The following is a 54,836-nucleotide window of genomic DNA, read 5'->3' on the forward strand; positions in this document are numbered from 1 at the left end:
ATATGACAAGTATATTGGTATCATGAAGCACTGGACTGGGGGGTATTTCACATACGCACAGGAATATATTTGTGTGTTTCACACATACACATATCTCCGTGGTTATGCGTGAGCTGTTACATGCTCCATAAACATGCCTCTGCATGTGAGCACAGGTGAATATTACCAGACACTCTTGTGTGTGTAGAAGAGACCATGAAGTTCTCAGCCTAGCACTGACGAGATTAGAGACATCTTCGAAACAGTTAAACAAGAGGAAGAGGACTTGTGCTACCTGATTCTTCTTTCTTTCTTTCTTCTTGGTCCCAGGGATTGAACCCAGAGGCGCTTAAACACTGAGCCACATCCCCAGCCCTTCTAATGTTCTATTTCGAGACAGGGTCTTGCTAAGTTGCTCAGGGCCTCACTAAGTTGCTGAGGCTGGCCTTGAACTTGAGATCCTCCTGCCTCAGCCTCCTGAGCTGCAGGGACGGCAGGCGTGCAATACTGCATACTACCCGATTCTGAGAGTGGGTATGAAGCTATTGTCATCACGACAGCATGGTGTTGGCCGGCAGACGGATGGAACAGAATAGAAGAATCCAGAAGTGCGTCCACAAACAGTTCTGATAAGATGCCACCGTGATTCCGTGGGGGAAACTGCAGGAGATGGGTGGTGCTGGAAGACGTGGATGAGCACCCAGACACAAAGCAAACATCATGACTTCCTCCAGCAGGCATGACAGTAGCTGGAAGTTACTGATCATCGCTAAACACATGAGAGATAAGACGATAAAAATTTCTAGGAAAAAAAAAAATCTTAGGAGAACCCTTTGCAACCTTGGAGGAGACTCAGGTGAACACATGTTAAAGCAGAGGGCTGGGAGCCAGGCCTGGTGGTGCACACCGGTGACCCCAGGGATTTGGGAGGCTGAGGCAGGAGGATTGCAAGTTGGAGGCCAACCGGAGCAACGTAGTGAGACCCTGTCTTGAAATAAAAAAATAAAAAGGGCCGGAGCCGTAGCTGGGTGGTGGAGCATCCACGGAGTCAATCCTCCCGACCACGCACACGAAGCAGAGCTAGTGAAGAAGCCAGCTGCCTCTGCTTTGGAGCCAGCGACCGGCGGCTGAAGTCTCTGAAGCCAGGAGCCCAGCCCAGCCTTCCTCCCGCAGGTTCTTTCCGCCAGGCCTTTCCGTCTAGCGATGAAAGCCAAGGGACCCAGGAGTGTGTGCCAGCCGCGTGCGCTGTGGTGTACAGATCTGTCATCGATGCTCCTGGGTCTCTCCTAGCTTTCCCTTGGGAGTAGGGAGCCACCTGGGCAAAGGTGCTTTCCTGCTGTTACCTTAACCGAGTGGATCCGACACTGACCTCCCCAAGGCACGCTGTGCTGAGGGCCTCTGTGGCTCCGCGTCCCCTTTTAAGTTGAGCATCAAGGGACTGTCATTTTTTAATCCACAGTCCACCAATACTTAAATCTAGAGACCTCTGTTGCTGTTTTGTCCTTTGGTGAAATTTTGTCCCCAAGAAAGGCAAGGTTACGTTGTTTTCCTAACAGACTGAGTCAGTACCGTGTTCTTGGTTATCACAGCATCCCTAGGAGCTTTGTTCTTTGGGGTTTATTTTGCTTTGTGCTCAGTGCTGGGGTCGGAGCCCAGAGCCGCACACTTGCCTGTCACATGCAAGTGCTCCACCTTGGAGCCACATCCCCAGCCCTTTTTACTCTTTATTTTGAGACAGGGTCTCACTAGGTTGCGTAAAGCCTCACTAACATGCTGAGGCTGGCTTCGAACCTCTGATCCTCCTGCCTCAGCCTCCTGAGCTGCTGGGATTACGCCCCGTGAGCTTTGGAATTGGGAACGGGTGAGAATCCCTGACATGGGAGGGCGAGATAGGCACCGTATGATCTCAGACACGTCACAGGGGAGTTGTGCATGTACACAGACAAGATCCACAAGGACACAGCGACCAAACTGCTCATGACCGTGGATGACTTTATTCATCACTTCTTGTGTTCTTCAGATTCATATAGTGGACATTATTAACTTTTTAAAGATAAAGATTAGTGTTTTTGTTTGTTTGTTTTGGCAGGAGTATGTACTAGAGATTGAACCCAGGGTCACTTAACCACTGAGCCACATCCCCAGCCCTTTTGATTTTTTATTTTGAGACAGGGTCTCACTAAGTTGCTGAGACTGACCTTGAACTTGTGATCCTCCTGCCTCAGCCTCCCCACCTACTGGGATTATGGGCATAAGCCACCACATTCAGCTAAAGGTTATTTCTTTAAACCTAAAGAAACAAAAAAGGAAAAAAAAAAAGATAACAAGATTAAAGGATAAAGAAAGGTGAAGGTTTCTGCTAGGTGGGATAAAGAAGGAGAAGAGCATTTATTGAGCTCTCACTGTATGCAGGCCTATGCCAAACCCTAAGTGTGCATGATCTCACTGGATCCTCCATAAGCTGTGTGGAACTAGCTTTGCAGATCTTAATTGGACTTATTTGTGACTCTAGAATCAAGTAGCAGTCGGGAACGAAAATGGTTAACAACGCTCCATCACTGTAGGGTACGGTGCCAGCAGAGAAGGAAGTGACGCAGGAGCTGGTTTGGTGGCGCACCCTGGAATCCCTGTCTCAAACTTTTTTTTTTTTTAATTAAAATATTTTTTATTTTTACAGACACATTTTGATTCATCGTACACAAACGGGGTACAACTTTTCATTTCTATGGTTGTACATGATGTAGATTCACACCATTCGTGTAATCATACATATATACAGGGAAATACTGTCTGCTTCATTCTACTGTTCCCACCCCCCCACCCCTTTTTCCTCTACACCATCCAAAGTTCCTTCATTCTTTTCTTCCCCCCATCAACCCCCCTCCTTATATATTGTCATGCTCTTATCAGAGAAAACATTCAGACTTTGGTTTTTTGGGCTTGGCCTATTTCACTTAGCTTGATATTGTCCAACTTTATCCTCTTACCAGCAAATGCCATAATTTTATTCTTCTTTATGGCTGAGTATTATTCCATTATGTGTATGTATCACGGTTTCTTTATCCATTCGTCAATTGAAGGGCATCTAGGTTGGTTCCACAGTCTGGCTATTGTGAATTGAGCTGCTATGAACATTGATGTGGTTGCATCACTGTAGTATGCTGATTTTAAATCCTTTGGGTATAAACCAAGAAGTAGGATAGCTGGGTCAAATGGTGGGTCCAGTCCAAGCTTTCTGAGGAATCTCCATACTGCTTTCCAGAGTGGCTGTACCAATTTGCAACTCTACCAGCAATGTATGAGTGTGCCTTTTCCCCCACATCCACGCCAACACTTATTATTACTTGTGTTCTTGATAATAGCCATTCTAATTGGAGTTAATGAAATCTTAGGGTGATTTTAATTTGCATTTCTCTAGTTACTAGGGATGATGAGCACTTTTTCATATATTTGTTGATCACCTGTATATCTTCTTCTGTGAAGTGTCTGTACATTTCCTTAGTCCATTTATCGATGGGCTTCTTTGTATTTTGGATGTAAAGTTTTTTAAGTTCTTTATAAATTTTGGAGAGTGCTCTGTCTGAAGTGTGTGTGGAAAAGATTTTCTCCCACTCTGTAGGCTCTCTTTTCACATTATTGATTGTTTCCTGTGGTGAGAAAAAACTTTTTAGTTTGAATCTATCCCATTTATTGATTCTTGCTTTTATTTCTTGCGCTATGGGGGTCTTGTTAAGGAAGTCTGATCCTAGCCAAAGTGATGGAGATTAAGGCCTACTTTTTCTTCAGTTTGGTGAAGGGTCTCAGGTCTAATTCCTGATTCCTTGATCCATTTTGAGTTGAGTTTTGTTCAGGGTGAGAGATAGTGGTTTAATTTCATTTTACTGCATATGGATTTCCAGTTTTCTCAGCACCATTTGTTCAAGAGGCTATTTTTTCTCCATTGTAAGTTTATTTTTTTTATTTACTTTTATTGTAAACAAATTGGATACATGTTGTTTCTGTTTGTACATGGAGTAACAGCATACCATTTGCATAATCATACATTTACATAGGATAATGATGTTTGATTCATTCTGTTATTTTTTCCTTCCTTCCCACCCTCCCACCCCTCTTTTCCCTCTATACAGTCCCTCTGTCCTCCATTCTTGTCCCCCCAACCCCCCATTATGCATCATCATCCGCTTATCAGTGAGATCATTTGTCTTTTGGATTTTTGAGATTGGCTTATCTCACTTAGCACGATGTTCTCCGATTTCATCCATTTGCCTGCAAATGCCATAATTTCATCATTCTTTATGGCTGAGTAATGTTCCATTGTATATATATATACCACAGTTTCTTTATCCATTCATCAATTGAAGGACATCTAGGTTGGTTCCACAATCTGGCTATTGTGAATTGAGCAGCTATGAACATTGATGTGGCTGTATCTCTGTAGTAGGCTGATTTTAAGTCCTTTGGGTATAGGCCGAGGAGTGGGATAGCTGGGTCAGATGATGGGTCCATTCCAAGTTTTCTAAGGAATGTCCACACTGTTTTCCAGAGTGGCTGCACTAATTTGCAGCCCCACCAGCAATGTATGAGTGTACCTTTTCCCCCCATCCTCTCCAACACGTATTGTTGCTTGTATTCTTGATAATCGCCATTCTAATTGGGGTGAGATGGAATCTTAGTGTAGTTTCGATTTGCATTTCTCTTATTACTAAAGATGGTGAACATTTTTTCATATGTTTGTTGATTGTTTGTAGATCTTCTTCTGTAAAGCATCTGTTCATATCCTTAGCCCATTTGTTGATTGGGTTATTCATATTCTTGGTGTAGAGTTTTATGAGTTCTTTATATATTGGCACCAAAACAGACAGGTAGATCAATGGTACAGAATAGAGGAGACGGACACAAAGCCAAATAAATACAATTTTCTCATACTAGATAAAGGTGCCAAAAATATGCAATGGAGAAAAGTTAGCCTCTTCAACAAATGGTGCTGGGAAACCTGGAAATCCATATGCAACAGAATGGAACTAAACCCCTATCTCTCACCCTGCACAAAAATCAACTCACAATGGATCAAGGACCTTGAAATCAGACCAGAGACTCTGCATCTGATAGAAGAAAAAGTAGGTCCAAATCTTCAACTTGTTGGCTTAGGATCAGACTTCCCTAACAGGACTCCCATAGCACAAGAAATAAAAGCAAGAATCAATAACTGGGACAGATTCGAACTAAATAGCTTTCTCTCAGCAAAGGAAACTATCAGCAATGCGAAGAGAAAGCCTACAGAGTGGGAGAATATCTTTGCCACTCATACTTCAGATAGAGCACTAATTTCCAGAATATATAAAGAACTCATAAAACTCTACACCAAGAATATGAATAACCCAATCAACAAATGGGCTAAGGATATGAACAGATGCTTTACAGAAGAAGATCTACAAACAATCAACAAACATATGAAAAAATGTTCACCATCTTTAGTAATAAGAGAAATGCAAATCGAAACTACACTAAGATTCCATCTCACCCCAATTAGAATGGCGATTATCAAGAATACAAGCAACAATACGTGTTGGAGAGGATGGGGAGAAAAGGTACACTCATACATTGCTGGTGGGGCTGCAAATTAGTGCAGCCACTCTGGAAAACAGTGTGGACATTCCTTAGAAAACTTGGAATGGACCCACCATTTGACCCAGCTATTCCACTCCTCAGCCTATACCCAAAGGACTTAAAATCAGCCTACTACAGAGATACAGCCACATCAATGTTCATAGCTGCTCAATTCACAATAGCCAGATTGTGGAACCAACCTAGATGTCCTTCAATTGATGAATGGATAAAGAAACTGTGGTATATATATACAATGGAATATTACTCAGCCATAAAGAATGATGAAATTATGGCATTTGCAGGCAAATGGATGAAATCGGAGAACATCGTGCTAAGTGAGATAAGCCAATCTCAAAAATCCAAAAGACAAATGATCTCACTGATAAGCGGATGATGACAGATAATGGGGGGTGGGGGGTGCAAGAATGGAGGAAGGAGGGACTGTATAGAGGGAAAAGAGGGGTGGGAGGGGTGGCGGGGAAGGAAAAAATAACAGAATGAATCAAACATCATTACCCTATGTGAATGTATGATTATGCAAATGGTATGCTTTTACTCCATGTACAAACACAAACAACATGTATCCCATTTGTTTACAATAAAAATAAATTAAAAAAAAAAAAAGAATGATGTTGGCCGAGGGCTTAGCATAAATATCCTTTGCAATGTTGAGGTATGTTCCTACTATCCCTATTTTTTTTCTAGTGTTTTGAGCATGAAGGGGTGTTGTATTTTGTTGAACACTTTCTCTGCATCAATTGAAATAGCATAGAGTCTTATCCTTATGTCTATTGACATGATGGATTACATTTATTGATTTATGATGTTGAACCAACCTTGCATTCCTGGGATGAACCCCACTTGATCGTGGTGCATAATTTTCTTAATATGTTTTTGGATACGGTTTGCCAGGATTTTGTTAAGAATCTTTTCATCTATATTTATCAAGGATATTGGTCTAAAATTTTTTTTTCCTTGATGCGTCTTTGCCTGGTTTGGGTATGAGGGTGATATTAGCTTCATAGAATGAGTTTGATAGGGTTCCCTCCTTTTCTATTTCCTGGAATACTTTGAGAAGTATTGGAATGAGTTCTTCTTGGAAGGTCTTGTAGAACTCAACTGAGAATCCATCTGGTCCTGTTCTTTTCTTGGTTGTAAGGCTTTGATGTCTTCTTCTAATTCATTGCTTGATATTGATCTGTTTAAATTGTGTATGTCCTCCTGGTTCAGTTTGGGAGGATCATATGTCTCCAGAAATTTGTCAATGTCTTCAGTATTTCTTATTTTGTTGGAATATAGATTTTCAAAGTAGCTTCTCATTATGTTATGTATTTCAGTGGTGTCTGTCATGATATTTCCTTTTTCATCACCAGTTTAGTAAGTTGAGTTTTCTCTGTCCTTCTCTTTGTTAGTGTGGTCAAGGGTTTGTCTATTTTGTTTGTTTTGTCAATTTTTTGAATTGTTTCTTTTGTTTCAATTTCATTGATTTCAGCTCTGATTTTAATTATTTCCCATCTTCTACTACTTTTGGTGTTGTTCTGTTCTTCTTTTTTTAGGACTTTGAGATGTAATGTTAGGTCATTTAGTTGTTGACTTTTTATTCCTTTCTTGAATGTACTCCATGCAATGAATTTCCCTCTTAGGACTATTTTCATAGTGTCCCAGAGATTTTGATGTGTTGTATCATCATTCTCACTACCACTAAGAATTTTTTTATTTCCTCACTGATGTTTTCTGTTATCCATGTTTCATTCAATAGCATATTTAGTCTCTAGGTGTGGGAGTAATTTCTGTTTTTTATTTTGTCATTGATTTCTAATTCCATTATGATCTCATAGAACACAAGGCAGTATTTTTTTGCATTTATTACAACTGCTTTGTGGCACAACATATGGTCTGTTTTCGAGAAGGTTCCATGTGCTGCTGAGAAGAAAGTGAATTCGCTCATTGATGGATGGAATATTCTTTATATGTCTGCTAAGTCTAAGTTATTGATTGTGTAATTGAATCCTATGGTTTCTTTGTTTAGTTTTTGTTTGGAAGATCTATCGATTGGTGACAGCAGTGCATTAAAGTCACCCAGAATTATTGTGTTGTGGTCTATTTGATTCCTGGAATTGAGACGAATTTTTTTGATGAACATGGAGGCACTGTTGTTTGGGGCATAAATATTTACTATCGTTATGTCTCTTTGATTTTTGCTTCCCTTAAGCTGTATGAAATGTCCTTCTTTATCCCTTCTGAATAACTGTGGCTTGCAGTCCACTTTATCTGAAATAAGGATGGAAACCGCTTTTTTACTGAGTTCGTGTGTGTGGTATGTTTTTTTCCCATCCTTTCACCTTTAGTCTGTGGATGTCTTTTTCTATGAGATGAGTCTGTTGCAGACTCATATTGTTGGGTCTTTCTTTTTAATCCATTCTGTCAGTCTATGTCTTTTGATTGATGAGTTTAGGCCATTAACATTCAGGGTTATTATTGAGACATGATTTGTATTCCCAGTCATTTGGGCTTGTTTTTGGTTTTTAAGTTGGCTTGGTTTCTCCTTTGAGTGGATTTTTCTCTAAGGTAGTTCCTCCCTTTGCTGACCTCCATTGTTTTTCAATTCCTCCTTATGGAATATTTTGTTGAGAATATTCTGTAGCACAGGTTTCTATTTGTAAATTCTATTAACTTTTGTTTATCATGGAAGGATTTTATTTTGTCTTCAAATCTGAAGGTTAGTTTTGCTGGGCATAGGATTCTTGGTTAGCAACCATGTTCTTTCAGAGCTTGAAATACATTGTTCCAGTCCCTTCTAGCTTTTAGAGTCTGGATTGAGAAGTCGGCTGATATTTGTTTTGGTTTCCCCCTACATGTAATCTGATGCTTTTCTCTCACAGTCTCCAAAATCCTATCTTTATTTTGAATGTTAGGCATTTTCATTATAATGTGGCTTGGTGTGGATCTATTGTGATTTTGTGCATTTGGTGTTCTGTAAGCCTCGTATTTGATTTTCCATTTCATTCTTCAGGTTTGGGAAATTTTCTGCTATTATTTCATTGAATAGGTTGTTCATTCCTTTGGTTTGTATCTCTGTGCCTTCCTCAATCCCAATAATTCTTAAATTTGGTCTTTTCATGATGTCCCATAGTTCTTGGAGATTCTGTTCATGATTTCTTACCATCTTCTCTGGGCAACTTTATTTTCAAGATTCAATATTTTGTCTTCATTGTCTGAGATTCTGTCTTCCAAAGTGATCTAGTCTGTTGGTGATGCTTTCCATTGACTATTTTATTTGGTTTATTGTTTTCTTCATTTCAAGTATTTCCATTTGGTGTTTTGTTTTTGTTTTTGTTTTTGTTTTTGAGAATCTCTATCTCTTTGTTGAAATGATCTTTTGCTTCCTGCAGTTGCTCTTTCAACTGCTTATTGGTGTGATCATTCAGTGCCTGCATTTGTTCTCTTATCTCATCCTTTACTTCACGAATCATTTTAATTGTGTATATTCTGAAGTCCTTTTCTGACATTTCTTCTACCATACCATCACTGTATTCTATTAATATAGAATCTAGGTTTGTTTGGATCATTTTCTTCCCTTGTTTTGTCATGTTGTTCATATATCTTCCTCTCTAGCAGTGCAAATCTGGGGTATTGCAGTTTCTCCCCTATAGTGACCTTACAGGTTTCCAAAACCTCTTCTTTAAGGGGGAGATCAATATTAGCAGTGCCCAGTTCAGACAGTATGCAACCTGAAACCAAATAGCCCCTATGAGGACGTTAATAATATTGTCATAATAAACAGAATGAGTTCAATTATTATCTTCAGTATAACAAATAGATTTGCAATAAGGTCTGTGTTTCTAATGGAGAACAAAGAGGATGCAGAGGGGTGTAAGACGTAGCTGTTAATGGGATAAGAAAAGAATATATAGAAGTTCTAGATCATATAAAGAGTGAGAGTGTAATCAAAAGACTTCAGTTGTTAGCATGGGAAAAGGGAGAAAGAGACTGAAGGAACAGGTAAACAAAAGGAAAAGAGAATGAGAAAAGTAAAGAAATAAAAATGAAATTTTTCAGTAAGGAGAAAAAAGAATATCTACACTATAACTGTCATATAGTATTCAAACCTCCCAGTCTTCAGTAGCCTGATGCATGAGAGGTACCTGACAATGAGCTTCCAGTCTCCAGCAGGTGTCTCAGGATGGGATTTGCCCCACCTAAAGATGGAAGATATGGCTTCCAGGACAATCCAAGATGGCTGCACTGGCTTCCAAATGTGTTGGCAAATGGGGAGCTGCAGCACAGGGATGTGGGCATGGTTGGCTAGAGGTCTTGGAGGCGAGGTGCAGTTGGTCGGGCAGGGGTCCTGGAGATGGGCTGTTGTCGGTCTGGTTGGGGGATCCTGGAGGTGGGGTGCAATCAGTCATTCTGGGAGTCCTGGTGGTGGGGAGCATTTAGTCGATGTGAGGGTCCCTGAGGCAGGGAGTGATTGGTCGGACTCTGGGATCCTGGAGACGGGGCTCAGTCAGTCTGGCCAGGGGTCCTACAAGTCCTGGCTGTTGTCTCAAAATTGCTGCAGCCTCGTGTAACTAAACCTGCAGGAACTGTGACAGTGGACTTCCAGGCAACAGCAGGCAGCTGGTGCTCTACTGGTGGTCTATGGTCAGTCTGCTGACTGCTGTCAATTGGCAGGTGAACCTCGGGCTGTGGGTGATGGGTAGATTAAAGGCAGGCAATGGTCAGGCAAAAGGCAGGCAAATGGCGAATGGTAGGTGCCCAGTGAGCAATCTGCCCTCAAAAAGTAGTTGATATGCTGGCAGACTGCAGGTGGTCACAGCAGACAAATGGGGTAAACAGCAGGGGATTGATAAGCAACAAAAACTGCCTCACCAAGAAGCAGATATCTTCTGCTTGAAACCCAAGTTATGGAGGGACAAGGAACACAACCTTCCTCTAGTCCGCCATCTTGGATCCTCCTCAAACTTTTGAAAATGAGGGACTAGGGATGTAACTCCATAGTACAGCATCCTGAGTTCAAGCCCCAGCACCATCAAAAAGGAGAAGGAAGAAGAGGAGAAGATGGAGGAGGAGGAAGTGATGTACAGAAAGTAGAAGTGAGGCACAGGGATAGATGTGACGTGTTGACCGATAATAAAATCCATCCAGTTAAGTGTTAGGCCAGATGTTAGGGCAGATGTTAGGGGCAGTTTTGGTTCGTCAATAACTCCCAGAAAAACGCTCCGCAGACACAGGTCCCACACAAGGAACTTTTTATTTTATGTGGACGAATCGTGCCCACTCGGAGGAAAGGGGAAAGGAAAAGAAGAAAATGGCGCGGGGTTTCTTTTTAGTTATGGGAATTTCGCGGGCTGGGAGGAACCAATCGCGGAGGAGAATTATTACAGACTGACTGATGGACCAATGACATATTAGAACGTAATGTGGGAGGCAGGAAGGTTACGGCAACGTAAGCGGGAAATTCCTGTAACGGGAGAGGCAGGCGTAACGCAGATTGACAGGTGGTTCCTGTAGCGGGAGAGAAAGGTGGCTTTATACCTAACATTAAGAGCAAAGAAAATGACATTCATTTGGGAACTGATTAGAATTGTAATTCAGGAACACACAGATTTAAGCAATCTTTTTTATCTTCTTTTCGCCTTCTTTTCTTCTTCTCCCTCCCTCTGTCTCTGAGTCTTTCTATCTCTAACTTGTGAGCTCAAGTCATCTCCCTGCCTCAGCCTCCCAAGTAGCTGGGACTACAGACAGGACTGCAGGTGCATGACTCTGGGCCTCACATATGCCAGTATTCGATGTGTGTGTGTGTGTGTGTGTGTGTGTGTGTGTGAGAGAGAGAGAGAGAGAGAGAGAGAGAGAGAGAGAGAGAGAGAGAGAGAGAGTGAGAGGAGAGAGTGACCCAGGGACTTGTACTTATTAGGCAAGTGCTCTACCACATCCCCAGCACCTCAGGTGTTTTCTTGGTAGAAATAATCTCCTTCTTCACATAAGGCAGAGCGAGAAGACTGATTAAAGGAGTCTTGTACATATCCTCCTCCCACAAAAAAGAGCCCAGCGATGAAGAAACAAGGCTCAGGCTAGACCCTGGAGGACTAGCGGGGCAGGAAGACCCACCACGGCTGCACATAGAAGGGAGGGGCTCCCCAGTCCTACCACCCGTCTCCCTAGATGGGAACAGCTCAAAACGAGGGGACTCCTCTTGAAAAGTTAAAGGTGAATGGGAGGCACCCAGCAGCCTCCATTAAAACTGTGGCCATCTAGCACTTGGCTGCTGGAAGAATCCTGCACTCGACACAGACTGAACGCAGCCTCGGCGCCTGCCAGCAGGTACCTGGTGGCATGGCTCTGAAGAAGGAGCCCACTCTGCCCCTCACCCAGGACGCAGGCTGTACAGTGTCATCTGGAGCCTGCACCATTGCTAGAGGGCGCCCTGCCCTAAGGGGCAGCAGCTACAGCACAGCCCCATGCCGGGGGCTCCACAGCCACTGCCAGAGGCTCACGTGGGTTGTGGGGAGCCCCGGCCTCAGGAAAATGGCCCCAAGTCCTATGCTGGAGCCCAGCAGCCCCCGTGTGCTTCAGAGCCTGCTGCACCCCATGGCAACCCTGCTCCCAGGACACAGGTCCACTGGACACCCACCGGAGGCCAGCCAGCCCCTGAGTGCCCAGGAGCACAATGACCCCACCTCCAGCAGCCCAGCCCACACGCTACCCACCCAAGACCAGTCAGTCCCTGTGTGCAAACTTGTTCCCAGTATGTGGCCACGTGCCATCTGGAGGGGGAACTCAAGTCCCTCATCCAGCCCCTGACCCAGCCCCTGACCCAGCCCTGATCCAACCCCTGACCCAGCACCTGACCCAGCCCCTGACCCAGCCCCTGATCCAGCCCCTGATCCAGCCCCTGACCCAGCCCCTGATCCAGCCCCTGATCCAACCCCTGATCCAGCCCCTGACCCAGCCCCTGATCCAACCCCTGACCCAGCCCCTGACCCAGCCCCTGATCCCACCCCTGATCCAGCCCCTGATCCAACCCCCATCCAGCCCCTGATGCAGCCCCTGACCCAGCCCCTGACTCAGCCCCCAGGAGGAGATTGTGCTTGGTTTGGTGCAGCAGCCACACAGACCCCCAGCCTAGGCCACTGGGGCACCCACAGGAACCAGATGTTACTACAGGGAGACTATGTGACCGCACCTACCAGGAACCAAAACCAGCACAACCCACCCAGCGGACACCTCGGGACACGTCTGTGGGTAAAAGGCTTTACCTATGAAAGCCAGTCCATAAAATCAGGAGGAGGAGGGCAGCCCTGCCAGGTGTGCGGAAACCAATGCAGGGAAACAACACACACACACAGATGCCACCACCGATGGACCACAATAACTCTCCCAAAACAGGCCCCAAAGAAAGAGAAGAGTATGAACTGCCCGAAAAGCAATTTAAAATAATGATCTTAAGGAAGCTCGGTGAGACGCAAGAGAAGAAAAGAGAGCAACTTAATGAAATCAGGAGAACAACTCATGATCCAAATTATATTTTCAACCAAAAGATATTATTTGAGAAACGTTTCGTCTGATATTTAGAAGCTAGTCCAAAATTAGGAGAAAATAAAAGAGGGGGGGGAATTCCATCAAAATAGAAAAAAGAACGGGCGAGGAAGGGGACTGAGGCAGAAGAAGGAGGGACCGGATAAGTAAAGGACAGTGGAATGAACCTGACCCGACCTTCCTAGTGAGCGATGGACACACCACAGTGAACCTCGCCTTTGTGTACGTCCACAAGGCACCGATTAAAAAACCACCACCAACAAAAACTACAAGTAAACAACAGAGAGATCAGCAGAGGAGGGGGAAGGGGTGGGGCAGGGAGGAGGGAGGGAAAGGAGTTCCAGGGACGGAATTGGAGCAAATTGCATTTCATGCTTTTATAATTATGTCAAAATGAATTCTAGGAGCTGGGGCTGTGGCTCAGTGGCAGAGTGCTTGCCTGGCATGTGTGAAGCCCTGGATTCCGGTCTCAGCACCACATGTAAATAAATGAATAAAATAAAGATCTGTCCACATCTAAAAAAATTTTTTTAAATGAATTCTAATGTCATGGATCACTAAAAAGAAGCAATAAAAATAAATAAAATTAAAAACTTAATAAAAAAAGAAAGCCAAATGAAGTTTGGAACAGAAGATGTCTGCGAATGAAATTTTAAAAACATGATTAGGAGCTTCAACAGTAAATGAGATCAAGAGAAGAAGGAGAATAAGAAGAAAATAAAGAAGAAGAAAAAGGAGGAAGAGGAGGGGGAGGGGGAGGGGAGGAACTGTGATGTACAAAGCTGCTCTCCCCGCCCTTTCCGGTGCAGCCATTTCCCCGCCTCCCAACCACTTGTCAATCTGTAAACATCCTAGCTAGCTATTGGTTCACCAGTCAGCTTGCACGTGTCCTTCTCCCTTATTGGTCCCCTGTTAGCCCGGCAGGATTCTTAAAGATAGCTTCACTGCCATCTTTTCTCTCTTGCTTTTCTCTCCCCCTGACTCACTTTCTTTCTCCTCCTCGTTTTCCACTCTCTCTAGCACGCACCCTTTCTCTTTCCTTTCTCTTTTCCTCTAATTTCTCTCTTACCCTGCAGGGAGACACTGTTTGCTTAATAAACTCCCTTATGTGATTTCCCGTGTCCGGCTTGGTTTTCGTGGGATTTCTTACAAGAGCAGCAATTGTTTCTGAACTTGAGACAGGTCTTTGAAATCACCTAGTCAGAAGGAAAAAGAAAAGAATGAAAAAGAGTGAGGGAGGCCTGAGGGGTACCATTAAATGAACAAATATTCACACTACCGGGTTCCACGGCGGGGGAGATTGAGAAAAGCACAGAAAACCTGTTGAACAAAATAGCAACTGAATGTCAAGGAACATGTTATCTCTGAAAACTTATATGGACAATTAGATGCTCAAAGAACCCCAGTTAGGGTCAAGCCAAAGAGGTCCTCTCCAGGGCGGAGTATAATCAAACTGTCAGAATTCAGAGCCAAAGAGAATTCTAAAAGCAGTAAGAGAAATATGCCAAGATACAGGCAAGAGAATCCCCACTAGACTAACAGCAGACTTCTCAGGAGAAACCTTGCAGGCCAGGCGAGGAGATAATCCATCACCATTAGACCAGCCTCATAAGAAATGCTTATGGAAGTACTTCAGTCGGAAGTTAAAGGATGGCAAGTATTAAGATGAAAATACAAAACTCACTGGTAGAGGTAAATTTGTATTCAACTTTAGAATACTTCACTCCGACCTGGTCCATGTACCTATGTATGTATGTATGTGTGTCCCAGGGATGGAACCCAGGGGCATTTTACCCCTGAGCCAGATCCCCAGCCCTTTTTATTTTTTATTTCAAGGCAGGGTCTCGCTCAATGGCTTAGATCCTCACTCAGTTGCTGAGGCTGGCCTCAAACTTGCCATCCTCCTGCCTCAGTCTCCTGAGTTGCTGGGATTAGAGGCGTGCACCACCCCGCCCCATCAGACTTGGAAAAGCCAGGGCTCTTCCCCACGGTGCGTCTCCCAGGCAACCTCAGCCCAGGCAGCTTCCAGGGCCCTTTAGCCTGTAAAAAATGTACAGGCAAAGGGAATTTTGAAGAGTTTGAATAAAAAGTAATTCAGGGATTGAGGGATGGGAGACTGAACGAGACTGAGTGCTTTGGTGACAAGCCGTCCGAGGCGGGCATGAGCAGGGGAAATGTGGAAGAGCTGACTTGACGGGAGGCGGTTGTAGAACTGCGTTTCTGGTTTGCGTTTTGTCTTTGTTTTAGTCAGCTCCTCTAAAAGACCCAACCAGAACACCTACCGAGGAGGAAGAGTTTGTTGGGGGGCTCACGGTTTCAGAGGTCTCCATTCTTTGAGGCTCGAGGTGAGGCAGAACATCATGGCGGAAGAGTGTGGCAGAGGGAAGCACCTGGCATCATCAGGAAGCAGAGGGAGAGAGACACTTGCCAGATACGAACATATACCCCGTAACTAGACCCTCCATGAGCCACGTCCTCCAGCCACACCCCACCTGCCTCCAAGCACCACTCTGTTAATCCCATCAGGATTGATTCACTGATTAGGTCTCACACGTGAGCTTTTGGGGAACACCATATCTAAACCATTACTTTTTTTTTAATTAAATTTTTTTTTTTTATTTTTACAGACTGCTTTTTGATTCATTGAATCACAAATGGGGTGCGACTTTTCATTTCTTTGGTTGTACACAAAGTAGATTCACACCATTCATGCAATCATGTACATATACATAGGGTGATGCTGTCTGCTTCATTCTACGATCTTTCCATCCTCCACCCCCTCCAACCCTATTTTCCTCTACACCATCCAAAGTTCCTTCATTCTTCTCTCCCCGGCCCCCACCCCACCCCCATTATCATCTCCCCTCATTATGTATCATCATCCACTTATCAGAGAAAGCATTTGGTCTTTGGTTTTTTGAACTTGGCCTATTTCACTTAGCATGATATTTATCAACTTCATCCATTTCCCAGCAAATGCCATAATTTTATTCTTCTTTGTGGCTGAGTAATATTCCATTGTGTATATATACCACAGTTTCTTTATCCATTCATCAGTTGAAGGGCATCTAGGTTGGTTCCACAGTCTGGCTATTGTGAATTCAGCTGCTATGAACATTGATGTGGCTGTATCTCTGTAGTATGCTGATTTTAAGTCCTTTGGGTATAAACCGAGGAGTGGGATAGCTGGGTCAAATGGTGAGTCCATTCCAAGCTTTCTGAGGAATCTCCATACTACTTTCCAGAGTGGCTGCACCAATTTTCAACTCCAACAGCCATGTATGAGTGTATCTTTTTCCCCACATCCATGCCAACACTTATTATTGCTTGTGTTCTTGATAATAACCATTCTAATTGGAGTTAAATGAAATCTTAGGGTGGTTTTAATTTGCTTTTCTCTAGTTACTAGAGATGATGAGCACTTTTTCATATATTTGTTAATTGATTATATTTCTTCTGTGAAGTGTCTCTTCAGTCCCTTAGCCCATTTGTTGATTGAGTTATTTGGTTTTTTGGTGTTAAGGTTTTTGAGTTCTCTAAATATCCTGGAGATTAGTGCTCTATCTGAGATGTGTGTGGAAAAGATTTTCTCCCACTCGATAGGCTCTCTTTTCACATAATTGATTGTTTCCTGTGCTGAGAAAAAGCTGTTTAGTTTGAATCTTTCCCATTTATTGATTCTTGCTTTTATTTCTTGTGCTATAAACCATAACAGTCTTTTTGGTTATCTTGTTGGAAAATATTCCTAATCACATCACACAATCATGTTAGTTGGATATTTACAATTGGTTGAGGTTATATTTTGTTTCTGTTTAACATAATAACTTACCAAAATGACCCACATTTAATTTCACATGTGTGAGCCATGAAGCAGGGTTAAGGCTATTTCTGAGACCTAGTTTTTTTTTTCTTTTTTTCTTTTTTGCGGTGCTGGGGATTGAACCCAGGGCCTTGTGCTCGCGAGGCGAGCACTCTACCCACTGAGCTACATCCCCAGTCCCCTAGTTGGTTTTTATGCTCTACAATATTTAAAGTCCAGCCTCTGATTTAATTTTAAGTGTTCCTGCTATTTGGTCGTGCGTCGGCCAGCTGAAAGGTGACTTCATGGCATGGCCCTGTCTTCACTTCCCACCCTTGACTTGGTACAGGAGCAGGTTGGTGTTACTGTCACAGCCGAGAGTGGCTCTCCAAATAACAAGTTTCATCAGAAATAACAGGGCAGGGGAGGCAGGAGACCCATGGAAAGAGTCGGAGGCCCTTCCAGGAGGCAAAGGGAGAAAGGGCTTCAAAGGCTGCTTTGAAACAATCATCATTGGCTCCAGGGATTCAGCGACAAGGGTGACCTCAGTCCAAAGACGACAGGCGGCTGATGGCCAAGTGTCCTCCTAAAAACTTCGGGGGTGCGAGTTGGGGTGGATTCTGTGCCCAGCTGTGGACATTTGCGACAGCTCCTGTGATCAGCCAGTTCTGCCCACCTTCCCGTCACTGCTCCCCGGCTCCATGTTGTCTGGATGTGGCACAAGTTACTGCCTGTTGATTTGGACACCGTTTCCGTTTCTCCCTTCTGATGAAGATCTTTACTCCTGAGGCACCAATGGCAGACCCTTCTTTGGTTAGGGTTTGATGGCATCTCAGTGCCAGGATGGAAGAGACCTGGTAGGTCCAGTCCCACCTTGATGACTAGTTATCAGTGTTAAAATCCATTAAGCCACATGTGAGCCTCAGGGTGGGTTTGGAAGGAGTGGCTCTCTGGCTCGGTCTACCTGGAGGTCACTGTTGAATTCAACGTGGCCTGTTCAGTAGGCATCCACTATCTCATCTCAAAGTTCTGGGCCTTTGCTATTCCTCCAGAAGTTGTACTTTTGCAGAAATTTTATGAGTATAGGTGTTTTTTTTTTTTTTTTTTTTTTTTTTTTTTTTTTTTTGTTTTTTTTTTTTTTTTTAATTTCAGCACTTCTAGGTATTGTCTGGCTGCCACCATGCATTTTTGGTCTCCCCAACCACTGCCGCCGCGGGTTGTGGAACCAGGAGCGACATCACCACCATGGCAGGCATCAAAGCTTTGATTACTTTGTTGTTTGGAGGAGCAATGAGGCTGATGTTTTTGAGGCTGGGATGTGCTCTTCCAATATGCAAATTGAGTGGGGAGCTTGTGCACTTGTTCTCACAGGAAACACGGTCATCTTTGCAACTGTGCTAGGATTCTTCATGGTCTTTGGAAGCAATGACGACTTCAACTGGCAGCAGTGGTGAAAAGGAGTAGCTGAACTATTGTCACATGGACTTCTTGTCATCTGTTGGCCATCCACACACACATGAGATGGGACAGCAATGCTGAATGGTGTAGCAAGCCTCCGGGGGGTATTTGGATGCTCCCTACTCACTTTTATTGTATGCATACTATTTTCACAGAGACTTGCTAAAGGACTAAAAGGATTTTCTCTTTTGAGGAAAAATCTTGACCTCACACTTATCTATAGTATGCTTTTTGTGGTGCTCTGCTGAATCTAAACATTTGTGTTTCCTGTTCAGCTTTTTTATCAATAAGCCGTGTTAAAAGTTTTTGAAATGTAATAACCATTTGCATTGTTTTTTAGGAATTCACAATTTTGCTGGCTTTATTACTGGGCTAACGTATATATTTTCTCTTAAGATTTGTTAACGACCATTATTATAAAAAATATAAAAATAAGTTTTCAATCAGTCAGGATGACATTGTTCCCAGTTTTATACAAACATGCAGACCGTTAGCATACCTTTTTGATTATCTACTCGGTGCAAATATAGCTGCATTTATACCTCAGAGGGGCCAAATATGAATGCCCAGGCCCTCCATAAGGGTTGCTGGTTTTACTAGAAGATGGAGGTTTTGTGCATTGAAAATTGTTTTATGGAATTGCTATAAAGGAGGTCTTCCCAATTGATGAAAGAATTTATGTTAAACTTTAAGGATGTAAAAACAGATTTTCGAGATATGGCTTTTATTTATGTTTATTATAGTCAAAGTAGAATGAAGTGCAGTGTGGGAAGAAACACATTGAAATTCCATTGTTTGAATGCTTTTTCTATTTATGTGAAATTTTTGATCTATCAGCCTTTCATGTTTTACCACGGGTAAAATGGACATATGTGGAATTATTACTGATGAGGGAAAGTTGTATGTTTGCATCATAAATACCAGAAACGCTCCTCTGCTTTCTTCTTTTAACTTATTTTGTACGTTGTGTGTATTAAGTAAAAGAACCTTTCAAACACTTAGAAATGTTTAAATTACCTGGAAAATAATTGCTATGCTGTTACATTAAGATTGCCCTTCTCCTGCAAGCCATGACATGATTAACAAACTACTTGTTAGTCTTGCAGATAATGTGCATTAACTATTTAAGAGTTAGATCATGGTACAGGTAGTTCTTATTCTAAGGTTATATCATATGTAATTTTAGAAGACTTAAGACAAGTTTTCTATATACCTCTCAAATGTTTGGGTTTTGATTTTATCACAATAGATCTGCTTTTTCGTATAAAAGGTATTTACTATATGAATTAATGCAGATTAGCCAAATCCAACTTTAGACACAGACCTGATCAAAAAATTCCCAGTAACCAAGCATGATCAGATTGTAGCAGTCATTTGCTTCGCATGATTATCAGTACCTTTTTCAGGAACTCATTAGGAAAATGTTGTAGTTAATCTGACAGTATTTTGTTAAGGATGTTTCTATGTTTATTCAGTGTACTTACATAAAAATTGTTGCCTTCATTCAGAAAAAAATTTTTCAGTGCTAACTTTATTTATTTTTGAAAAGGAAAAGAACCAAGGTAACGCCATCTTGTTCTGACCTGTCTCCATGGTATGCTTGCTGATTCTGTTTTCCTTTCAGCCTCCTGAAGCTGTGTCTATGTTGACAGGACAGTAGGACCTTCCCCGTGCCGGACTGTGGCCCTGATGTCTAACAAAGGTGACTCTGAAATGTACCATCAAAACAACTCTGTCCTGTGGTCAAAATAACTGTCTCTGCGGGGTCTTTCTGACCTACCTGTGCCTCGGTTGTCCTTGTGGGTTTGGTGGTTTTGCCTTGATGAACTCTGTCCTTCCAAAGTTGAGGTGCTGGGAGCTCTTTGAGGCCTTAGCCTGTGCCCCGCCCCAGTTTGCCTGGCACGCTCGGTAGAGAACCTCTCTTTCCCTTTCAATTTGGCCCAACATGCGTGGTGATTTGTAATTCTCATGCCTCCGTAACATTTTCATTTCATTTATTTATTTATTTTTATTTTTCTTTGGCACTGGGGGTTGAACCCAGGGGCACTCTATCACTAAGCTACCTGCCCAGTCCTTTGTGTTTTATTTTGAAACGGGCTGCCAAATTGCCAAGTCTGGCCTGAAGCTTGCCATCCTCCTGCCTCAGCCTCCTGGGAAGCTGGGGTTACAGGCGTGCCCCACCTCACCTGGCTTAAAATGTACTTCTTAAAGTGCAGCTCTTGACAGTTGTTCATCTGGAACATTCCACATGAAAGCCATCACCGTTTTTAATGATCTTTGGTACAATTTGCCTATCAATTTCCAAATGTGCCTGAGAATGAAGCATAATACAGTTGTCTGGAGTCCAGAAGAAAGGTTGTCCCGCCATTCCTTAGAATTTGCTGGTCCCATTCTGTATTTTATTTTATTTTTTTCCATTCTGTATTTTATTAATCTCTTGAGAGCCAAAGATAAAACCCTATGACCTTGTTTGGAAAGTCAGGGGTTTGGAAGCATTTTTTTGTGTGTAAGTGTGTGGTTTTGGCAGAATCTTTCTGAAAGTTCCTTTTATCAAGCTATGGAGCTGAAGGACCTTCTCCTACTTGGTTCCCTGGCCTCCATTTTTGTCAGGTTTTGGAACAAATCAACTCATTTTGATTCTGCAAACTTTTGTGGTGGTATCATCAGCAGGTACACTGTGGTCAGGTAAATATCCTCAGCCGTGACATGGGCTGCGTTGGCTCCTTGAGTTGTCTAAAACTGGTGGCAATCATTTGGCGTGCAGATGGCTGTTGGACAGTGTGTGTGTGTGTGTGTGTGTGTGTGTGTGTGTGTAGTCTGGGGACTGAACCCCCGGGGCACTTTACCACTGAGCTACACCCCTGCCCCTTTTATTTTTTATTTTGAGACAGAGTCTCACTAAGTCACCCAGGCTGGTGGGAACCTCTGATCCTCCTGCTTCAGTCTCCCAAGTTGCTGGGATTATAGGTGTGGCTCACTGTACCTGGCCAGACAGCATTTAAACCCCTTGATCGATTACATTGCACCAGGGGGCAAGTTCCATACCTATAAGAACAATCCTAGGCACAGACCACAAAATTCCTTCCTCTGGACAAAGATTCCCAGGAACCAAGATTTGACCAAGATTTGACCAACTGAATAAATCAGTAGTGAAGGGTGTAACTTATCTGGTGAAAACTCCCATTTCTTCTTTAACAACTTTTTAAAAAATTTATTGTTATTGTAAACAAATGGGATACATGTTGTTTCTCTGTTTGTACATGGAATAACAGCATACCATTTCTGTAATCATACAATCACATAGGGTAATGATGTTGATTCATTCCATTATTTTTTCATTCCCCCAATCCCTCCCACCTCTCTTTTCCCTCTATACAGTCCCTCCTTACTCCATTCCTGCCCCCTTCCCACCCCCCATTATCTGTCATCATCCGCTTATCAGTGAGATCATTCGTCTTTTGGATTTTTGAGATTGGCTTATCTCACTTAGCATGATATTCTCCAATTTCATTCATTTGCCTGAAAATGCCATAATTTTATTATTCTTTATACCTGAGTAATATTCCATTGTATATATATACCACATTTCTTTATCCATTCATCAATTGAAGGGCATCTAGGTTGGTTCCACAGTCTGGCTATTGTGAATTGAGCAGCTATGAACATTGACGTGGCTGTATCTCTGTAGTGTGCTGATTTTAAGTCCTTTGGGTATAGGCTGAGGAGTGGGATAGCTGGGTCAAATGGTGGGTTCGTTCCAAGTTTTCTAAGGAATCTCCATACTGCTTTCCAGAGTGGCTGCACTAATTTGCAGCCCCACCAGCAATGTATGAGTGTACCTTTCCCCCACATCCTCTCCAACACATATTGTTGCTTGTATTCTTGATAATCGCCATTCTAATTGGGGAGAGATGGAATCTTAGTGTAGTTTTGATTTGCATTTCTCTTATAACTAAAGATGGTGAACATTTTTTCATATGTTTGCTGATTGCTTCTAGATCTACTTCTGTGAAGTGTCTGTTCATTTCCTTAGCCCATTTGTTGATTGGGTTATTTGTATTGTTTGTGTAGAGTTTATTGAGTTCTTTATATATTCTGGAAATTAATGCTCTATCTGAAGTATGAGTGGCAAAGATTTTCTCCCATTCTGTAGGCTCTCTCTTCGCATTGCTGATAGTTTCCTTTGCTGAGAGAAAGCTATTTAGTTCGACTCTATCCCAGTTATTGATTCTTGCTTTTATTTCTTGTGCTATGGGAGTCCTGCTAAGGAAGTCTGATCCTAAGCCAATGAGTTGAAGATTTGGACCTACTTTTTCTTCTAACAGATGCAGGGTCTCTGGTCTGATTTCAAGGTCCTTGATCCATTGAGTTGATTTTTGTGCAGGGTGAGAGATAGGGGTATGGTTTCATTCTGTTGCATGTGGATTTCCAGTTTTCCCAGCACCATTTGTTGAAGAGGCTATCTTTTCTCCATTGCATATTTTTGGCACCTTTGTCTAGTATGAGAAAATTGTATTTATTTGGGTTTGTGTCTGTGTCCTCTATTCTGTACCATTGATCTACCTGTCTGTTTTGGTGCCAATACCATGCCGTTTTTGTTACTACTGCTTTGTAGTATAGTTGAAGTTCTGGTATTGCGATACCCCCTGTTTCATTCTTCCTGCTAAGGATTGCTTTAGCTATTCTGGGTTTCTTATTCTTCCAGATGAATTTCATGATTGATTGCTCTATTTCTGTAAGGTACATCATTGGGATTTTAATTGGATTTGCATTGAATCTGTAGAGCACTTTTGGTAGTATGGCCATTTTGACAGTATTAATTCTGCCTATCCAAGCACATGGGAGATCTTTCCATCTTCTAAGGTCTTCCTCAATTTCTTTCTTCAATGTTTTGTAGTTTTCATTGCAGAGATCTTTTACCTCTTTGGTTAGATTGATTCCCAAGTATTTTATTTTTTTTGAGGCTATTGCAAATGGAGTTGTTTTCCTCATTTTCCTTTCAGCTGTTTTGTTGCTTGTGTATAAAAATGCTTTAGATTTATGCATGTTGATTTTATAGCCTTCTATTTTGCTGAATTCATTGATGAGGTCTAGAAGTTTTCTGGAGGAGGTTTTTGGATCCTCTAAATATAGAATCATGTCATCAGCAAATAGTGACAGCTTAAGCTCCTCTTTTCCTATTCATATCCCTTTAATTTCTTTGGTCTGCCTAATTGCTCTGGCTAGAGTTTCAAGGACAATGTTGAATAGAAGTGGTGAAAGAGGACATCCCTGTCTTGTTCCCATTTTAAAAGGGAATGGTTTCAGTTTTTCTCCATTAAGAATGATGTTGGCCATGGGCTTAGCACAAATTGCCTTTACAATTTTCAGGTATGTTCCTACTCTCCCTATTTTTTCTAGTGTTTTGAGCATGAAGGGGTGTTGTCTTTTGTCAAATGCTTTTTCTGCATCAATTGAAATAACCATATGATTCTTATCCTTAAGTCTATTGACATGATGGATTATGTTAATTGATTTATGGATGTTAAACCATCCTTGCATTCCAGTAATGAACCCCACTTGATCGTGGTGCATAATTTTCTTAATATGTTTTTGGATACGGTTTGCCAATATTTTGTTAAGGATCTTTGCAACTATATTCATCAAGGATATTGGTCTAAAATTTTCTTTCCTTGATGTGTCTTTGCCTAGTTTGGGTATGAGGGTGATATTAGCTTCATGGAATGAGTTCGGTAGGGTACCCTCCTTTTCTATTTCCTGGAATACTTTGAGAAGTATTGGAATGAGTTCTTCTTTGAAGGTCTTGTAGAACTAGGCTGAGAATCCGTCTGGTCCTGGACTTTTCTTGGATGGTAGGTTTTTAATGGCTTCTTCTAGTTCATTGCTTGATATTGATCTGTTTAAATTGTGTATGTCCTCCTGGTTCAGTTTGGGAGGAGCATATGTCTCTAGAAATGTGTCAATGTCTTTCGTAGTTTCTATTTTGTTGGAATACAGATTTTCAAAGTAGCTTCTCATTATGTTCTGTATCTCAGTGGTGTCTGTTGTGATATTTCCTTTTTCATCACGAATTTTAGTGATTTGAGTTTTTTCTCTCCTTCTCTTTGTTAGTGTGGCTAGGAGTTTGTCATTTGTTTACTTTCTCAAAGAACCAACTTTTTGTTTTGTCAATTTTTTGAATTGTTTCTTTTGTTTCAATTTCATTGATTTCAGCTCTGATTTTAATTATTTCCTGTCTTCTACTGCTTTTGCTGTTCTTCTGTTCTTCTTTTTCTAGGACTTTGAGCTGTAATGTTAGGTCATTTAGTTGTTGACTTTTCATTCTTTTCTGGAATGCGCTCCATGCAATGAATTTTCCTCTTAGTACCACTTTCATAGTGTCCCAGAGATTTTGATATGTTGTATCGTCGTTCTCATTGACCTCTAATAATTTTTTTATCTCCTCAATGTTGTTTTCTGTTATCCATGTTTCATTCAATAGTATATTTTTTAGTCTCCAGGTGTTGGAGTAATTTCTGTTTTTTATTTTGTCATTGGTTTCTAATTTCATTCCATTATGATCTGATAGAACACAAGGCAGTATCTCTATTTTTTTGCATTTATTACAACTGCTTTGTGGCACAACATATGGTCTGTTTTCGAGAAGGTTCCATGTGCTGCTGAGAAGAAAGTGAATTCGCTCATTGATGGATGGAATATTCTTTATATGTCTGCTAAGTCTAACTTATTGATTGTGTAATTGAATCCTATGGTTTCTTTGTTTAGTTTTTGTTTGGAAGATCTATCAATTGGTGACACCAGTGTGTTAAAGTCACCCAGAATTATTGTGTTGTGGTCTATTTGATTCCTGGAATTGAGACGAATTTTTTTGATGTACATGGAGGCACTGTTGTTTGGGGCATAAATATTTACGATCATTATGTCTTCTTGATTTTTGGTTCCCTTAAGCTGTATGAAATGTCCTTCTTTATCCCTTTGAATAACTTTGGCTTGAAGTCCATTTTATCTGATATAAGGATGGAAACCCCCACTATTTTACTGAGTCCATGTGCGTGGTAGGTTTTTTCCCCATCCTTTCACCTTTAGTCTGTGGATGTCTTTTTCTATGAGATGAGTCTCTTGCAGGCAGCATATTGTTGGGTCTTTCTTTTTAATCCATTCTGCCAGTCTATGTCTTTTGATTGATGAGTTTAGGCCATTAACATTCAGGGTTATTATTGTGACATGATTTGTATTCCCAGTCATTTGGGCTTGTTTTTGGTTTTTAAGTTGGCTTGGTTTCTCCTTTGAGTAGATTTTTCTCTAAGGTAGTTCCTCCCTTTGCTGACCTCCATTGTTGTTTTTCATTTCCTCCTCATGGAATATTTTGTTGAGAATTTTCTGTAGCACAAGCTTTCTATTTGTAAATTCTTTTAACTTTTGTTTATCATTGAAGGATTTTATTTCATCTTCAAATCTGAAGGTTAGTTTTGCTGGGCATAGGATTCTTGTTTGGCAACCATGTTCTTTCAGAGCTTGAAATATGTCGTTCCAGGCCCTTCTAGCTTTTAGAGTATGGATTGAGAAGTCAGCTGCTCTCCGTATTGGTCTCCCCCTATATGTAATCTGATGCTTTTCTCTTGCAGCCTTCAAAATACTATCTTTATTTTGAATGTTAGGCATTTTCATTATAATGTGCCTTGGTGTGGATCTGTTGTGATTTTGTGCATTTGGTGTTCTGTAAACCTCTTGTGTTTGATTTTCCATTTCATTCTTCAGGTTTGGGAAATTTTCTGATATTATTTCATTGAATAGGTTGTTCATTCCTTTGGTTTGTATCTCTGTGCCTTCCTCAATCCCAATAATTCTTAAATTTGGTCTTTTCATGATGTCCCATAGTTCTTGGAGATTCTGTTCATGATTTCTTACCATCTTCTCTGTTTGGGCAACTTTATTTTCAAGATTCAATATTTTGTCTGTCTTCCAAGTGATCTAGTCTTTTGGTAATGCTTCCCATTGAATTTTTATTGATTTATTATTTCTTCATTTCAAGGATATCCGTTTGGTTACTTTTGAGAATCTCTATCTCTTTGTTGAAATGATCTTTTGCTTCCTGCAGGTGCTCTTTCAGCTTATTGGTATTATCATTCATTGCCTGCATTTGCTCTCTAATCTCATCCTTTGCTTTGTGAATCATCTTAATCATGTATAATCTGACGTCCTTTTCTGACATTTCTTCTAACACACTGTCATTGGATTCTATTAATATAGAATCTAGATTTGTTTGGATTATTTTCTTCCCTTGTTTTTTCATGTTGTTCATGTATCTTCCCCTCTAGCAGTGCAGATCTGGGGTATTGCAGATTTCCCCCTATAGGCTTATAGTGGCCCTATAGGTTTCCAAAACCCCTTTTTTAAGGGAAGATCAATATTAGCCATGCCCAATTCAGACACTATGCAATCCTAGACCAAATAGCCCCTATGAGGACAATAACAAAATTGTCATAATAAACAGAATGAGTTCAAATATTATCTTCAGTAAAACAGATTTGCAATGAGGTCTGCAGTTTCTAATGGAGGACAAAGAGGATGCAGAGGGATGTAGAATGTGGCTGTTAATGGGATAAGAGAAGAATATACAGAAGTTCTAGATAATAGAAAGGGTGAGAGTGTAATCAAAAGAAATTGGATATTAGCATGCAGAAAAGGGAGAAAGAGACTCTGAGGGAACAGGTAAACAAAAGGAAAAGAGAGCAAGAAAAGTAAAGAAATAAGAACTTAAATTTTTTCAATAAGGAGAAAAAAGAAAATCTACACTCTAACAGTCATATAGTATTCAAACCTCCCAGTGTTCAGTAGCCTGATGCATGAGAGGTACCTGACAATGCGCTTCAAGTCTCCAGCAGGCGTCTCAGGATGGGATTTGCCCCACCTAAAGATGGGAGCTATGGCTTCCAGGATTATCCAAGATGGCCGCTCTGGCTTCCCAATGTGTTGGCAAATGGGGAGCTGCAGCTCAGGGTGTTGACATGGTCAGCAGGAGTCCTGGAAGTGGGATGCAGTTGGTCCAGCAGGGGTCCTGGAGGTCGGGTGTGTTTGGTGTGGTTGCGGGATCCTGGAGGCTGGGTGCAATCAGTCGGTCTGGGGTCCCGGTGATCAGGTGCAGTCAGTTGGTCTGGGGGTCCTGGTGGCAGGGAGCAGTCAGTTGATGTGAGGGCCCCAGAGGCAGGGAGTGATCGGTCAGGCTGAGGGCTCCTGGAGATGGGGCTCAGTCAGTCTGGCCAGGGGTCCTACAGGGCCTGGCTGTTGTCTCAAAATAGCAGCAGCCACGTGTAACCAAACCTGCAGCTACTGTAACAGTGAACTTCCAGGCAACAGCAGGCAGCTGGTGCTCCACTGGAGGTCGGCGATCAGTTTGCAGACTGTTGTCGGATGATTGGGAGGTGAACCTCCTGTGTTGGGTGATGGATAGGTGTAAGGCAGGCAATGGACTGGCCAGAGGCAGGCAAATGGAGGATGATAGGCACCTGACAGTGAGCAATCTGCACTCAAAAAAGGTGTCCATATGCTGGCAGACTGCAGGTGATCACAGCAGACAAATGGGGTAAACACCAGGGAATCGATAAGCAGCAAAAACTGCCTCACCAAGAAACAGATATCCTCTGCTTGAAACCGGAGTTACGGAGCGACAGGGAGCGCAGCCTCCCTCTAGTCCGCCATCTTGGATCTCCAAAAACTTTTAAGTTTTTAGCACAAACATCACTTTTCACTAATTAGGGCACAAGTTCCTTTTTGATGAACAGCAAAATAAAAAGAACACTTCTACTCTGGAGTACTTGTGAGGCCAAATCCCTCTCAGATTTCACTGCTATTAGAGAATTCAAAGTATTAAAACTTTTTGAAGAGTTTCTAAAAAATTAATGAAGTGATTTTTCCAATTCTGAGATTCCTGTCTGAGGTAAAATTTCTCTTACAAAAGAATGAAATCCTGGAGAGATCCAAGATGGCAGAATAGAGGCGGTCTTGTTCCTGGCTGCTCAGTGGAATGAAAGAAGAAAGTGTGATGGACTGAGAGATATGGCTCCAGAAGAATGTTCTAGGCCAGACTCTATGGGAAATGACTAAACAGACTCCATTCTGCTCTGAGACTCCATGTTATGTAGGAAATAAACTTCTCCCATGGGAATACCCCGCATCTGTGCCCAGCATCGGTTGCTTAGCATGACATGGTCAGCAATGGAAAATGACAATTCTTATGTAATGAAAAGTTGCTCTCTTTTGACCTCTATTCAATGCACCATGTGAATGGTGATTGTGAGGATGTTAGTGACCATTCTTTAGTTTGTACCTTGGTAAGGGTCATTTTGACCCACTTCCCCCTCTGTTGATGATCTCATGACGTTAGTTTGTAACTTCCAATCATATGGAAATTACACCTATGATTGATGTGATTTTTGGTATAAGAACCCCTACAACCCTGTGGTCAGGGCTGTTCTCCCAATAGCCATTTTTGGGGCCTTGTGTGAGACAGTCAGCGGCCGGCTTAATAAAGACTCTCAAATGTGGACTTCTCAGTGGTGACGGGTCTGTTCCTAAGTTGCGCCCCATAACTGAAAGCAGACAGGCAGCTTCTCCACAAGGTGGATGAACAAAAAAAAAAAAGGTTCCTTTACTGGAACCTAAAACTGGACTTTCAAAGCAGATCAGGGACACAGGAGGTTGGATATAATAAAATAAGGAAGAAATCCCCAGGGGCACAGCTGCTGCCACAGCGGCCCGAAGCCCCACGGGGTCCCTCCGTGAGCACAGTAGAAGGATAAGGGAATTAAAGGAACCTGCATTTTTGGTAGGCCTGAGTCATGTCTGGGTACAAAGTCATTTACAGACCAAGGACTTTGCCCAACAAACCTGAAGGCTGCACTGCACAATATCCATGTGTGGGGAAAGAAGCCGCCATCTCTCCAGGCAACCTGCAGAGGACAAAGGAAGGAGCCATTTTGCAGCTGCTGCTCAGGGGCTGGCAGCTGAGGGGGCCGATTCCCAGCAAACCCGAGTTTGGCCTGAAATACAGGCCCAGGAAACACACTGTACTACAGTGTGCTTAAGTGACCAGGAGAAAATCAAACGTGGAGAGAGGTTCACACAGGGGACGACTGGTCTTAGACACCCACCCAGCTCTTCCCCTCCCACTCCAATCTGATTACTTGCAGGACCAGCTGGGAGACACAAGACCTTGGAAGGGTGGGGGCGGGAGAAGTTAGAGACTGAATTCCAGACCAGGAAACTTGGGGCCTGCAGGTGACATGGGGAACTAAGCACTGGCTCCCCCAACACACAAGGGGAACCCAGGGACGCCCTGGGGTAAAGTCCTCCAGGATGGACCGTCAAGTGCTGGGGCTGGAGAGGTGCTGACTTAAAATCTCCAGCCCAGCTGACATTCAGTGAGGAGCCCGGGGCCACTAAGCCCAAACCCCGCCTCGGCACTCTGCCTACGGGTCACCTGTCCCTCCAGCAATCCAGGGGGCGGAGCACCACACTCCAGAAGGTCCTGCCTGGAACTGCTGAGAAGAGAGGCTGAGAAGCTCTTGGACTCCAGCAGAAAGAACTCTTTAACTTTTCATCAAGATTCTTAAAAATGCTTCTACACTGTTTAATTAATAGTACATGGACATTTATTCCTTTTTTTATTCTTCTTATCTGTAGCATTTTTGAAGCCAACTATTTTACATGGATTAGTTTTTTGTGAACCAGGATGTTTGATTAGGGTATTTTAGTTTTGTTTGGTATTCTTTTATTTTTATTTTTTATTTAAATTTTTGCTTATGTATATTTTTTCTCCTGTTTACCTTGATTCTCTCTTTTCTTCTGCTAACAGCCAATCCCTATTTTTCTCCCTTTCCTATTTTTCTCTTCCTTTAATCTCTTACTTCTGTCTTCTGTGCTACTCCCTCATAATCATCATATACTATATCACTTCTTTTCTCTCCCTGTCCACCATTTGAAATTATAAACCTTTTGCAAACTTCTGTTTTTATTGTAGGCATAACTGATCATACCATTTCTGTCTATGTGATAATTAGCACTGTAGACATCATAGTAGGAACTCTTTAGTTTAATGCTGTATATTGTTTGCATTGGTTGTTGTTGTTGTTTGTCTCCCCAATAGTAAGGTACTGGAAATCTTCAGGGACACTAACAGTCCACAGAGTAGAAACTCTGCCACCTCAAATCCATACCGTTAGACGGGTAGACACGAAAACAAGGGAACGAATTACCCCAAGCAAACCAAGATACTCCAAGAACAGAATCCATTGACACCACAGTGGAAGAAATGCCAGAGAAGGAGTGTAAAATGTACATAAACTGATCTGTGAAGTAAAGGATGATGTAAGAGAGAAAAAACAAATAGCAAACAATTACTTCAATAAAGAGAGAGGGATGCTGGAAGAAAAAAATAAAACAGAAATCCCTGGAATGAAGGAAACAATGAACCAAATTAAAAATCCGATAGAAAGCATCACCAACAGACTAGACTACTTGGAAGACAGAACCTCAGGCAATGAAGACAAAAATGTATAATCTTGAAAATACAGTTCACCACAGAGAGAAGATGTTAAGAAACCATGAACAAAACTTCCAAGAACTATGGGATAACATGAAAAGGCCAAATTTAAGATTTATCAGGATAGATGAAGGCACAGAGATACAAACCAAAGGAATGCACAATCTTTTCAATGAAATAATATCAGAAGATTTCCCAAATCTAAATAATGAAATGGAAAATCAAATACAAGAGCTTACAGGACCCTAAATGTGCAAAATTACAATAAACCTACACCAAGGCACATTATAATGAAAATGTCTAGCATACAGAAAAAGGACAAAATTTTAAACATTGTGAGAGAAAATTACCAGATTACATATGGGGGAAACCAATTTGTATCTCAGCTGATTTCAGACCCTCAAAGCTAGGAGATCCCGGAATAACATATACCAAGTTCTGAAAGAAAATACATGCCAATCAAGAATCCTATATCCAGCAAAATTAAGCTTCAGATTTGAAGATGAAATAAAAATCTTCCATGATAAACAAAAATTAAAAGAATTCACAACCAGAAAGCCTGCAGTTCAGAATATTCTCAACAAAATATTCCATGAAGATGAAAAGAAAAATAAAAGAGAGAGAGGGAGAGAGAGAGAGAGAGAGAGAGAGAGAGAGAGAGAGAGAGAGAGACACCAGCAAAGGAAGGAACTACACTAAAGGAATAGTCAATCAAAGGAGAAACAAATTCAAATTAAAAACTAGAAATAAACCAAAAGGACTGAGAACCCAAATCCTATTTCAATAATAACCTTGAACATTAATGGCCTACACTCATCAATAAAAAGACATAGACGGGAAGATTGGATTAAAAAACAAGACCCAATAATATGCTCCAAGAGACTCACCTCATAGGAAAAGACATACACAGACTGAAAGTGAATGGATGGGAAAAACATATCACTCACATGGATCGTGTACACAAGCAGCGGCTTCTATCCTCTAAAACAGACCAAGTTGTATAAGCTATATAATTATAATTATACAATTGTAATATTGTGATGGGCTGACAGATCTGGCTCCATGAGAATGTTCTGGGCCAGACTCTAAGGGAAATGACTAAACAGACTCCATTTTGCTCTGAGACTCCAAGTTATGTAGGAAATAAGCTTCTCCCATGGGAACACCCCACCTCTGTACCCATCATGTTACTTAGTGTGACGTTTAGTAATACAAAATGACAATTCTTATGTAATGAAAAATTGCTCTCTTTTGATCTCTATTGCTCTTAACCAATGTACCATGTAAACAGTAATTGTGTGGATGTGTGTACCTAGGTAAGGGTCCTTTTGACCCACTTCCCCCTCTGCTAATGATCTCATGATGTTAGTTTATAATTTTGAATCATAGCAACAGACACTTATGATTGATGTGATTTTTGGTATAAGAACCTCTACAACCCTATGGTTGGGGCTGTTTTCCCAATAGTTATTTTTTGGGGCCTTGTGTGAGATAGTCAGTGGGCGGCTTAATAAAGACTCTCAAATTTGGACTTCTCAGTGGTGATCAGTCTGTTCTTAAGTTGCGCCCCATAACAATATTACCTCAATACATTTTAGCATCTGTAGGGTTGTTTTGATTGCTCCCTTTCCACTGATATTTTTTTCTAGATTAGACTTGTTGGATTTTTATCAACTTCTTTCTATTTCTCGTATTTCTGCTCATACTTTTATTTTTTCCATCCTACTACCTAATTTGAAAATAATTTGATTGTTAATCTCGCTTCTTTCTGATATAAAAACTTTAAGTCAAAAGTGTACAACTGAGTACAATTTCATCCCAGAGACACTGATATTTTTAGATTTTATTATCAAAGCACTTTTTATTTATTTTTCTTTTTGGGTACCAGGGATTGAACTCAGGGGAACTCGGCCACTGAGTCACATCCCCAGTCCTATTTTGTATTTTATTTAGAGACAGGGTTTCGCTAAATTGCTTAGCACCTCACTTTCGCTGAGGCTGGCTTTGAACTCACTATCCTCCTGCCTCAGCCTCCTAAACTGCTGGGATTACAGGTGTGCGCCACCCCGCCCAGCAATTTACTTTTCTTGTGCTTTCTTCTTTGATCTGTGAGATAGTGACAAGTGGGCCATTTAATTTTGAAGTAGTTGAGACATGGGGGTGGGTTCTATATATCTTTAGGTGATTGATTCCTAATGTAATAAGTCATGTAGGAAACAGTCTGTATGACTGCAAATTTTAAAAATTTCTCAAAGCTTATTTTATGACAGAATATGGCCTGTCCTGATTAATTTTCTACTTGTCATTGCTGTGTACAGTTCTCTATAAACAGCAAGTAGGTCCAGGTGGCTGGTAATGTTCCACCTTCTATGTCATTACTCCTTCCAGCAACGCGAGGGGGCTCAAAACCTCCAGATACTATTGTGGATTTGTCTTTTTCGTTTCATTAATCTTTACTTCATGTATTTTGAAATTTTGTTATTAGGTACATACACATTTAGGATTCTTACACTTTTTTGAAGAAGTCACCCCATTATGGTTATGAAATGTTCCCTTTTATCATGAAAATACTTTCTCTTGAAATGTGTTTTATATTAATAGCTCTACCTCAGATTTCCCATGCTTATTTTCCCCTTCTTCTGCTTTTGACTACTGGTGTGTTGATATTTAAACTGTGACATACGTATAGAGCATACAGTTATTGTCTACTTTTTAAACATGTTGAACATTTATACCTTTAATTGCCACATCTATTCATTTGTATTTAAATTAATTATTGATAGTGTTGAAAACACCAGACCTGAAGGTCAATGGAAAATTGGGTGAATGATAGGTTTGATGATGTAGTATTTAGGAAAGGGAGTTGAACAGTCCTGCTGTCGGGCTCAGAGAGAAGATTGCTGGAACACTTCTGTTGCAATCGTTCATTCTCTCATTTATCACATGGTACACAGCAACAGGTTTATTTTATTGTGTTAACACTTTATTTTGCAAATAAAAAATATATACACATATGAGTATTGTGTGTTCGTGTGTATGTGTGTTTGTGTGTGGTGTGTGTGTTTATGTGTGTGTGGTGTGTGTGTGTTTAGCTGTGTGTGTTGTGTGTGTTTGTGTGTGTGTGTTTGTGTGTGTGTGTCTGTGTGTGGTGTTTGTGTGTGTTTGTGTGTGTGATGTGTGTGTGTGGTGTGTGGGTGTGTGTGTTTGTGTGTGTGTATGTGGTGTGTGTGTATTTGTGTGGTGTGTGTGTTTGTGTGTGTTGTGTGTGTGTGTTTGTGTGTGGTGTGTGTGTGTGGTGTGTGGGTGTGTGTGTTTGTGTGTGTGTATGTGGTGTGTGTGTGTATTTGTGTGTGGTGTGTGTGTGTGTTTGTGTGTGTGGTGTGTGGGTGTGTTTGTGTGTGTGGTGTGTGTTGTGTGTGGTGTGTGTGTGTTTGTGTGTGGTGTGTGTGTGTGGTGTGTGTGTGTGTGTGTGTGTGTGTATAGTCATAGGCAATCTCTAAGGTATCCCATTATGATTTTAAAGTGAAATTCTCTAACAACAAATAATGCTGTGTATTTTTTCATATGCTTATTTACCATTTGATTATCCTCTTCAATGAAATACCTGTTCATGTGTTTTGTTAATTTTTAATTGCATTATTTGTGGATTATTGAGTTTTCCAGTCTGTATGTTTTATAAATACGTATAAATGTGTATTGCAGAAGAATAAATAAATAGAAATTTTTAAAAAATCAGCATAAAAAAATGAAACCCTGAACTCGATGTGATTGGTACACTAGTCCATTTTCTTTTGCTAGGATGAAATACCCGAGACAGGGTAAGTTTAATGTTTTTGGAAAAGAGATTTATGTAGCCAGGCAGCGCCCTGGGTCTGGCCTGGGGGAGGAAGCCGGAGAACAACCCAGTGCTTGGGCTCAGGCTGCTGCACCAGCCTCAGGAGGACTCAGCGCCACAGGAGAGCCATCTCTTCCTAAGGACATACACCCAGTGACCTCCCAGAGGTCCTGCCTCCTAAAATCACCACACTGAGGTCCAACTGTCCAGCACATGAGGCTCTGAAGGACAGACTGCACCAAACCAGAGTGTACAGCCCGAGTGTAGGGATACAGCCTGCCGCGACTACAGCCATCCTAGACATAACCGCCATCGTGCCCAGCAGTTCTCCTGACACACACCCAAGCCCTAGAGGGCAACACGTTGTTAACAGACAAACATGTTGTGCCAGTCGCTGACTCCTGGACTCTTACTTTGCTTTTGCCGTTTCTTTTGTACTGGGGATGGAACCCAAGGATGTTTTACCCCCGGCCTTTTTTAATTTTTATTTTAAGACAGGATATCCCTAAGTTGCCGAGGGTCTAAGTCTCCCTGGCTGGCCTTGAACTTGCCGTCCTCCTGTCTCTGCCTCCCAGCTGCTGGGATTACAGGCATGTACTCACCAGGCCTGGCCTGGACTGTTTCTTAACATCCACTGACGTGTCAGACGCATTACAGTGTTTGAGAAAGTCCATTGGCCACAGCCCACCTTTGTCTTGCTTAGCACATGGACCCCTGCCTCCTGCCTGGGGCAATCCTGGCTCCTCTGCCTCTTTCTTTGGTCTCATGGCTCCACCTGCCTTTGAAAAGTTACAGAAGTTCTTTGAGACAATTATCATGGGCCACAGATTCCTGGAGCGTAGTACAGGACAAGATTGGTCTTATCTGTTGGACTTGGGACCTCATGACAGACTAATAAGAGGTCAATTTATGTAGGGATTTCATCAGCTTTTTAAGAGGCGTATCTGACCCTTTCAGGTAGGAGATAGCCTGAGCTACTGGGTATGGCCCACTTGGGAAAAAAAGAATTTTTTAAAAATTTTTAAATGTTGATAAAACTTTATTTTATAATTTATTTATATGTGGTGCTAAGAGTTGAACCCAAGCTAGGCAAGTGCTCTACCACTGAGCCACAACTCCAGCCCCCAAATTTTATTTTTTTAAATTTTGTTGTTGTTGTTGTTGTTGGCACACAAGATGTATCATGTAGCATTGTGAGAGAAAGGGTCCAAGTGGGTCCCTTACCCAGCACGTGAGGTGGTACAATGTTGTGGTCCTCTGCCGTTTCTGCATCTGCACATTGAGAAGTCGAATGTTCATGGTTTAAGTTAGATAGAAACAAAAGGATTTCTGCAAATTGATAAGGTAAACCACAGACATCATCTCCAATGAAGGATGATTGAGTCCCACTACAAACATGCCCTGAGCATCAATCCATCCCATCAATAGAACTATTATTTATTTTATCTAGAGAGATTCTATTTGCCTCTAGAATTTCCTTTGAACCAATGTCTAGTTGTAAGTTCTCTTATGGTGTGGTTGACAATATCATGGTTATATTCTGGTTTTATTTGTATTGTTACACATAAGAGTCCAGTCTCCAAAATCCACCAAGCATGGTAGCCGTGGGATCTTTGGGAAGTTGGGGAGCTGCGGACATGAATCATGTCTGTATGTGTACTGGTCATGCTTTGGGTATGAGGTGTCCCCCAAAGCTCCTGGGTTAATGCAAGAGGCGTGATGATCAGATCACGAGAGCTATAATCTAATCAGTGGATTCATCCATCAAATGGATTAATAAACCCTGTTCCAAGTGAAGCCAGAATTAAGGACAGGTAGTTAGTGTAGAAATAGGGGATCGGGTCAAATCGAGGAAATGAAGCCATGAAGCCATCTGCCTTTGGAAGTTGGAGACTGCCCCTGGGAGAATGAAATGTCAAGGATCTCCAGAGCCCATTGATTTCCAAATTTACCTGCCTTTATCAAGGAGTGCAAGCAAGGAGCTGCTAATTAATGCCCCCTGGGCCCTTACCTGCCTGAACTACCTTGGCCCTCCCCCTGCCCATCCCTTCTCACTTAATGCAAAACTGGGCCTAGTCATGTAGGCAGGAAGGAAAGATAAGCGGGAGAGAACTGGAGGACAAAAGAGACTAACCTATAAAAGATTTAGTGTGTGCTCACTTCTGGGGACTTTAGAACATCAGCCATGGCCCCCTTCTTCCTGCCGGGAGAAGTCTGTATTATTACCTTTAGATAAAACCTGCTTAATCTGCTTGCCTTGGCTGCTTCTCTAGTGTTCAGACGTCAACATTAGAAGGAGCAGAACTCGTCACTGGTCAACGGCGGTATCACAAGCATACCCAAGTACTTTCCAGGTATATTCTGATATCAGCATTTCCTCAGTCTTAGGCAGCCATTGATAAAATGCAGCTTCAGAAGCCCTCTCTGGCTCCGAAGGTCCTCTGACACTGACATAGACTGGTTTTAGCTGGGTTTCCATAACCCAGGGAGGTGCAATCCCAACCAGGACTCTATCCAACTTTCCTCCTCAGGGGTCTTCCTGGGTCTTCTCCAGAGCTTTTGCTTGTCCAAGGCAAAAAAAATCTTTCTCTCCTACAGTCTTTCGGGCCTTACACCTCTTCAGGTCTCTCAGGATAATCTTATGTCCCAGGCCACTGGAGCTGGAAGCGGGGTCAGGGGGGTCCAGCATTTTCCTCTGGGAGGTTTCCACAGAAGGGCGGTGGGAGGTGACGCATCACCTGACCTAGGGGGGAGCAGGGAGCTGGGCTGGAGAGGTGCCCCCAGGGCAGGACTTGCTGAGAGGCAATTGGCAGACTTGGGATGGGTTGTCGCAGTGCCTGAGGTCTCTTTCCACTTTCAGAAGGTCTTGAGAGGACCTTGTTCCCCCAGGAAATGAAGAAGAGGCAGAAGACCGGCTTGCACTTGAGAGACCATGGGCAGCTTGGGGACACCCTTTAGGTGGCCCTGGACACCTGGCCTGACCCAGGACTGGTGTTCTGCACCACACAGAGGAGTAAAGCTTCTGCTGGGTGGGGAAGATTCCTGGAGTGGCAAGGGTGGCAAGACTGGCCTTGGGGGGTTGGGAAGTTGAGGCGCTGGGTTCCGAGACCAACGCAGCCAGGCTCTGCCTGTACCAGGAGTCACGGGAGCTCTGGTCCAGGAAAAAGCAAAGCCCAGCCGGAAAGCCAGATTCGGGAGCAGCCAGGGGCTCCTTTTCCAGTTTCGTCTCCCCAAGAATTTCCAAGATGCCTCATTTCTCAGATGGAGAAACCAAGACCCAGGGGCATGACAGGCTGCGCCCAGCGCCCTGATATCTGGCTGGGGCAGACCTCAAAGTGAGCCAGCCCCGCAAGGCTCCAAGGCCAACGACGGTTTGCCTTCAAGTTCGTGCTCTCAAGCGTCAGGACACGACCCAGGTGCACCACCAGCCAACACACTGTCCAGAAGAAACAGACAAACAAACAAACAGAAGATCGCTTTCGGGGGAGGGAGAGGTCTGGTTTCGAAATAATTTTCAGGTCTGCTTTCCAGAGTCAGCGCCATTCACAGAAAAACCAGAGCTGAGGCCAAAGCCACCTGTAAATCAGGGTCAAATTAGCCACTAGGGGGCAGGCTTGTCCCAGGCTGCCCCGCCTCCCCCAAGCAACTTTCTGCTGCTGGGTTCTAGAGCCAGGTGTCATTGTACCCAGTAGAGGGAATGGTCAGCTCGTGGGTGGACTCTGTTCGGGTCTGGGTTGTCCCCTTTGCTCTTAACTGCTTTCTTTTTCTTTCTTTCTCTCCTCCTCCTCCTCCTCATTCTCATCTCCCTTCTCCTTCATCTTCTTTTTCAATACTGGGAATTGAACTCAAAGGCACTTAACCACAGAGCCACATCCCCAGCCCTTTTTATTTTTTATTTTTGAGACAGAGTGTTCCTAAGTTGCTTAGGGCCTTGCTCAGTTGCTGAGACTGGCCTCGAACTTGCAATCCTCCTGCCTTGGCCTCCCGAGCCCTTGGTGCTTTCGTGCCCACTCCCGTTGTCTTCAAATGTCAAACAACAGCAGCCACCAGCTATGGTGGATGTACCATGCACAAAGTTTGGGCTCATTTTTATCTGAATTAGACATTACCACATTTCCATGGTACACATTTGGTAGAGGAGGAGACAGATTCAGAGAGCGGCAATGACTCCTTTAAGACCACTCAGCCTGGGAGGAGTGGGACTGGAATTGCCACATGTCTGTCAACACTCCTGACTGTGATGCTCTGCTGTCCCCGTGCCCAGCAAAACCATACTCATTTTATTGCTTTGTAATAAAATTCTAGAATCGGGGACTCCAGCTACAGCTGGAGGAACACTTTAGGAACATCAGGATCAGGTCTAATGTTTACTACGCTTTCTTCACTGCAGAACCTGTTATTCCAAAGAAATTGTATCCATAGAAAAACAGACTAGCTCAGCTTAGTGGAGGGTCTCCCAAAGCGGGGTCCAGCAGCAGGCCTCCTCGGGGAACTTGTTACAAAAACCAGTTCTCTGCCCAGCCCAGAACTACTGATCCAGAAACTCTGGTGGGCCAGTGATCCCAGGTTCACAGGCCCCCAGGGGAGTCTGACGCTGATGGAGGCAGAGAACCACTGGTTGCGTGAGGCCAGGGATAGGAAAGGACGCCCCCTGGGGGAGACTTAGGAAAGTGCTCCACTCTGGTCAAACGGAGCTGCTGCTACTAGCCTTGCACCCAAATTGGTTGGCGGGTTGCAGAGTTGCCTTCTGAACATCTGCCAGCCCAGCTCAAGTACTTCCCAGGGGTCACTTTGTGGTGTGTGGAAGGTGTGGTGACTGGGAGGCCAAGGAGAGCTGACCCCGTCCGGGTGGGCACTGTCCCTGGGCTCCTTCAGGACTGCCCTGCCCATGACCATCCCAGTTGCCCAGAAAGGACAAAGGGTCTTGGGGCTAGGAGACCAACCAGGTCAAGTGCAGAGAAGCCCCACTTTGTCCCTCCTGTTCCTCGTCCACATCCTCCCCCCTGGAACTTGTGAATGTCAGTTTGCGCTGCAAAGGGATTCTGCGGATGTGAATCACTGAGGGATCCTGGGTGGGAGGATTGTTCTGGACTGTCCAGTGGACCCAAGTGACCCCAGAAGGTCCTTGGGAGGGGAGGCAGAGGGAAAGGACCCCAGAGGTGGGTCAGCCACAAGCCTTGGGATTAGGTGTCCTCTAGCCCCAGGCCTCCAGAAGGCAGGCAGTCCTGCAGACCCCTGAAGACCCCGGACCCCAGGACCGTGCGGGAACAGACACGCGCTGCTTTCGGGTGCTGGGATTGTGGCATCTTGTCACGGCAGCCATAGCAAACTAATACCCCATCTTGCTGGGCTGCTCACACCTGCCGAGCGCCTTCCCACCTCAGAGCCTCACACGGCTATTCCTCGGCCCACGCTGCCCTCGCGCCCTCCCGCCTGCCCTTCCCCGGGGAAGCCTTCCCTGGGCCCTCCTGGCTGGACCAGGTCTCCACGCCCTGCTGTGGCTCTTTGCTCGGACGCACGTGATCTCCCTTGTTCCTTCCTTCACTGGCCTCGAGGGCTCAAGTCCCCTAAGCCTGTCCCCAAGGCCTCGCTGTCCTGTGCTTGTTTCCTGTCTTCTCTCTTCCCGCTGGACTGAGGTGCAGGAAAGCCCAGCCCAGCCACAGCTCCAGGGATGTGCGTGGAGGCCCTGGTGGCGTCGGCCAGCGCCGCTCCAGCCCCCGCTGCCTCGGGAGCAACTCCGGCACGGCCTTCCCGCGTGCCCTGCCTCCCCCCGCACTCTCGAGTTCAGTCAGTCAGTCGACAGACATTTATTGAACACCTAGTACGTGCCCATCTCTTACTTCCTGTCCTGAGGGAGGACAGTGTCCTAAAGAGAGGAGGACACTCAAAAGACTAAGGGAGGAACTGGAGTCAGTGCTGAAGTCACCCTAGGGTCGGAGGCCTGAGGCCAGCCAGTGGCCTGTGAGCAGGACCACACAGACCAGGCTTCCCAACTCTGATTGGGTTATTTGTCTAGAGCTCAAAATCCTTGCGGAAACACGCTTATGCCCAGAGCCGGGCGCACGGAGGACTGAGGGCCTCTGCTGGTGTATCTGTGGCAAGGCACAAGGCACAGCGTGCACCCTGGCCACAGTTCCTGGATCCGACTCCCAGCCCTGAGCCTCTCGGTGCCTGTGCGCCCTGGGGCCGCTCAGTCTCTTTGAGCCCGTTTCCTCGTCTGGAGACAGAGGTGACCCAGCAACCGCGGTTCTGCCTTAGATCATGGTGACCCAGCAAGACGACCCGCCCCCTAGGCCCATCTCCCGCTCCGCGCACGCTCCACCTGCGGTCAGAGCCAGTCTGGACACTTTCTCTGCCCGTGTCTTCTTCTGTTGGTCATCTGCCAGATGCCGTAGCAGGTGCCAAAAGGTCAAGATTGACGGGAGAATAGTTCTCTGTGTGGCCCCTTTGTTGTTTTGTTTTGGTGGCAGAGCATGTCGGCCGAGCAGCAGGACCAGAGTGCATGGACCCACTGGAATGGATGGGTGTGGGTGCCGAGGACGGGGACGGCCGAGAGGTGACTTCTGACTCTCACGAGAGGCGCTTTCCTCTAAGTTTGGAGAGGGAGACCCAGAGCCAGAACAAGGGATCTCTGGGAACCGGGCTGGCTGGGCCTGGACCCGGAGGAGGCTTATGGGGCACCGTGAGACAGGGACTCAGGGGGTGGAGTGAGGGTCCAGGGTGGAGCCTTTAAAGAGACCTAGGCCGATGAGCCATGTCGAGTGGACTCCTGACCTGGGAGAGGGCTGTTCTTCGTCAGCAGATCCACCTAATTCCCTGACCTCCTACCAGAAGGTTCCCCCCTCCCCGAATCCCTAGAAGGATGGGGGAGCTCAGAGGCAGAGGGGAGGCGGTACAAGTCTTCCCTTGCTCTGAGCCGGTGACGTGCCCCCAGCCTCAGCAGCGGTGGAAGGACAGCTGGGCTCCAGCCTCATCGCCAGCTCTGGAGGTGGCCACCTTCCTCTGCACATCCAGCTGCCCCTGGCTTCTTCCCGGTGGGCAGGTCTGCTTCTCCCGTTGCACAGACCCTCCCTGAGAGTGCGCCAGGCTGGGAGCCCCCGCGGGGACCGTCACTCCCTGGGCCTCAGGTTCCCCCTGACCTCCTGAAACGAGGGCAGAACTCGAGGACCCTCCTAGAGTCCCCGCCGGCCTGAGCCCGCTTCCCGCCGTGCGATCGTGTCAGAGAGCTTTAATTGTGGGAGGGGAAGGACAGAACCTGTGGCTGGGGTCCGCCCGGCTTGGGGCCCCTGCAGAGGGCCGGCCCTGGGCACCTGGCAGCCGCAGCTGCTCCACGCGGGCGGGCGGGCGAGTCCTGTGACGCGGGCCTCCGGCCTTTCTCAGAAGCGCGGGGCGAGGTCCAGGCGCGGGGGCGGCACGGGGAGGGCGTGCTCCCGCCTGGACAGAGCGGCCGGCGGCGGGCAGGGGTAGGAGGCGGCGTACGTGCTTTCCCTCCGGCCGGCCTGCGGGAGCCACTTCTGCCTCAGCCGCTCGTACAGTCCATAGTTCGTGGGCGGAGCTGCAAGAGAAGCGGGTCTGGGTGACGCCGAGCTCGGGGGAGCCCCGTACGGACGGCCAGGAGAACCGTAGTGGGGTCGCTGCAGGCCCACCCAGGCTGTCGCACCGGGACGAGGCCAGCAGGGCCGCCGGAGGGTGGAGGTGGCCCCGAGCAGGTCACAGATAGGCCTGTCCCGCTCCCTCCCCAAGGCCTGTTTCCTTTTCACCCTCTCTGAAACTAAGGACCTGAACTCAGCTGCTTTAGTCATAAATGACGTATTCTCTTTCTCCGTGCGGGGGCGGAAATCCTCTGTGCTTGTCACCACGGTGTCCCCAGGTACCACTGCAAGGAGTGCCAGATGGGAAACAGTCCCCGCTCACTGAGAGAATGACCCGTGGCCAGGCTGCCGTGATGGGCGCTCTGCCACCTGTGCTCCAGGTAAACGCAGCCCTGCTGCCAGCCTCCGGGGAGAGAGCAGGCCACCCCAGTGGACAGTAGGACTCCTCTGCCGCTGGAGTAGCCAGGGCCTCACGTTCCTCTCCTACACAGCCCTTTGTGGACCCTTCCAGGTCAGCACCGGGGGAAATTCTGGGTTTTAAAAGTACCGAGAAGGGGGAAGTCGACCTTCTCCGGAAGCCACAGCGACTTCTGTCCATTCCAGGTGCGGAGAGTGGGCAGGCCCGGGTTGTAATTATGCCGATTGTAATCGTCGTCGTATGCGCTGATCAGGTAGCGGTGGGAGGGCTCCTGGTGGTGGGTGATCAGGTGTTTGTACGGGATCCCCTGGAAGGACAGACAGAGGGGCAGGTTACCCATCAGTCAAGGTGTGCTCCTGGCCGGGGACGGGGACGGAGGCAGGAGCTGCCTGCCATGGGGCTGTGGCCGTGATGGAGGGGAGGCCCCCACCATTGGCAGTGAGCCCCAGAGGTCACCAAAGGGGAAAGCCAAGTGTTTGTCCCACTCCGACGCGGCCTTCCTTCCAACATGTCCCCGCTAGCCACAGGCAGGTCTCTGTCTGACTGGCTCCCCAGCCTGTGCTTCACCCCTGGAATGAGCTATGGTGGCAAATTAAAGTCAGGACGCTGGGTGAGTGGGAAGAGTCAGACTCTCACTGTGCGCCCTTGTGATCTGAAGTGACACCGTTCCATGTGTCTCAAGTTCACCCACCCCAGGGCCTATTTCCAAGGCAGCAGGAGAGGCCGGATGGCAGCCTGAGAGAGCTGCGCCTGGTATACCAGCCAGTTATACCGTGGGAGAGTCGGAGGACGCCCGTAAATCGCCTTCTCCCGCGAAGGATTTACTGCTCCCTCGGCTGGAAAGTAGGGGCACGGTCTCTTTGGTGGGAAGTTATTTACGGGGAGAAGAAAACCACGTTCGAATGGAGACGGGAGGTTTGACTGAGTTGGTGGTTTTCCTGAGAGTCCACTCGGCCTGATTTACGGGGGGTCATGTGGATCTCCACGTCTGTCCTCTTGTTTGGAGCAGACAGGGAGGTCTGTGTCTGCCATGGTCGGCTGCACCCAAGTCTTGACGTGCTGGCTCCATAAATAAGCCAGACCACAATGCCGGTGGGGGGAGGGTGGCGGTGGGCACAGACATCAAGCAAGGTTCCCAAGATCTACATCATCAGGTGCCTGGAGGCGCTTCCAATGCAGGACAGGGAGAGTGTCCTCCCGACAGAGCAAGTGCCGACGGGGCAGCAGTGCAGGGGAAGGAAAGGCCGGGGACTCTGGACACTTCTTTTGGTTCTGGGTGTGGCCTGCTGCCTTCCCTGTGGCTTGTTGTAACCAAGTAGGAGAAGATGATGGACAGGCCGAAAGAAGAGTTTACCACTTTCGGTTCTCACGTGGAAGGGACGTGCCTCGCCACGCAGGGCCACAGGGGGCAGCACCAGGCAAGGCAGGAGGCAGGCGTGGGGGCCCAGAGTTGCATCTGGTTCCTGGGGAAGGGGTCAGCTAGGCAGGGTAGGCAACTGTGAGCAAGTTCGGGCTCAGACCGTTTATTTCAGAGCGCTCTGGCGGACAGGGGTGGTCTCTAGTGGTTCAGAACCAGGCCCTGGTTGATTTAGGGCAGAGGAAATACTGGCCTGGGGGGCAGGGGTTAGACAGCAGGTGCATGGGGTGCGGGTCTGGGGAGGTTGGTTCACAGGAGAGGTGTGAGCACGTTGCTTGGTGGCTTTGGGAACTAGCTAACCGGGGACTCTCCCCAGGCTCAGCAAGGCCCCCAAGATGTCACAGCAACATAAACACAGTTTAGGACGTGATCAGCACACCTGTCCTGGGGGAAGCTCGGGAAGAGGGCCCTCCCTGGGTGCTGACTCCACCATCTACAGGCAGTTTGAAGACGGGATGCAGAATTTGCCTAAAAAGGGAGAAAGGTGAGGTGGGGGTGGCAGAGGAGAAAGACGCTGTCCTAGGAGGAGAGTCTAAGTAGCTGCTTGGGGCCGTGCGGGGGCGCCCAGGGCCCTGGCACATAGACACGGTCTCAAGGGAACCCTGGAAATGAGCGTGTGATGGTTCGGTTCTAGCCATGCGTGTCGGGTTGGGGAGGCTTCTTAATTTTAACCAGACTTCCTTACAGCCTGAGTCCCGTTCCAGCAGGTCCAGGGGTGGTCAGGAACGGCTTCCCGGGACTCTGATGTGGAGAGTGTGGGCTGCTCCCCACATGTGGGAGCCCCAGATGGCGGGTTCTGGGAGCAGTTTGCTGAAGTTAAGGGCACTCCTGTCTTCCACCTACACTAACGGTGACAGCCAGCAGCCACAGAGCCTTAGCCTGGCTTGGAGATGCCAGCGTGGCCTGAGGATGCCAGCATCCTCAGCTGGGGGTGCCACGTGACTCAGGGGTGCCAACAGGGCCTGGGGGTGTCAGTGTGGCCCAGGGATGCCAGCAGAGAGCCGACACTCTTTATCCTGACCTGGGTCCCCAGAGGCAGAAGACGTGTGGTTGCCTGTAGACAGTCGCCACCTCTGTGCACTGAGCTGAACCATCTCTGAGTCCCTGTGAGCTCTGAAGTGCCCTGATTGTGACAGACTCCAGCCCCTTGCTCCAGGCCTCCCTGCCCCATCCAGGTGTAAGCAGGTCAAGGTCAGGGGCAGTGGGAGATGGAGAGACCTCCAAGGGCAGCCGCTGGCAAAGGAAGCTAGCTGCTCGGGGCCCTGAGCACCTGGCTGATGGAGGAGGAGGCTCTCTGTGCTCCTGGAGAGGCCAGGGTCTCTGCACCCCTGGTGCGTCTCAGATGCCCCCCGTGGGTGTCGGTGCGTGCCCTGGGGTTGCCCTGCTCCCCGAGTGCAGCAATAGCACAAAGTGCCCAGCCATGGAGGGGAGTGTGTCGACTTTCCAGACAGAAGGACGGGAAGCTGGACACAGGGGACCGAGGCGCTGTGTTTTGGGGACCCTGTGAGAGTGCAGACTGTGTTAGCTGGGCCCAGAATTTCCCTTCTCGTCGCTTCTCACTTCCCGGGCTGTGTTCTGGCACAGCGTGATCCAGGGTGGGTACAGGAGGGGACGCTACCAGCTGGGGATGAGATGGGTCACCTACTCGTGGGTAGTGCCCTTGGCAGCTGTGGAGCAGGGAGATGGCTCCCGTGTCCCCCAGAGGGAGTGGGCTTCTAAGCAGCTGCTCAGGCCCCTGAGCTTCAGAGGGGGTGCGTCCCTCTTACCTCAGCTTTCCTCTTCCCGTACCACCGTGAGATCTGGTCAGGCCTGTGGTCGGGGAAGGGGACGTACTCCTTTCTGTGAATGCTCTGGGGTGTCTTCTCAGTGGCTTTGGTGAACTGGAACAGACAAAATATTCAGGAGCACGTCTGAGATACGGCTTCTCAAACTTCTGCCTAGTGAGTCAGGGTCTCACTAAGTTGCTTAGGTGCTGGCCAAGTTGCCGAGGCTGGCCTCCAACTTGTGATTCTCCTGCCTCAGCCTCCTAACTTGGGTCATCAGAAGATTGGCCGAGGAAGAAGGTCCATTCCGCCTGACAGGAAAGTTGCGCTCGGGGACTGTGATCCCCCACCTGACTCCCCTGGGAGAGCAGCAGCCACAGCCTCAGCTCTGTCCCCTCTCCCCTCCTCTCCCAAGGTTCCTCTCTCCGCCTCCTCTCTTCCTTCTTTTTCTTCTTTGTTCCTCCCTCCTCCCAATGCCACTGTCTCTCTCTTTTCATTCTATTGGGTTTTCTAATCCCTTTCTTAAAATTTAATGTGGGAAATATTAAATAGTGACCATTTGGGGGCATTTCAATGGCATTAAGTTGTGTAACCTCCAGTCCTGGAATGTTTCATCCCAAACTGAGCCTCTGTCCCCAGCACACACCGGCTCCCGTTCTCCTTCCAGGCCACTCTGCTTTCTGTCTCTAGGAGTTTGCCTGCTACAGGTGTCTCAAAGAAGCAGAGTCTGATGATGTTTATCCCCTGGTGTCCAATCTATTTCACTGAGATGCTATTAGGATTTTTTTTGTTGTTTGTTTGTTTGTGGATAGCAGGGATGGAACCCAGGGGTGCTCAACCATTGAGCCCCATCCCCATCCCTTTTTATTTTTTATTTTGAGTCAGGATTTCACTGAGTTGCTTAGGTGCTGGCCAAGTTGCTGAGGCTGGTCTCCAATCTGTGATTCTCCTGCCTCAGCCTCCGGAGTCGCTGGGATTACAGGCGTGAGGTCTTCAAGATCCATTCATATTGTGGCATATTTCACATTTTCCTTCCTCTTAAAGGCTGAACAGCATTTGATTGTGTATATAAGCCACATCGTGTTTATCTGTGCACCCATTAATGGGTACCTGGACTGTGTCTACCTTCGGGCTGCTATGAATGGCAAGTCCCTGCTTGCAATCTCCACATATCCAGAGAATTCCTGGAGCACGTGGTAATTCTGTGCTTCATTTTTTCCACGATGGTGACACCCTTTTACATTCCCACCAAGGATGCACCCAAGTTCCCACTTCCCCACGTCCTTACCACCATGTGTTCTTTTCCTTTTTTCTTTCTTCCATCTTTTGTGTGTGTGTGTGTGTGTGTGTGTGTGTGTGCGTGTGCGTGTGCGTGTGTGTGTGCGTGCGTGCTGCTGGGGGTGGGACCCAGGGCGCCGCCCTGCCTCTACCACTGAGCCTCCCCCAGCTCACTCATTGTCCAGTGAGTGTGGAGTGGTAATTTCCTGGAGGTTTCGCTATGCGTTATCCTGATGATTTCCGGTGTTGGACATTTTCCATATGCTTATTTTACAGCCATTTGTCTATCTTCTTTGAAGAAATGTCTATTCAAGTCCATCGCCAATGCTTAAACCAGGTTGTCTGGACTTTTGTTGTTGCGTTGTAGGAATCCCCACCTTTATCTCGGACGTGTAATTCGCAGACTTGTTCTCCATTCCAGGGGTGGCCAGTTTTCTCTGCTCATGTCCTCTGATACTGAGGTTTCATTTGGATGATGTCCAGCTTAACTATGTTTTCTTCTGTCGCCTGTGACTTTGGTGTTATACTCAACCACTGCCAAATTCTAGGATATGAAACTTTCCGCCTGTATTTTCTTCCAAGAGTTTTATAGTCGTAGGTCTCATCTGGGTCTTTGTTCTACTTTCAGTTAATTTTTGTCTGGTGTTAGGTAAGGATCCCACTTCTTTGTGCTGCATGTGGATGTCCAGTTTTCCCAGAACCCCATGGTGAAGAGTCCTTTCTCCAACAAATAGAATTGGCAACCTTATTTGACCGTAAATCTAATTATTTACTTCCAGGCTCCGTCTTGTGTTCCATAAATCTATGTACCCGTCTTTATGCCAGTATCTCATTGTCCTGATTACTGTAGATGCATGGGAAGTTTTAAGATCAGGAAATGTGAGTTCTCTAGCTTTGTTCCTCCTTTTCAAAATTGTTTGGGCTATTTGAGATTCCATGAGTTTTAGGATGGATTTTTTTTTCCTATGTCTGCATCTATTGTGATTTTCACGGAAAGTTCAGTGAATCTAGCTAAATATCTTTGTGTAGTATTGGCATTTTTTTTTTTTTCAGTGCTAGGGATCAAACCCAGGGCCTCACACATGCCACATGCCAGGAGGGTGCTCTGCCACTGAGCCACATCCCCAGTCCAGTACTGGCATCTCACGTATTCTGGTCTTTTTGGTGTATATGGAATTGTTACCTTAATTTCTTTTTCAGATTTCTCATTGTTCATGTATGGAAATGCAACTTGACTTCTGCGTGTTGATTTTGTATCTTGCAACTTTGCTCAATTCATTGAGCTGTGTGTGTTCGTGCATGAGCGAGAGGGAGAGAAGGGGAGGAGATCTTTAGGGTTTCTACATATAAAATCACATCCTCTGCAAAAACAGGTAACTTTACTTCTTTTCCAATTCAAATATTTTTCATTTCCTAATTGCTCTTGCTAGAAATTCTAGGACTGTGTTGATTAGAAACAGTGGAAACAGGCATCTTGTCTTATTCCTGATCTTGTAGGAAAAGTTTTCAGTATTTCCCCACCAAGCATCAGGTTAGATGTTGGGTTTTCACATACGATCTTTTTATGTTGAGTCATTTCCTTCTGTTCCTCGTTGGTTGAATAAAAGTGAGTTGAAATTTGTCAGATGCTTTTTCTGCACCAATTGAGACAGTCGTGTTTTTTCTTCATTATATTGATTGATTTTCAAGGGTTGAGCCACCCCTGCATTCCAGAAATAAACCCCACTGGTGAATAATCCTTTCAATATGCAATTGAGTTCACTTGGCAGTGTCTTCATGAGCATTTTTACATTTCTTTTTTTGACCTTTTTTTTTTTTTTCAGTATGTGTTGTTTAATTTCCACATCTTTGTGGACTTTCCAATTTTTCTGGGTTCATTCCATGTTTTATCATAAAAGATGCCTTGTATGATTTTAATTTTTAGAAATGTATTAGGACTTGTGGCCTGAAATAAAGTCTATCCTGGGCCTACTCCATGTGAGGAAACTGTATTCTGCTTTTGGCAGTGTTTCATATACATGGTCTAAATGGTCTATAGTGTTGTTCATGTTCCCCGTTTCCATATTGGTCTTCTGCTTTGTTGTTCCATTCAACATTAAAAATGAGATCTGGGCATGGTGGCACACACCTGGTAATCTCAGCAACTCAGGAGGCCGAAGTAGGAGGATCACAAGTTTAAGGCCAAAGTCAGTAACTTAGCTGGCCCTAAGCCAACTGAATGAGACCCTGTCTCAAAATAAGAACTGAAAAAGTTCTTGGGATGTGGCTCAGTGGTTAAGCACCCCTGGGTGCAATCCCTGGCATTAAAAAAAGTGGGGTACTGGGCCATCTTACTATTATTGTAGAGTCATCTATTTTTTCTTCAATTCTGTTCTTTTTGCTTCATATAATTTGGAGCTCTGATATTTGGTGCATATGTATTTAGGACTATTATACTTACTTGGTGAGTTGGCCCTCCTATCAATACTTAATGTTCTGATTTGTCGCATAGCATTTTTAACTTAAAGTGTATTTGCTTGATACCATTATAGCCACCCCGCTCCCTTTTGGTAACCATTTGCATGGACTATATTTTTCCATCCTTTCACTTTCAACCCATGGGTGTTCCTCATCTAAAGTCAGTCTCTTGTAGACAGCATAGAATTGGATCCTGTTTTAAAAACCCTATCTGTTCTTCTGTGTCTTTTGGTTACTGAGTTTAATCCATTTACATTTAAAGTGAACTGATAGGGAAGGATTCACTTTTGCCATTTTACTATTTTTCTGTGTGTCTTGTAGATTTTTGTCCCTTATTTCCTCCTCCTCCTGTTTATTTATTTAGTCTCATCGTTGGGGCTTGAACCCAGATCCTTGCACATGGTAGGCAAGTACTCTACAACTGAGCTATACTCCCAGCTTTTCCTGCTTTCTCTGTGTTTAGTTGATTTTTTTTTTTTTAGTGACATGATTTTATTTCCTTGTGTGTACATTCCACAGATATTTTCTTTGTGACTAACATGGAGATTACACATGACATCCTAAAATTATAGCAATCTCATTTAAACTGATACCAACTTAAATTGCATACAAAAACTCTACTCCTGTACAGCTCTGCCTCCCTTTATGCTACCAAGGTCGCAAATTGCATCTTTATAGGTTGTACTATAGCCATTTACATAGACTTAAAATTTTTTACGTTTGTCTTCTAAATTCTGTAGAAGATAGAAAGTTGAGTTACAAATCAAAATTATAATGACATTGGTTTTTATATTTGAGCAGGTATTTTTCCTTACGGAGAATCTTTATATTTTTCTATGACTTCAAGTTGCTAACATCCTTTCATTTCAACTTGAAAGATTCCCTTTCGTGTACCTTATAAGGCAGGTCTCCTGGAGAACTCCCTCAGCTTTTGTTTTTATCTGGAAATACCTTAATTTCTCCCTCATTTTTGAAGGACAGTGTTATGGGATACAGAATTCTCAGTTGTTGGTTTTTCTTTTTTATATCATCCCACTGCCTTTCAGTCTTCAAAGTTTCTCCTGAAAGAACCCCTGGTCCTCTTTATCACTGACAAGTTACATTTATGTTGGTGTGTTCAAGATTCTCTCTGTCTTTGGTTTCCAGTGACTTAATTATAATGTGGGTCAATGTGGCTGTCTTTAGATTTATCCTACTTGGAATTCACTGAGCTTCTTAGATTCATAAAGTCATGTATTTACTCAAATTTGCAGTTTTTACTTATTATTTTTTTCAAACAATCTCTTTAAACTTTTATTTTCCTTCTTCTTCTGGAATTCCCTCAAGGCATATGTTATCTTCTTGATGGTGTCCCATAAGTCCCCTCGGCTCTACTCACTGTCTTCAAGGTTTCTGCTTCTTTCTTCTGTCTTTTCCAGTCTGCTGTTAAAATTTCTGTTGAATTTTTCAATTAATTTTTTTGTGTTTTTCAGCTCTAAAATTTATTTCTTTCCTTTTATAATCTCAATCTCTTTTTCACCATTCTCCTTTTGTTCAAGTATTGTTTTCTTAATTACTTTTGTTTTGTTTTGTTTTGTTGTTTTAATACTGGTGATTAAACCCAGGGATGCTCTACCACTGAACATGTCTCCAGCCCTTTTTACTTTTTATTTTGAGACAGGGTCTCATTATGTTGTCAAGGCTAGCCTCAAACTTTTGATCCTCCTGCCTCAGACTCCCAAATAGCTGAGATTACATCTATTTGCATATCGGCATGTGCCACCACACCTGGCTTTCTTTAGTTTGTTTTTTAAAATTTGTTTTCTTTTGTTTTCTGTACCAGGGATTAAATCAGGAACACTTTACTACCGAGCCACATCCCCAGCCCTCTTTATTTTTTATTTTGAGATAGGGTCTCAATAAGTTGCTGAGACTGGCCTTGAACTTGCAATCCTCCTGCCTCAGCTTCCTGAGTCCCTGGGATTACAGGCATGCACCACCACACCCAGTTTGCTTTAGTCTTTTTTTTTTTTTTTTTTTTTTTTTTTGTGGTACTGGGGATCGAACTCAGGGCCTTGTGCTTGCAAGGCAAGCACTCTACCAGCTGAGCTATCTCCCCAGCCCCCAGCTTACTTTAGTTCTTTGAATGTGCTTTCCTTTAGCTCTTCAAGCATATTTAAGAGAGCTGTTTTAAAGTCTTTATCTAGTACTTTGGTCCTTGTGTTTCTTCAGAGTTTCTAATGCCATATTTTGTTGCTTTAGCTGGGCCATGCTTTCCTATTTCTTTGTGTGTCTAGTGATTTGCTGTTGTTGTTTGATTATCATGTGAGTCATAGAAGTTGAAAAATTGGACATCTGGAAAAACTGCCAACTCTCCTAATCTTTATAGTCTGGATTTGGGCAAGGGAAGACCTAGCAGGTCATGTTCTGAGATTTGGGGGTCAGCCCTTCTTGAAAGCCAACTATCCTCAGGTCTTTTCTTGGCATACAAGCTGCAGGGGTCTGTGCATGCTTTTCAGATCCCCCATATATGTTTCTCCTTTTAAGTTTTCTAATTTCTCAAAGAGTTGCACCCCCTCCCCACTTCTTGGGATCTTGGGTGTTCTATTGCTCCCCCACAATCTCTTGCCCCAGGCTTAAACAGATTTGTAGTCCCCTGGCAGTTCACTAGTTATGCCTGCCACTGTTTCCCATGGCTTTTCCTAGCCTGGGCTTTGAACTAGGCTACTCTTCCCCATCTGAGTTCCAAGTTAAGGCAAACGGAAGCCAATCTCCCAAGGAGGTTAGCATGTTGCTCCACTCCTTTTGGATTTGAGAGTGGGAACTATAAGCTGGGCTCCCACACCCCTAGATTACAGACTGCACCAGGCTGTGCTGGGAAAGGGGTGGGGAAAAGGCAAATAAAAACCCCATGGAAATTCTTTTCATTGTGAATGTGTCTTTTTCTTGATTGAGTAATCAATTTGTTGCTGTAGACCTTTCATTGTTTTCAAGAGCTCCTATAACATTTTGACCAATTTTAAAGATGTGTTCATGAGAAACAAGGCCCTGGGGCCTCTTAGTCCACCGTCTTCCTGATATCACTCCAACTCCACTTCCTATTTAACTTCCCCTAGGTGATAGAAGCCCATGATATCACTGAGTGCTGCATCCCCCGTACATACCTGAATTTACTGCTTGGCCTTTCTTGCCCTTGCCCTTATACGCACCTCCTTTCCCAACAAGTCCACATGCCATTGGAATAAATGTTGGCCACAGGCCTGGTGTCTGGCCAGAGGGATGGTGACTGCTAATGTTCTCCATGAAGACAGCCCTTTCTGGTACTCAGACGTCACTGTCAAACTTCCCCACACCAAAGCTGCCATTCTATCTTATCCTCTGTTATGATTTGGGGTCAGCCCTTCATGAAAGCTAATATTAGTCAATGCAAGATTATTCAGAGGTGAAATGGTTGGATTATGAGAGCTGTAACTTAATCAGTCACTGGTGGTGACTGTGGGCAGGTGAAGCATGGTTCTCTCTCTCTCTTTCTCTGCTTCCCAGATGCCACAAGCTGAACAGTTTTCTCCCAACATGCCCTTCCGCCATGATGTTCTGCCTCACCCCAGGCCCAGAGCAATGGAGTCAACTGACCATGAACTAAACCTCTGAAACTATGAGTCCAACAAACTTTTCCTGCTCTACATTGTTTTTGACCCATATCTTGGTCACAGTGATGAAAAGCTGACTAATGCATCCTCTTTCCCTGTCCATTTCCCAAGAAGATTTGAGAATGTCTAGATTTCCTGGAAAAAAATCTAAGTGGTTTTTGCTTGTGGCTTGAGTGCCGGAGCACAGAAGCACTCATCCTTGACGTCAATGCAGGGGTGCAGGCCTGCCTCAGCAGAGGCCACGTCGGGGAGGAGCAGACGGTCTCCAAACAGAGGTACAGAGGAAACGGAGGAATATCCAGACGTCTAGAGACACTCCACTGATAGTGCTAAGATACTGGCACCTCTGCTGTGGTGTTTGCAAGCTAAAAAGGGGTCTTGTTGGTTGTTTGAATGAAATTCCTTATCTAGAGCACAAAGACCCTAATGCCTTGTTCTTCAGATGCAACCATCTGCTGCCCTTGACCTGAGAGCAACAGTGAAATTCCTCCTGCCCCTCATCCCTGTCCGTCCCATCCCTGGGCCCCCGCCCGCCCTCTCTCCCTCCTTACCTTTCCCCTCTCTTCTACCCAGTTTCCAGTGAGCACTCTGGTGGAATACTGTTTCTCAATCTGCCAGCTTGGAGTAGAGAAGGACTGTGGAGCCAGCCCAAGCAAAACCATGGTAAAGATCTGCCCTTGGATTTGGATTTGACCTTGGTTTTGCGGGAGGCAGGGCAATCACAGAGTTGGGAGTGCTTTTCCCTTTTTTCTATCTTCCCAGTCACCCTGCTGAGTGGAATAAAAAAGCCCCTCGTGTCCACTGTCAGCTTCCAGGGAGAAGGACGGGATCTTGGATTCCCTATTGTTTACCATCTCCGTGGTGACAGACTCTGAGTATAAATATTCTCCCTAAGGGAACAACTGATTCTGCAGTAACAAAATTGATCCCACAAAAATAAACCAAACCAAGTACCACCACAAAAACAGCAGTAGAAAGACCTGATTTCTGTGTTGACACCCCAAGGTGGGCAGCATCCCTTGCCACATTTCCACAATGGGGTGAGTTGAATTCTACTAGTTAATAATTGCTAATGGGCTAGACCCAGGCTGAGGTGTTTACATGTCTTCTCTCACAGCAGCCTCTGAGGCAGGTGCAATTATTGTACCCATTTTCCAAACGAGAACACTGAAGCAAAGAAAAATTAAGCAGGTATCTAAAGTCACACAGCCACCACGTTAAGCTTAAACCACTGGCTTCCATTCACTGCCTGTCTGCAGCTTAGCCAGAGGGGTTTCTGTGAAGAATCTTGTATTTGTGTTTGTAGTTACACAATACGGTTCACTCAGTCTTCATTCATTCATTCCACAGTCGATTCACATTGTATGTTTGGTGCTGGGCTGCGGCTGCAATGTAAGTGACTAGACCTGGGCTGGGCCCCCACTGAACTCGGGTCAGCAGGAAAAAGGCCACCAGCTTGCCAGTTTATTAGACCAAAAAGTCAAGAACCACCTAGATGTGCATTGACCAAAGCCTGGTTCAATA

At 44.8% G+C, this 54,836-nt stretch overlaps 1 protein-coding gene and 1 pseudogene across 1 annotated transcript; one reads left to right on the forward strand and one right to left on the reverse strand.

Moving 5' to 3' along the window:
• The first annotated feature begins 18,169 nt into the window (after positions 1-18,169).
• On the forward strand, positions 18,170-18,378 carry LOC124976974 (leptin receptor overlapping transcript-like 1; annotated as a pseudogene).
• A 22,261-nt stretch (positions 18,379-40,639) lies between these two features.
• Positions 40,640-54,121, reverse strand: Cfap107 (cilia and flagella associated protein 107). Its single transcript, XM_047519436.1, has 4 exons — positions 53,864-54,121; positions 45,952-46,065; positions 42,898-43,075; positions 40,640-42,313 (listed from the first exon to the last, which is right to left on the reverse strand). The coding sequence occupies exons 1-4, from the start codon at positions 53,972-53,974 to the stop codon at positions 42,135-42,137; spliced, it is 582 nt and encodes a 193-aa protein (XP_047375392.1). The 5' UTR covers positions 53,975-54,121; the 3' UTR covers positions 40,640-42,134.
• Between the last annotated feature and the right edge of the window lie 715 nt (positions 54,122-54,836).

This window comes from Sciurus carolinensis, chromosome 1 (assembly GCF_902686445.1).
Source record: "Sciurus carolinensis chromosome 1, mSciCar1.2, whole genome shotgun sequence".
Lineage (NCBI taxonomy): Eukaryota > Metazoa > Chordata > Mammalia > Rodentia > Sciuridae > Sciurus > Sciurus carolinensis.

Bases quoted from the DNA above. Each gene is read 5' to 3' on its own strand.
- Cfap107 (XM_047519436.1), bottom strand. From the start codon at position 53,974: ATGGTTTTGCTTGGGCTGGCTCCACAGTCCTTCTCTACTCCAAGCTGG. The intron at 43,076-45,951 runs GTAAGAGGGACG...CTGTCCTTCCAG, and splicing joins ACGGGAAGAGGAAAGCTGAG to GGGATCCCGTACAAACACCT. The intron at 42,314-42,897 runs GTACTTTTAAAA...CTTCTCTTGCAG, and splicing joins GGTCGACTTCCCCCTTCTCG to CTCCGCCCACGAACTATGGA.